General features: G+C 45.0%; 6 protein-coding genes across 11 annotated transcripts; 5 read left to right on the top strand and 1 right to left on the bottom strand.

The window, feature by feature from the left end:
* Nucleotides 1-675: 675 nt before the first annotated feature.
* Nucleotides 676-5,512, bottom strand: LOC133922965 (uncharacterized). The gene is made up of 3 exons (XM_062368465.1): nt 4,943-5,512; nt 3,491-4,747; nt 676-927 (listed from the first exon to the last, which is right to left on the bottom strand). The coding sequence occupies exons 1-3, from the start codon at nt 5,510-5,512 to the stop codon at nt 676-678; spliced, it is 2,079 nt and encodes a 692-aa protein (XP_062224449.1).
* A 9,045-nt stretch (nt 5,513-14,557) lies between these two features.
* On the top strand, nt 14,558-17,799 carry LOC133921729 (putative cyclic nucleotide-gated ion channel 15). Of its 3 annotated transcripts, XM_062366728.1 has the most exons (8): nt 14,573-14,663; nt 14,919-15,009; nt 15,141-15,708; nt 15,803-16,015; nt 16,098-16,387; nt 16,480-16,591; nt 16,706-16,942; nt 17,028-17,799. In XM_062366728.1, exons 3-8 carry the CDS (start codon nt 15,340-15,342, stop codon nt 17,637-17,639), a joined length of 1,833 nt encoding a protein of 610 aa, XP_062222712.1. In that variant the 5' UTR covers nt 14,573-14,663; nt 14,919-15,009; nt 15,141-15,339; the 3' UTR covers nt 17,640-17,799. The 3 variants fall into 3 exon arrangements, with proteins under 3 accessions (XP_062222711.1, XP_062222712.1, XP_062222710.1); XM_062366727.1 differs by lacking the exon at nt 14,919-15,009 and having other exon boundaries at nt 14,558-14,663; XM_062366726.1 differs by lacking the exon at nt 14,919-15,009 and having other exon boundaries at nt 14,625-14,706.
* A 2,310-nt stretch (nt 17,800-20,109) lies between these two features.
* On the top strand, nt 20,110-21,822 carry LOC133922964 (RAN GTPase-activating protein 2-like). The gene is made up of 3 exons (XM_062368464.1): nt 20,110-20,142; nt 20,960-21,572; nt 21,698-21,822. The coding sequence occupies exons 1-3, from the start codon at nt 20,110-20,112 to the stop codon at nt 21,820-21,822; spliced, it is 771 nt and encodes a 256-aa protein (XP_062224448.1).
* Nucleotides 21,823-25,366: 3,544 nt separating this feature from the next.
* Nucleotides 25,367-30,400, top strand: LOC133920467 (probable cytokinin riboside 5'-monophosphate phosphoribohydrolase LOGL2). The gene is made up of 7 exons (XM_062365085.1): nt 25,367-25,625; nt 26,100-26,197; nt 26,383-26,413; nt 28,690-28,789; nt 29,151-29,221; nt 29,295-29,438; nt 29,971-30,400. The coding sequence occupies exons 1-7, from the start codon at nt 25,488-25,490 to the stop codon at nt 30,115-30,117; spliced, it is 729 nt and encodes a 242-aa protein (XP_062221069.1). The 5' UTR covers nt 25,367-25,487; the 3' UTR covers nt 30,118-30,400.
* A 13,807-nt stretch (nt 30,401-44,207) lies between these two features.
* On the top strand, nt 44,208-49,568 carry LOC133921728 (UDP-xylose transporter 1-like). 4 transcript variants are annotated; one of them, XM_062366724.1, is made up of 10 exons: nt 44,208-44,519; nt 45,385-46,002; nt 46,119-46,211; nt 46,321-46,466; nt 46,600-46,784; nt 46,859-46,926; nt 47,933-48,065; nt 48,432-48,593; nt 48,740-49,012; nt 49,109-49,568. In XM_062366724.1, exons 4-10 carry the CDS (start codon nt 46,352-46,354, stop codon nt 49,193-49,195), a joined length of 1,023 nt encoding a protein of 340 aa, XP_062222708.1. In that variant the 5' UTR covers nt 44,208-44,519; nt 45,385-46,002; nt 46,119-46,211; nt 46,321-46,351; the 3' UTR covers nt 49,196-49,568. The 4 variants fall into 4 exon arrangements, with proteins under 4 accessions (XP_062222708.1, XP_062222709.1, XP_062222706.1 ...); XM_062366725.1 differs by having other exon boundaries at nt 46,116-46,211; XM_062366722.1 differs by having other exon boundaries at nt 45,385-46,211.
* Nucleotides 49,569-57,117: 7,549 nt separating this feature from the next.
* LOC133921727 (auxin response factor 8-like) lies at nt 57,118-59,838 on the top strand. Its single transcript, XM_062366720.1, has 3 exons — nt 57,118-58,352; nt 58,436-59,391; nt 59,493-59,838. Exons 1-3 carry the CDS (start codon nt 57,285-57,287, stop codon nt 59,560-59,562), a joined length of 2,094 nt encoding a protein of 697 aa, XP_062222704.1. The 5' UTR covers nt 57,118-57,284; the 3' UTR covers nt 59,563-59,838.
* The last annotated feature ends 4,482 nt before the right edge of the window (nt 59,839-64,320 follow it).

The following is a 64,320-nucleotide window of genomic DNA, read 5'->3' as shown; positions in this document are numbered from 1 at the left end:
GGATGGATTTGAACGTTACGGCCTTAATGCGCATCGTCAGTGACTGTGCCCGGCAGTACAATGTTGGTCCAAGTAGCTCCTCGGCCTTTCCTTTGGTCGGAAGAATTGTGAAAAGCATAGTTTCTGGCCGACCAGCTTGCTCACAGAATGGTCAGAATACGTGAGGAGTTGAGTTTTCATAGCAAAATATCGGTTCTAAGGGTCTGATCTCCAGGAGCAAGCAGGCTTCTAACCAGATAATGTTGGGATAAGGATTTCGATAAGATATCCCGTCGAGTTCGACTTAATTGCACAAGTAATTCAGCAACAAGTCTTCTCAATGTGGCAACACGAGCAAGCAGACCCAATTCGGTTGCAATCAGGTTGCGGTTTCAGGTTGTGCACTTGTTACGCTCCAATGTGATGCATTTCTTTTCTGGCGTCATTAGTCAGCAACATGCATGAAACTCCTCCAATTCTATCTACCAGAAAGCATAAGTATTTTAACCAAGTTCCAGGAATTATCAAATTATAGGTCTCAGTTCACGACCTCCGATACCATAAAGGTGACACAGCACAGCTTCTGTCAAAGTTTTACCCATACAGATAGATGATACAGACATACAGAAATCTTAAATCACCAGAGTGCCAGGAGAGTCCACTCGGTATTATTATCGATCTTATCGAAAGAAAATCCTACTCCTGCCCTGCCATAGATGCCGCCTTGGAGAGCCAGCGTTTATAGCGCTTCAGAACAGATTTCAGGTTCTTCTTCCCTCTAGCGCGCTTACCATACATGGAAGCCTCAACTTCCATCAGTTTCTTCAACATAGCTTCTGCACTGATACGTTGGCTTCCATTGGGAAACCTCAAATCTGGAACAGTGTCGGTGCATGGACATATGGAAAGAGGTTGAACAGGGTTCAAGAATGCTGGATCCAGAATACCCTGTACAATGTACAACAAGAGTGGTAGAAATCAGTAAAGCTGGCCTATCAAAGCAATGAGAATACTATTTTGTTGAAATGGGTCCAAAGGGAACCAAAACATTCAATTGGAAGGGGGAAAAGTACACGTGAAATTATGAATCCTATATGTGCGAGTCTCAACAAAATAAAAGAACAGTATTTATGATGTCTGCCCACATTTCAGTCTCATGCTCAATGCTATTACCCAATGTGTGCATGTCTGTAGTGTTACTGAACCAATTTTCCCCATTTACAATGCTGTTATCAGGGAAGGTTAACTAGAATACTCAGCACTATATATCTGACAGTTACAGATGTAATTTTCCCCTTATTGAAGCTCTTAAGAATAACTACTATCAAGCAGATATTACATCTCTTGTACCACAAAGCACAATGTGATAGCAGGTATATTTCATTTTCGAAGCGACTCCAGTGTGGTATACTGTCCTTCCAATGGAACAGCAGCATGCAAGTTTCAGTTTTCAAATATAGGGTTCAGTAAGTTTCAAGTTCCAAATTCCAGGTTTCAGTAAGTTTCAAGTTCCAAATTCCAGGTTTCAGCAAGTTTCAGCTTGGTTTCACAAAGGTTTTACAAGTTTCAAGTAATAATAAGGCAAATTTCACAAATCAGAAGCAGGTTTGGGAAAGGTTCAACCAAGTTTGGGAAAGGTTCAACCAAGTTTCACTAGTTTGAAGCAGAAACTTAAGCAAGCTTCACATTAGAAATGCATGTTTCAGAGGATTCAACAAAGTTTCACAAGCAAAAGGTCTGGCAAGTTTCATAAGAACTCCGAAAAATTTCATGGAGCCACTGCCTGCCCTGTTCACTGGCATCGCCATCAAGCCCGCCAATCTTGAACATGCCTGTTTATGCGCGCCGCTAAGCCACCATTGCCCCATGTGATGTTCTACCGAGCCAACTCAAGTCACTGCTTCGCATGTGATCCTACAGCAGATGTCAGGGGAGGAAGGGATCGACAAAGGTAGATCTCTTGGGAGACAACTTGGCATGCGAAGAGACAGGGGCATGGAGGGGATAAAAAAGGAACAGGCAAGATGCCAAGACAGTTTTTCATTGGTCACTGGATGCACGGGATCGAAGGGCTGGTTGTTTTCCTGGCAGTTTGGTTGAAAACGGTATATGCGTTCTACTTTCTTTTTGCTTTTAAATTGTCAACATTTTCAGTTTCTACTTGGTGCTTACTGTTTGGTGAGCAAGGCTCCTTCCCAGACTGGTGGCGTCGAGCGGCACGCAAAGTCCATAAGGAGAAGTGGCACAGTTTCAATTCGTTTGTCATTCTATGTGCATGGTGGATTTGAAAACATCACAACTGCTGCGTCTTCAAGGTACTACGCCTAGCGCGTAGTCCATCCTTCGCGAGATTGCAGATGAGGGCGCGGTGTTATGTGCGGCCGGGGCAAAAAGGCTGCAGGACCTGATGGCCTAGCATTCGATGCTCTTTGGTCTTCCCTGTTGCCTGTGGCGCAGTTGTATTAGTTCTAGGGGTTTGAGTTTGTGAGTGCGTTCGTGTTCTCCTTGCCCTTTCGGGAGTGGGGAGGGGTGGGGTTTGTATTGTCCTTTTTTTTCTCAATACAACAACATGCAGTTCTCCTGCGTGTTCGAGAAAAAAAATTTCTTGTGAAGAAGTTCTCATGTGTTCAGCTCAAAAGTCTATCATGTCAAAACTTGGATACGATCATTCTAACATCTAGGTGGCCACTTGAAACATTTTGGTGCTTTAATATGATTAGCTGGGCTTGATGGTCACATAAAGATTTTAATATCCCATGTAGTGCTTCAATGGTTAGTTTCAAATTTCCTATGTTGTGCTTCAATGGTTAGTTGTGATCTCCTATGTTGTGCTTCAATGATTAGTTCAACACCCTGGTAAGTGGTAATGGCAAGGATAAAGCCTCCTGCTACGACATAAATTTACCTTACTGATTCCTAAACTTTGCTATTATGATATAAAAAGGGAATATGCCTATACTTATTTAGCCGGTGATACGGTCAGTAACTGGAAAGCTTGTTTCAGAATGGGAAAGTGAAACCACTGGAAATTATTTTAATATCGAATACATTTTAACTGAAAAATAATGCTTAGATCACAATTCTTAGTATATTTGGTGTAAAACCAGCTTTACAATGTCATGAATGCAAGTTATGCTGTGCTCTTAGCTCTGGAAGCTAAAAACAATAGCAATTCGCCTTACTGTATGCAATGTTCAACTCACCATAATTTCAAAAATCTTGATCCTGCTGAGGAAATTTGGTAACCACTAACCAGCTGGTTTAAAGGTGGATTTTTATCAAATGCCTTTCCTTTCATTTTCATTTGTTTTTCTCTGTTCTGTTGTTTCTAAACTCCATTGATTTATCTTCAAAATAAGAGAGGTTCGATGCATGACAAGAGATTTAGAGGACAAAAAATAAGGTATTTATATCTAATTTTGTAATGCATAAATAAGCATGTTTGAGACTTTTTGAAAGGTGGATTTTTTTAATAAAAACAACATGTGTAAACAGAAGATGAGAGTTTTACCTGAAGGCGATTGAGAACCCTACTATACTTCCCCAAAAACACAGGTTGCTTCACTGAAAGCAGCACTTCAAAAATTCGAGAAATGCACCAAACTCCAAAGCTAATAATGAGGCTAGGTTGCCACATGCATGTGTCTCCACAACCCAGAACCGAGGTGCAAAGATTGAACATTTTACCATCAGAATCAACAGTTGCACTAGGACTGAATTTCCCGCTTGGACGTATATCTCCAAATATCACCATTTCAGCAGCCAATCCCACTAGCTTCTCGTCATATCCACCTCTGTGCTGAATCAGCCAATCAGATTTCTCAAGATCTGAGATACTCTGAATGCAACCCCGAAAAGAGTTCAAGAGTAGCCCTTTCAATTCATTGTACGAGAAATAAATATTTGTATGAGAAGCTTGTTGAGCTACTTGCGGTGATGGACATTTTTGAAGCAAAACTGCCATTGTGTTCAGCTCGTCCAATGGATAAGGAGCCCAGTAAGATGTAGAGTTACTTACCAAGCCAATGGATTGATCAACACTATGAAAATTTTCATATATGGGAACTTTACGTTGTACTTGATCATTTGCCATAATAAAATATGGTACTTTATCATCCTTCAATAGACTAGGATTCTTCTTAAGGAATGAGTCCATGATGCACCTTCTGAGCTCCACAACAGCAGGCAATGTGCAATTTCCCTGTTGAGGGGATATGCTATTATTGATTCTAAACAAAGGTGGTATCCTCATGGTACTTAAATTTACTAGCTTGAAAGGATCACATAGTCCTCCATGTATTCCATCAAAACAGCACGGGCAGCTTTGGATCTTGTCCTCAATATCCAGCCCTATAAGAAGGTCCAATCTTATGATCTTTCCTTTTTCTGTCAATTTACCATGCAAATCAAATAAATTCCCCCAGAACTCATCAAGAATGTCAGCAAACTGGAGGTATGCAGGAAAAAACTCTCGAACTTGTCCAAAATTTATGCTACTAGCATATTCATTATTGAATTTCAAAGTGTCATTTATCTCATTGCATCTTATGGATACCAATTTGGCAACTTGTTGGCTCAAGGCTGCAGAAACAGCATCCCTAACAACTTCTCCATTAGCAAAACCTTCAACAGCGAGATAATCTATCATGTCAAGCATATTCTTGGTAGAATGGAACTTAGAAGTTGAAGCTTGGCCATAAGGAAGAATCAGATTCCTCGCATTACCTTCATATTTAGAGAGGAAAAATGAATCATGGCATACAAATGACTTGGTAGGCTCAAGATGTAAGGCCTTAGAAATAGAAGCTTCTTTACCAACGGTTTGACCCAAATGATCTTGAGATATCATGTCAAGCATATTCTTGGTAGAATGGAACTTAGAAGTTGAAGCTTGGCCACAAGGAAAATTCAGATTCCTCGCATTACCTTCATGTTCAGAGAGGAAAAATGAATCATGGCATACAAATGACTTGGTAGGCTCAAGATGTAAGGCCTTAGAAATGGAAACTTCTTTACCAACGGTTTGACCCAAATGATCTTGGGATATCTTGGACAAGGGCTTCTCTCCAATGTCAAATGTTTCATCCTTCTTGTTGACAACCATGACTGGCTCTTGTAAAGTAGTTTCACATTCAGAGCCCAAAACAGGATCAATCCCAGTCCCCAGAGCCTTGATGGTGTCTTCTAATTCTCCAAGTACATGATTATCTGTATATGTTGCATCAATTAAGGGGTTCTTTTTGTTGCCAACTCCGTAATCATGACCTTTTTCCAACAAGACCTGTGAGCATATTTTCTTATCTACTGCACTTCTTATAGGCCATAATAGTTCAAATGCCAAATACATTATCAAGTTAAAGGACAGCAGAACAAACAACACAAGAATGGTGTTGGAGTGTCCCATGAGTTTAGCCAACCTGCAGTCCGTCCTAATTACCAGTGCCACAATGAGTGCAGCATTCATGGCAACTATTATGGTAATGGTAGTCAAGATAAGGGCCCTCATCAAAAGCAAACATTTTGAGGTACCCATGATAGATGACAAGGACAGTACACAAAAAGTGGGATGCATGATGGTGGTAACAGTGCAATAACAAGAATATGGCAGAAGACAAGCAATATGTAAATCTCCTTAGAGCCTATGCAGTCCAGAAATCACTATGCTGGAATAGCTTAGACAGAACTATGAATTGGTGGATGCTACTTGGGTGATCAGCCAAGATGAAGTTGGACCTCTCAATATCTGCAAAGTAGTTAAATCAGAAAAATATGGTCAAGAGAGTAGCTATGAAATTGAAATCTGGAGATGCTAGAAATTGTGTAAACATGTACTTAAATCAAACATGTCGTATCTCAATCAATCATCTTGTTTCCAAATAGTTAATCAATTATTTTCATACTGACCATAAATGGTAGAAAATCACAGCATGACTGTAGCAGTACTTACATACACTTGGCTAGAAAACTAGAGCAAAATATAACCATAAAATGAATGGACTGATCTTCTGTGAACCTATTTGATTGGCAAATGTACATCCATTATGACATATATGCCACCTATGTACATGACTTCTATAATTGTTTGGACTATAACAGTCAGTAGAACATCAATTGGTAACATGAAAATGCTGAATGATAGATAAGCCTGAATATACTAGAGCTTTGCCAAGAAGGCAAAAACCAACCAGTTTTCTCTGAAAAAAAATGGTCCAGAATATTATATTATGTTTTAAATTCTTATCATTTTAGTATTATCTTAACAAGTAGATGATAGTAAACTTGCCTGGCGAATTGCTGCTTATTTCCAAGCTACCATTGATTTCTCGAAACTTACTTTATGTATTTCTAAGACAAACCATGCACTAAGGGTAAACTTAGTTGAGTAAAGATGCTCTGAAGCGAGGTTTCCCAGCAAATTGGGAGCACAAGTAAAGTAACAGACATACGAATTTGAGAAACTTTTACGTTTGGCCCTTTTTGAAAACATAATTTACAAATAGATCCCCCCCCAAAAAACTTTTTTCCGAAAATGGACCCTTTTTACAGAGCCTTGACCTTTGGCATCGTAGGTCCATGGCACGGCACTACCAATTAGCGCCATGCTGCTGCCACGTAGGTTGTGCTATGGATGTTGAAGCTGACATGTGGCCGCCATCGTTAGCGCCATTGGTCCAAGGCACGGCGTCATGAGCTTTGGCATCATGCCCCTAGGCACTTATAGCTGCCCATGGGGGCTTCCCTCTCTTCTCCCTATGTTTTCCTACACCCATACTCACTCGAGAGGAGGTTGAGCCCCTTCCCTATTTCCTCGTGACAGTATGGTGCAACCCCACAAATTGCAACACCTCTCGCATGTCAATAAATTGCACACTATCATTATCGGTCCTCATGAAAGTATGCAACAAGTATGCAACCCCACAAATCTAGCCATCTACATCCATACAACATTACAAACAATGCAAACATTATGTTTTACCGTAAATAATTCAACTATTTTACCAAAAAAAATTTATAACCACTATAATTACCCTCCTAAAATAACTCAATTTCATCTGCGATTTTACAACAACAAAAAAAAAGGGACCCACGACCACCCTTGCCTACAACCATGCCATACTTTGGTTACATCAAAATTGGTAACTCTAGGGGCTACAAATAACCTACATCAATGAGTAATTCGGTCCATTAAACAAGAAAAACAACATAAATCCAAGCAACAACTCTATATTTCAATCAATACATCTCGAATAGAAGGGTCAAACATAAATCTAAGCAACTTATGTGTTGGACGCTTGTACTCTTGTTTCGATCAATGAATCAACAGAGTTGGGGTTCCACCACCCCCACCCCACCCCCCCGAATTGTTCGAAAAAACAATCTATATTTCACCAAAACCTAACAATTAGGGTTCACTCCAAATTACACAAATTGAACAAATCTATTGGGAAAAAATTGTGGGAGGTGAACGAGATTACCTTGGCGAACCGATTCGTCCAAAAGAATGGCCTCAAACCATGTGGATTTGGGGGATTTCGAGTAGGGGAGGAGAGAGGAGCCCTAGCACCCTTGTTCTATTTTTCATGCGGGTGATGTGGGGAAAGGGGGAGAGGGAGGAGAGGAAGAGGGCCTGCCTATTTAGTTCCCAGACCACAGTTCCCAGACCACGGCACCGTTACCTTCCACGTTTGTGCCAGCAAACAACAGCACTAAAGGGTCTGACGCGTCGTGCTTTGTCACGTCAGCTACAAACCATGACACAACATACATGGCACACCACGACATCAATTGCTGCAGCACTGTGCTATGGAGGCATCGTGCTATGGACCTACGACGCTAAAGGTCAGGACGCCATAAAAAGGGTCTATTTTCAGAAAAAAGTTTCTGTGGGGGGGGGGGGGGTCTATTTGTAAAATAAGTTTCCAAAAAGAGCCAAAAAGTAAAATTCTACTGTGTATTATGCATAATCATCTGGAATTCAAAACGAGTAGGTTGCAATACACATTATGTCAGTATGCAAGAATGCTATACAAATGGGGAAGGGCATTGTATTACTTCAGTACAGTAGTTTGGGACACGTGACACAGTCCCAAAATTCTTGGGTCGATGAAACAAATACAAAATTGTCTTATTGAACCAGCAGAAATTCCTATTGCAAACCTTAAATTCTTGAGGTAGATTCATGCGGTGTACAAATGCCATGAAACAGATCTGTGAGCTAGGGCGGATTGTAGATGCCATGAAAAACAATCCTTTCTTCGATTGGAATCGATAGGGGTTCAACCTATTTTGAACGAATCAAATATGGTGAGAAGGTTACCTGCCAAATTCAAAACCTTCCTGAAAATCAGGCTCAAAGTAATGCTGCTAGCCCCCCTTCCTCCCATCTTTAGTTCGATGGTATAAAAGGTAGTATTTCATGACAGTGGAGTCTAAATGGAGAACTTTCCTTCAGGGAAAATCTTCTCCTGGTATACAAATCCATGGGCGACCGCATAACATTTTGCGAAAAAACCCAAAAATGTATTGAAATGTTATGTAAACAATAGTTGCATGGAAAAATAATATTTGACCCCAGAATGGAGCGCTACATTTAACCTTGACTTACCTCAGACTCTTGGTTGACAACTGCACGACAGCTAGTAAAACCTAACAATAAAAGAGAAGCTAGAAACATATTTTTCACCAACCATACAACTCTTAACAATCAACAGCAACAACAGCAACCAAGCCTTTGCCCCAACAACAATAGCTCTTAACAATAGGAATGCAAAAAAAAGCGGATGCATACTGCTCTTTCAATATCCTATCCACATTTTTCTATAAACAAAGAGCCATATATGAATACCATTTGATCAAATAAAAAATTCAGATGGTATTGAATGTGAATCCAAATAATTTAGATAGTAGGGGTTGGTCAAATCTGACATGGGAGGAAGTAATAAAGAGAGACTTCAAGGAACGGAATGTACCGAAAGAATTATATTAGGATAAGAGCACGTGAAAATTACCAATCCACGTGCCAGAACCACTATGGAATCAATATCCTCTTTTTTAGCTCCTATTGGGTTTCATCTCTAGCCTACCCCAACTTTATTGGGACAAAAGGCTTTGTTGTTGTTGTTGTTGCTGCTGCTGCTGCTGCTGCTGTATTGAATATGAATATGAGAAGAAAGCTAGTCAAATGCATGAAATAAGATGCATACATAATCAGATTTTACAAAAAAAAATTGTATAATAATTGCACATCGAGGACATTGGTAATTCAAATTGCTATGTGGCAAAAAAAATTTGACATGGATATACAACAAACACTTTCTAAATCCCAGTTACAGTTACAACCTACAAGTTTGATATCAGGATTTATTATACCAAAATAACATGTGCCAGAATACCCACATGCATCAAAACAATAAAAAAATGACACAATGAAAGCACAAAACATCTAAAAAGTAAAAAATAAAACCGCATTATGAATCTATTGGTTGCTCCATAGCACCTGTAATACTAATCTATTTGCCAGAACCAAATGGATCGTAAAGAAAATCTTAAAAGATACATCTTTGCAAAAATGAAGTGATCTTTTGTTCACTCACTCTCTAGTATTTCATCTGATAGCTAACAAAGCAGGATGCAACTATATGGATGAGGTGCTAAGCAGACAGAGATGTTCGATACACTCCATATTTACAAATCCTCGTATAGTCATTATGTTGCAACTGCATTACAACAATATACTGCCTTCCACAAGATAGTATCCACCATGCAATATTATATTCTTCAGGTGACTGCAGGAAAGAAAGAGCAACAGAACATGAGTCAATTTGAGGAGATTTTAGGGGAACTGTATAAAACTGGCATTTTTTAAAATATCTATACATGTGCTGTAAGAACTACAATATTTGATTTGTTAGAATACCTGTTTTCATCTATTCAAAAATAAACAACAGACCTTCTCTTTGTCTTGTCCTTTGGGTTTATGTATTGTAAAAATGTACATTTAAAGGAGCATATATATACAGCTAATGAATGCCGTATCATATAAAGAGGAAGGGGAAAAATTGAAACCAGGTAGTATTTCAAACCAGTTAGTAACAATGTTCAAGAGAAAAAGAGTAACCTCTGAAAAAAAAACCCAAGAGGATAACTGACATTTCTGCAGAGAAGAACAAACATCACCGAGACTATTTGTGGTTAAGAGTTTCCCATTTTCAAAAAATTAGGAAAGAGAAATCCTGCATGATTCTCAACTTCTGAATAACTATGCAAAGACTACTCGCTTTGAGAAAAGATTACATAAAAACACTGATAGAGAACCTAAACTTACACCATAAGACCATGGAGCTACCAAAAGTTTCCACTCATATTCTCTCCTAATCTGAGACCTACGCTTGCTTACCTGATCACCACAATTAAGCTTACCAAGCTCGACGATCTCATTCCAACGGAGACAGAGCCACAGGAGACGGCGAGCCTTTTTTCATTTTTATTTTTTTAAATAGACACGGCGAGCTTGATGCGGCAGTCACGACACTGTTCACACTAGATGAAGGGGAAAATTTCATTAGTCGTCGAGCATGACTGTAAAACTATTTATTTACGTTGAGATTTATGTTAGAATTTATGTTAAGATTTTATTAAAGATGGATTATAAAAATATAAGAAATATTAGAGAATCAATTAATAGAGAGATATTTTTTCTCGAATGCACAGAAAAATTACGTATCATTATATTAAAAAGAGGAAAAACACCAAAGCGAGTCAAACACAAACGAACACAAAGCACACACGCACAACATATAAACACATGACACAAACAAACACAAAGAGAGGGGAATGCAACACGACACCCCTACAAAGAGCTAGAGCTGCCTGAAAACATCACTAGCTGGAGAAACACGTCCCTAACGACTCCGACAAGACATCAAGACCAAATACTGCTCAGCCCTTTCGCCTCGGCCATACACCACAATTTGACCTCGTCTTAGCTATCTTGTAGGATTGAACGGGTACTAGGAAAAATCCCCTCAAATATGCACCCATTCCTATATTTCCACAAACACCAAGCAACCAAAATGACTAGGGAATTAAATCCCTTTCGATGTTGCTTGGGTACTACATGCTGATTTCGGAGCCACCACTCTTAGAAATTGAAAATATCTTGGCTAGGAGCGAGGTGTTGCAGGCCAACAAGAGAGAGTATCAAGAACCAAACTTCCCTAGCAAACACACATGATGTCAACAGGTGATGTATCGTCTCATCATCTTGATCGCAAAAGCGGACAACGCTCGGGGTGGTCGAGCCCTCGTCGTGCCAATCTATCGGCCGTCCAACAGCGATTCAAGACCACCAACCACATGAAGAATTTGCATCTTGAAGGCGCCCAAGATTTCCAGATCTCTTTCCATGGTTCGAACAACACAGCACCAGTAAAGAACAGCCCATATGCCAATTTGGAAGAAAAATATCCGAAGGCTGAAGGTGTCCAGAGGTGCTGATCGTCACCCATGGGGTAAGTTGAACGTCGCATAGGATATCCCAAACTTGGAGGTACTATACTAGCGCCTCAATAGATAGAGCGCTTGTAATGTCTCGGACCCAACCATGGTCTGTTAAAGCCTCCTGGACTATCTGTCGGTTGAAGAACCGCTTGGGGACCAATGTAATTAGTGAGGGTGCAAGGTCACTTAGAGATTTTACATATAACCATCGGTTTGACCGAAAGAGAGTTCTTTCCCCACTACCAACAATGGAGATCACAGAGGTGGAGAACATTGCCAAAGAGTTGGGATTCACCTGCAACTCGAGGCCCGTCCATGGCCGATCCAGTAGAGTTTTTTTCATCCAAAGACACTTCATGCGCAGGGCCCAGTCAAGTGCCTCCAGATCATGTATACCGAGCCCACCTAGCTCAATTGACCCACACACACAGCGTCATGCCACTAGATAGTGCCTTCCGTTTATCTTCTTGCGACCCTTCCATAAGAAAGCTCGCCTAATGTTATCAATTGCCTTGATCACCCATTTAGGGAACTCTGAAACGATGAGCTGGTATATGGGCATGGCTGTAAGCACCGCTTTGACTAGCGTCGCTCTCCCGGCTGGGTGCATCATGGCTGCCTTCCAACCCGGCAAGTGATCGGCAATCTTGTCAATCAAGGGGTAAAAATCTGTTTTGGTGAGCTTTCGCACAGATAAAGGCAAACCAAGATATTTGCACAGAAAGTCCACCACACTGCAAAGTAGAGAAGACTGAACTACCTCAATGTGCTGCTCTTGGAACTAGATCGGCAATACTGAACATTTGCTTATGTTGGTGACGAGGCTCAATGCCTCACCAAAGATCGGTATAATTTCCTTGATGAGCTCCAAATCTTCCACACATGGTCGCATGAAAAGGACCACGTCATCGATATAAAGAGAAATCCGCTGAGCAGTACCTCTCGCAAGAAGGGGCTATATCAAATTGAGCTCACTTGCCTTTGTGATCAAAGCATCTAAAACATCCATTATAATGATGAAAAGCATAGTTGAAAGTGGGTCGCCCTGCCTTAATCCGCGCTGATGGATGATCAGATCACTTGGGATACCATTCACAAGCACTCTCGTGGAGGAAGTTCTTAACAGTTTTGAAAGTTTGTTGCACCAGACCGTGCCAAATCCAAGATGCCTCAACACCTCCAAAAGAAAAGGCCACGACACTGAATCGAAGGCCTTGGATATATCTAGCTTGAGAAGGATCCTTGACTCTTTTTGTGTATGAAGTACTCTCGCGGTTTGCTGCACAAGCACATAATTATCATGAATACATCTTCCTTTTACAAAAGCACACTGGCTTGAGGATACCAAAATTGATAGTTTGTAGCCAGTCGATTAGCCATAATCTTTGTGACAAGGTTTCCGAAACTGTGTATTAGACTAATAGGGCGATAGTCCTTAACCTCAAGTGCATCGACTGTTTTGGGCAGCAATGTAATGTAGGTGGAATTCAGTAAATGGAGCTTGCTCACATCCCCTTGTAACACCCTACTGAGCACAGCCATAAGATATGCTTTGATAATGTGCCAACAAACTTTGTAAAAGCGTTCAGTGAAACCATCCAGGCCAGGTGCTTTATCTGAAGGAAGTAATTTAATTGTTTCTGATACTTCCTACTCAGTGAAGACATGCTCAAGGGCCGACATATCCTGCTGCTCTTGGTAAAAGTACTGCAGATCAAGGGTGCACTCACGTTGTCTAGCCATACAGAGTAGATTTGAATAAAACTCCCACATGGTCTTTTGTTTATCTTCCTGCCCAGTAACGATCATGTCCACCACCTTCACCTTTGCCATGAAATTCTTGCGTTTCCTGTACCTAGCATGGTGGTGGAAAAAAGAGGTGTTCGCATCTCCTTCTTTTAGCCAACTCAACCTGAACCGCAAACGTGCCACATTACGCTCTAGAGACGCAAGACCAAGGGCATGACGCTTCAATTGTCGCTGAAACCAATCTTCACAATTTGAAAGCGTACGAGAAGCTTGTGCAATCTCCAACTGGTGCAAGGTTTCCTTGACATATCTAAGTTGAAGCTTAAGGTTCCCTATCTTGCGTTGGTTCCAGGACCGTAAGTCGTGAGTGAGTCGCTTAAGCTTGTTAGAGAATCGCTGTAAGGGGGCAGGACACGTCCACCGGCATGCACCAAGAGCACTCAACCTCCTCAAGGAAACCATCAATGCTTGGCTAAAAGCTTTCAAAATAAAACCGCAGTTTGCCTTGGATATTATTGTGGAGCCCAAGAATTACTGGGCAATGGTCAGAAAGCATTGATGCCGAGCTCTGTAAAATACAATCTGGAAAAAACTACTTCCAATCAGCCGTGGCAAACACCCGATAAGATTAATCAAGGACATGTAAGATTGTATTTTCTGGACTAGCAGGGCCCAGGTAAGGGTGCGTGTCCATGCGAACCCAGTTTTTTTTTTTCTAGGCCCAGATGACCTCAAATCTTTCGATCCAGCTGGGAAAGCATGAACACAGAGGACCAGAACCCAACTTGTCAGTACGAAGAAACAACTAGAACCTGCAAGTCACATGACTCAGGTCGTCGTGGAAAGCAAAACATGGGGAACGTGCATTCGCTTGTTTTTGGTTTAAAGTCAACTTCTCATCGTAAATCGCCCTGACAAAATGACTATATACTCTATCCTGCCCTAGTAAAGATGATTTTTCAATTTTGCTCCAACTAGAACTTTTGGACTAATTATAAAAAAAAACTAGAACTTTTGGACTTCATTTAGGAATCAGCACCTAAACATGAGTGGACCTTGAGGATTTCTACATTTTGCGCATAAACACAGAGGGCCAGAACTGACAACATATTTGAAGAGCATTGTGTAGCTAACCTGGCCACATGTGGCTGGTGATTGCCTGTCCAAATGAAATTTTTCATTGCAATTTGCCTTGGTGTAGTTAAGTGTAATCACAAGATCCCTGTCTGAATTAGTTGCGGATGGCCTTTTATTTCTGATGGCTGAGGACAATGTTGCAGTCACTTTCTTCCCCAGAGCTGACGACATATTGGTGCTCCAGTTTCAACATCCTGGTACCGTTCTTTGCTTATAAATTGTATCCATGGATACCTTAATGGTTTTGGCCAGAAGTCGTCGAAGACCACCATGGCGTACGGTGGTTCGCGAGATGTCAGGTGAGCGCCTTCCCGCGCGATCAAATCTCACCTCACTGCCCAGGTTAACTGCTGAGGATCCGAAGACCAAGTTCTCATTCACTTGTCTGCAGCTCTGTCCTTCAGATTGTATAAGATATTTGTGTGCACTTAGAGGGATCTAATGCGCAAAATATATAGCTAGTTTGTCTTTTTTACATGTTACAAGTAAAGCATATAATCTCTTCCCCTGATGCCTGCAAACTTCAGTACTACTGTTTGAGTGGCCACCTTCAGAATTCAGATTGCTGAAGCACCAGATTACTAAACATGTGTTTCAGAATGTTCAATGTGTACAATGGAATTCGTAGTTGGCGGATAAATTGTGGTGTCATTTTTTCTCTTATTTTTTTCACGTAAATTACATACCATATGAACCAGACTAATCCAGTGGTTCAAAGAAAATGAACTTTGTTTCCACGATCTCCGAAGTCATATTTCGTCTTTGAACTATTTCAGGTTTCAGAGTGATACCGAGGTTCAGCATTCCAAAACAAGCCCTTTGGAGAACCTATCCAGTAGAAAGCACAACAAAGCTCACGATCCAAGGAGATGCCGGCTGGGATTCCGGGGCGGCTGCCTGGAGAAGGCCTGCCGGAACCCGACCCTGAGGGACCGGGTGCTGTCGCGCGCGTTCTCGGAGGAGCTCGAGTCCCTGATGCACGCCGGCAGCCAGCTCTTCTTCGACCCTCGCGGCCACCTGATCCCCCTCTGGAACAAGATCTTCCTCGCGGCCTGCCTGCTGTCCCTGTTCGTGGATCCGCTGTTCCTGTACCTGATGGGCACGCAGCGGAACATGTGCATCGAGTTCAAGTACTCGCTGGCGCTCACGCTCTCCATGATCCGCTCGCTGCTGGACCTGTTCTACGCCGCGCACATCCTTTTCCGCTTCCGCACCGCGTTCATCGCGCCGTCGTCGCGCGTGTTCGGGAGAGGGGAGCTCGTCATCCAGCCGTACAAGATCGCCAGGAGGTACCTTGCGCGGACGTTCTGGTTTGATCTCCTCACCGCTCTGCCGCTGCCGCAGGTAACGTGTGAGGGTTTCATGCCTTCGCTGCAGCTTGCAAGAACCGAAAACTCCGCAAAATGCTCGATGAACAATGGTGTTTCTTGGCGTGCAGTTTGTGATATGGATCGTTCTACCGAAGCTGAAGGATTCGGCGACGGCGAACCGGAAGAACATCCTCCGCTTGAGCCTCATCTTCCAGTACCTCCCACGGCTCTTCCAAATCTTCCCGCTCTCGAGGCAGATCGTCATGTCGACCGGGGTCATGACGGAGACGGCGTGGGCCGGCGCCGCGTACAACCTCATACTCTACATGCTGGCAAGCCATGTACTTTGACTTCGGATTTTCCCTTTCGTTATCTCATATTTCATTTCCTTTGGTGGATGCTGAACTTTTCGGGCAAGTGCAGGTGCTGGGGGCACTGTGGTATCTGTTCTCGGTGCAGAGGCAGGAGGCGTGCTGGAGGGAGGCGTGCCTCCTCGAGAGCCCCTCGTGCCAGACCATGTTCTTCGACTGCAAGACGGTGAGCAGCAACAGGACGATCTGGTACGAGCTGAGCAACATCACGAGCCTGTGCACGCCGGGCAACGGGTTCTACCCGTTCGGGATCTACGGGGAGGCGCTGGACGCCAAGCTCACGTCGTCGTCCTTCACCCAGAAGTACTTCTACTGCTTCTGGTGGGGACTCAAGAACCTAAGGCAAGCGAATCACACTGACAGTTGGTCGACGTCTGGTGCAAATTTTGACTTTGAAGTAATTTTTCGACTCATATCCTTTGAAAAATGGACAGCTGTTTAGGCCAGAATCTGTCGACGAGCTTGTTCATCGGTGAAATAACCTTCGCAATCGTCATTGGCGTTCTTGGGTTGGTGCTGTTTGGCCTGCTCATTGGCAACATGCAAGTAAGCTAACCCCGTTCTGCAGACTTGCAGAGACTGCAGAGGCTGAAAAACCGTGACGACTACTGGTGCAGGAACTCTTTAGTCTGACACGTCTTCTTCTGTCTCGATCAACAGTCCTATCTCCAGGCAACGATGGTGCGGCTGGAGGAGTGGCGGACGAAGCGGACAGACATGGAGCGGTGGATGCAGCACCGGCAGATACCGCAGCCGCTGAAGCAGTGCGTGAGGAGGTACCAACAGTACAAATGGGTGGCCACATGCGGCATCGACGAGGAGGCCCTGCTCAGTGACCTCCCCATGGACATCCGCCGCGACATCAAGCGCCACCTCTGCCTCGACCTCGTCCGAAGGGTGCGTATTTTGTTGCATGCATTCACGGGCCGGCACCGGCACACGGATGCATCGAACTCAATCAACTGACGGATCAAGAATGTAGGTGCCTCTGTTCGACGAGATGGACGAGCGGACGCTGGAGGCTATCTGCGAGCGCCTGCGGCCGGCGCTGTACACGCGGGGCACGCGGCTGGTGCGGGAGATGGACCCCGTGAACTCGATGCTGTTCATCATCCGCGGGTACCTCGACTCGTACACGACGCAAGGCGGGCGGTCGGGCTTCTTCAACTCGTGCCGCATCGGGGCCGGGGAGTTCTGCGGGGAGGAGCTCCTGACGTGGGCGCTCGACCCGCGGCCCGCGGCGTCGCTGCCGCAGTCCACGCGCACCGTGCGCGCCGTGTCCGAGGTGGAGGCGTTCGCGCTAGTCGCGGATGACCTCCGCTTCGTGGCGTCGCAGTTCCGGCGCCTGCACAGCGCGCGCATCCGCCACAGGTTCCGGTTCTACTCCCACCAGTGGCGCACGTGGGCGGCGTGCTTCATCCAGGCCGCCTGGCGACGGCACAAGCGGCGCCGCGCGACCATGGAGCTCAGGATGCGCGAGGGCCTCGAGGCGCGGCCCGGAGGGAGCGTGAGGTGCCGCCGGCACAGCATCGACGGCAAGGCGCTGATCAAGAAGCCCGTGGAGCCGGACTTCATGGAGGAAGAAGATGACTGATCATCGATTTTTTTTCCTGTTCAGCCTGCTACTATTTACCGAAGTCTGAACTCCCGAGTATAGTGATGCTGTGTACATATATACCCACCCTACTTTTGCATACAAGCTGAGATGTTTGTATTTTGTTATGTGCAGTTAATAATGTAGAAGTGTTTCACAAGTAGTTGTATTGGGGGCGGTATATACAAAATACTGTTGCATTTTTTTAATGAAATATTACCATGGTTGCAAATAAATATTATTATTTGAGTGTTAAAATAAGTCACCATATTCGCTCTCAACATCATAAAATTACCATGTTAACTGAAAAAAATCTAGATCACATTATTATGAACATCTAATGGTATAGATTAAATCAAAGTGTTAATATCAAATACGATTAATAAAGAGTTAAATTCGAAATTAAAAATTATAAAAAATTAGTAGTTCTATTTTTATAAAGTTTGGGAAGGAAAATATCTAAATAAAGAGTTCAAATAAAACAAAATTAATAATAATTAAAATTAGGATTATAATTGAAAAAAAAGATCCATATCAAATATTGTCTTAGAAAAAAATCAAATTATTATAAAAATCAAATACCTAAATAAAGAGTCTATGTAAAATATAATCAAATGTTATCGTGATAAAATATTACAGCGAGGCTAGCCAAACGATTAATATGTGCTATCTTGCAAGTTTTTTTTTAATTGAAATATACATTTTTCAAGAGGATGCGATCTAACATCGGAAACAACACCCCATTCTAACACGAAAAAATTAAGCTCAGCAAAACAACCTATAAACTCCTGGTTCCACCAAAAGAAAACAGACTAGCTATCATTAGGATTGGGATCCCCTGACTTCGTGTCACCGTCACTGACGTGTGGTCGAATCCACGCGTCAGTGACGACTTCACCGACATCGTAACGTCAAAAAATCCCGATCCCTATCATCAGGCATCTACACATCGGCTATTCGGCTCCATGGGTTAAAAAAAAAACTCAACCTGATGGGGCCAAAAGAATATTGCGCCAAACTTAATTTTTTTTCCATATCCCCGCTTTTTGTCTAGCCTTTTCATCCCGAGCCCCCTAAGTAGCTGGATCTTACTTCGAACCTTCGGGACAACCTTCTCCACAACTTCTGAATCATGGACTCACAGAAGAACACGCCATTGCTGCAATGAACAAATGATTTTGAAAAGAATGTGAGCAGGTTTTTTCACCAGCTTCTCAATTGCCAGTTTATTTCTAACCCTCCATAAAGCCCAGCAACACTATTCATAACCCTAATATGTTTTTTGCCTGCAAATTGCCACCGACCAATTCACAGCAAAATCCTCTACATAGATAGGGTATTTCTCCCAGTTAAGAGCTACATTTAAACTACACACAAAAACAACAGTAGCCCATACGCACACAAAAACAATGAGACATAGTATGTAACTCACCTCAGCTCTCATCATGTATGATACATATCTTGCCTGTGGTTATTTTGTCAGTTATACCGCACTTCTAGGCAAAACTATGCTAAAAATTTGAATTTTTAGCTATTTTATGTTTAGGTGTAAAGTATGACGCTACAATAACACTTGGAGGATTTTTTTCCCCACCATTCTTGAACTGTAAAAAGCTTCATTGACTTAACATGCTGCATTATTTGCTAAAGTCATATATGTGGTGCTCTACCATTAGGTGGTCGTGTGACTCCGAGATTTTCACATGGATTCAACGGAGCAAGAGTTCCAATCCTGGTCATTCCCTGTCGAGCTTTGGTCACCTATAGTGAAAATAATCTTATTAGGTTATAATTATGATTTTAGTAATTAATAACAATATAGTCATTGGGACTAACATGTTTATCAAGAATATATATTAGTAGGTCTCATAGATGCAATATATGAGAAAGTCACCATAGCCGGGACAAAGTTTGATTGAATTAGAGAAGTTACAGAGAAATTGTTCTCATCGGATAGTCCGGTGTATAGAAGTTTGTACTCATTGGAGCAATTTTATGTTATGTGCAAAAGTAAATTGACCTCACCGGATGGTCCGGCAATAGGAGCAAAAGCACACCGGAGTATTTAACAGAAGAGTTGATTTTCGAAGGAAACTGAAGTTAAGTACACCGAATGATTCGATATTAAAGAGAGTGTGAACACCGGAGCATTTAACAAAACATTGGATTTTTCAGAGGAGAGGAAATTCAAATCACCGGATGGTCTGATGTTGAGGAGTTCAACATACCGGAGTATTTTTCACTTGGTGTCTCGATGAAGGAGATATGAACTCACCAGATGATCTAGTGTAGTGATTTGAAGATCATTGGACTAATTGCACAGAGAAAAAGTGGCACGACCAGACTCAGGTCAACACATTGGATAGTCTCATGATAAAGTGAAGTTTACACCAGATAATCCAATGTTCAGAATGTATTTGAGTGGAGTTCCAACAGCTAGTTTGTGATGTTGTACTCCCTGGATGGTCCGATGCTTATACCACTATCTACATCGGACCATCAGGTATTCACAGTAAAGTTGAGTCATTGGGGCAACAACTAGTCCGCGGAGTTGAGGCTGTAAATATCCTTCTGCTCGTTCATTTAAAGCTGTTGGAGTCCAGAGGAAGCTCATACACACTTAAGAAGACATCCAAGCCACCCAAGTGCTTAAAGTGTTCATCCAAAGCGATTAATCATACCATTAGAGTGATTAATGCTTATAGGCTTAGAGAAAAGTGTTGCTAGGTGCTGCAATCTAAAGAGTGAATCAATGAGTGATCTAATCGTGTACCGAACGACGCCTTGGAGTCTTGATGACTTACCGGTAACTTATTGACCCTTTGACTTGGTGTGGAGCGATGGCAAGAAAATTGTAAGGGGACACGGAGACCCTTGTCTTTGTGACTAAAACTCTGAAGTGAAGACGCGTATACGTGATCGGAAGAGAGGTTAGTGGTGAGATCTCGCCTTGGTGGCTTGGTGGCTCATCGTGTTTGAGATCTTATCTTGACTTGGTAGCTCAAAAGTCATGATCGGAAGAGACTTGATGATCGGAAGTATATCCTTTGTGAAGCTCTAACATGGATTACAGGTGACTTGTGTACCACTGATACCACATGATAAAAATCTCTGGTGCCGAATTTATCTTTCTACCTTATTTATGTTTTCTTATTTATATACTTTTAATTTACCTTACTAGAGTAAGTTACAATCTCCTTGAGTGGTAGAGTAGACAAATTAGATAAATCTAAAACACATTTAGATAAAAATTGAGATATTATCTTATAAAAATTTTGAAGCCATTAATTTTTAAGTATCTTAATTCATCCCCTCTTAAGAGGTTATCGATCCTTACACCACCAAGTGAAAGCACACGTCACAAGCTTGTAGAGTTGGTGACCAATAATCCGTCCAAGGAATCCATCTTTTTTGACAAATTTGGCATTTTGAGCAAGGAAGAGGCTCATGAGAATGCTAAAAGGATTGAAGAGACGTGCTTTGCCTCTGCAGATGAGCATTTCAAGGAGCCTGGTGGTGATAGGAGTTCTGTTGTCGAGCTGTATTCGAAGGAAGTTGGCCACATGATATTTGAAGTTCTGAAAAAGGTCCCGAGAACAACCGCAAAGCATGAATCACCTGATTTTTTGCCTCCTGACACCGTGTTTGATATACCTCGTCGCAAGCGTGCTTTTATTGATGAGGCGGTCAAAGCTAAGGAACTTCTTAGTCCACTTACCAAACGGGGAAACTCGTATAAAAGGGTTTGCTTCAGCAGCAACAGCTTTGGTATTGGTGATGCCAATGCTGCTGGACCAATTCGTCCGAAGAAACTTGACCTCAGGGACAACTTGTTTGGTGCTGATGCAGGGATAGCTCTTAGGGACGAAACCATTGGAAAACTCCCTGATGCCATTATGTATTATGACAGCGACCTTAATCTTGAGAATAAGGGTACAGTAGCGACAGTGGCCTCAAACAGTCAGCGCCTGCTAAAGCAACACGGTCACTCAAGAAGCTGACCTTGGCTGAGAATTAACGTAAGGAAGGCCCTGTGATTATTGTAAAAACATTGGAAGACGATCACAAAGATTTGAAGGCTGAGGATGAGGATGCAGACGACCACGACGGTTGGCTGGAGTTGAAGCGTCAGAACCTGAAGGTTGAGCAGACGACCACGACGGTTGCTCAAATTCGCTTCTGAATGTTCCCCAGCTAGCTAAGGTTAATTTTTCGCATAACTAATGCACTGTGGTGCCATTCATTTGAACCGAGTCGAGCAGCAAGGTGATCTAGCCTCGCGGTTTATCTGAACTTTTGTAAGTTCATTTGGAACTTATTTCATGTTTTAGCAGCATCTGGTTTGTCAACGTCAGTGAAGCTGGACCCTTGATCTGCGGCGTGTATTTGCTGTGACATATTGGGATGCTTTGCTTTGGCAAGGCGCTGATCAAGAAGCGTATGGAGCCGGACTTCACATTCACGGTGGAAGAAGAGGACTGGACTGATCGTCGAACTGTTTTTGTTCAGCTAGCTACTTCTCTGAACTCTAGAGTAAATCAAAAACCTTTTCAGCAGAAAGTTACTGCTCTTAATTGTTGTTACTGCAGGAGTAAATCAGTACCCAATTATATAGCCGTGGGCCCAAAAGAAAGGATTTGGGAAGCACTGGACATCACGTACGGTTCACGAGTACTATAAAATTAGCCATGTCCTCGTATATACCTCAAGTCTCAGTGTCTCACCACCTTGGTTTCCAATCTCCATGCACGGTGAAAGAAAAACCAAATGGGCATGCACAGAAGTGCTGAGCCTGCCTGTTCTTGGGACACGGGAGAATGATGAGCATTCAGCATGCTTTGTCTGATTTGTACGGGAGAGTGGAGTTAAAGTTTGAACGGGACATGCACTGTATTCTGCCCTTGCGGCAGGACAACCATCGTGTAGGGGGCAAGTTCATTAGCTAACATAGATCACTATAATAATGTGCATTCCTATTCTATATAAGATCATCATGGTGTAGTTTCCAAGCGGGCAAACTCCTGCAGGTAAAAAAGGTGTCGTTTTGAACATAATGTGGTCTTTAAAACACTATTGTGGCTACTAATTTCTATCGTAATATATTATAGAACATAGCAAACTTATTATATTATGAAATCACTAATTTCTATTCTAATATATTATAAAGGATGCCAAACTTATAGTATTATGAAAACATATACTATAATGCTAGAATTCAAGACAATTAACTACATGTTAGATGGATTTATGTGTTGATTTCGGGATTTAATATCACGGGTTGTCTATTAAAAGTGGCCTACCGCTAGATATATAGCTTTGTGTCTGAAGCTTTTTTTTTCTTTTTCTTTTTAAAAAACCGGCAGAGAACTGCCCGTGGTATTAAATAGAAGAAAAGCTTAACAGACTACAAACGGAGTTTTCTAAGAGCAAAAAAGCAAGCAAAACATAGGGTTAGAGAATCCGGCCAATCCCCAAACCCAAAAGAGGTGGCCTATTCTTGCGTTATGAGGGTGTCGGAAGCTTTCTGATTTAGCGGTAGTGGTTGATGGTGGTGTCACATGAAATAGGTAGCAGTAGAATGTTTAAGGTTTAGCAATAGTAGTAGAGAAGAGGAGAGAGGGAATCGACTCCTCTGATTTTACCAAGTCATGTCACGGGTGAATAGTGTTATAAACAGTTTTTTTTGGAAGAGGGTGAACAGTACTCACGGTTAAACATTGGATCCCTGGATCTTACTGTCTATTTCCAATCCACCGACACACAACGGGATGCAGCATAGGTACTGTAGCACACCTGTGTTATTACTTTATTGAATAAAGTCGAGCCGGTTCGGGAGAGAGGTAGGAAGCTATGCATGGCTTCCAACTCCAGTCACGTCGGAACTCCAATCGTAAATGGATCAAATCAGTGACCCAAAAGCCATTGTTCCCCTCTGATTGATATGAGTGGGAGAGGTGTCCACGCGAATCGAAAGTGGCCTCTTTTGCAAAATAGTTTCTCCAATGATCCCATATATTTTGTCAATTTGTATAACGGCTCACCAACCAACTTCACCTTAAAAAACTTGAGATGACACAGAGGACTTTTTTTTACATGTTCTCCATGATGATGTTTGAGCTAACTTAGTCATTGGATTTGCACAATTTATCAACTATTTGAAGTTTCCATGGTAATATCTTTCTCATACGCGTTCTAACTACTTTTTCTTATAATCTAAGACTCTAAATCATCTGATGTCCATTTGGGTTTGCAAAGCTGTCCATGAATTGCTTAAAAGCACATTGGATGGTTATAGGTTATCGTTTGAGATCACGTTACTTCAGTGAACCACTACACATACATTTTTTGAGACAATAATTGTTATCCAGATTTTGGATGGAACGGGACTGGTCGCCTAGTTGCGGTCTCGAGAGGATCCAACTATTCATGCCTCTCTTTTCAGATGATAGCTTTTCACAAAACTAAAACACCTTTTCTCCTCGCATGATGGAGACTAGGAGATCATGAAAACCTAATCTTTGTGCTCCAGACTAAACACAAATCTGCTGTCGTCGTATATATTGCAACAATTACATATCCTATATGATCTCAAAAAAGCTATTGATGAATCCTGAAACACAGTCAGGATACATCACGCACGCTGAAAAAGACTCCGGGAAAACAGAGGAAAGTTCATATTGAGATGTTAACGCCGACGAATTCCCCTTAGGGTCACTCCACTCGGAACAAAACATGTGCCTGAGCGGATCATGCATGCATGCAGAACTGCATCTGCAGCAGCACAGATCCTACGGCCCTGCACAATTAATAAAACCAAGTTCAGTGCTATACTGAACAAGGGGATAGTTGATGTTCTGTCTCAAAGTTCAGCTGTCCATGTAACTCGATCTCTGAGGGGTGAAACATGGATGAATGCATCGTCCTATGCGTATAAATGAACAACAGAACAAGCTACAAATTAGCTTTGCAGCACTCGATCAGGCACTCAAGACATGTCTTAAAATGTCTAGTCCTTTGTGAGCAGCACAGCCAGTACTCCATAAACGTTCAGGTTTGACATGGCGCCCACCTGTGCTGTGTGTCGACTGAGTGCAGCAGCAGAGGCTCGGCATGTTTCATTGGTGTGAGATCCGCCGGCATTCTATTGTGCCTGCTGGGTGCAACTACGGACATGCAAAACTGCATGGACTTTCAAATACGGTTTATCTCAGCCGTCTATCTCTCATACCTGATATACAAATATCTATTGATTCTCTTCATCTACTTTATATTTTTTTTCACTTACTTCTTCGACGAATCTCAACGCAAATAAAAAGTCCTAAAAAGTCATGTGTATGCATGTACTTGTGAAAATACAACTAATGCCCTTATGGACTCGCTCTCGCTCTAAGGCATACTTGATGTTTCGTTATGTATGGCGCAGATGCATACCTGCAGCGTGTAATGTTATATTGCAAATGCACCACCTGAAAGCAAATTTGAATACGAAATGAGGTAGACAAATAAATCTAATCTAGAAAGGGGCAATTGTCACAGATGCCATTCAGGATCGGGACATTCTCAACTGTTCGAATGGATTGCATAGTTTAGTTGGTTCAAAGCACGCCGATTGCTCTTAAAATAATACTATATGCCTAGACAACTATTAATTTGAAGGGCGGTAAATCAAATCAAATAGTTATATATATAACAGCTCCACACAAGTAGTGGTGTGCACTCAAGTGCAGCTATCCGGGCCAAGCCTTGCTGTAGTGGGAGATCCCTCCCATATCTCCATGCTGTGTCACCACTACAGCAAGCAACATCTGCAAACATCCACAAGGAGCCAAAGAGGCGAAGGGAGGAGCAATGGAGATCAAGGACGAAGAGGCGGCAGAGGTGGTGGCGGCGCCATCACGGTTCAGGAGGATATGCGTCTTCTGTGGGAGCAGCCGTGGCAAGAAGAAGAGTTACCAGGATGCTGCCATTGAGCTAGGAAAGGACCTGGTAATTCAACTCTGCCTTGCTGCTTCTTTCTTTTATTTAGGACTTTTAGTGCTTGTAGCTTTTATTCTGTTTGGTCAACTAACTAGACATTAGTGCCATCTTAATTATATCTCTGCCTTTTATTCTAGTTGAAGTATACTATCTTGTTTTGACCATCAAGCATCAACCACACCACGGTGAAGCTTCTCCATAGAATTATATTCAGTGATGGGGTTTACGAGGCTTCACAACCTTAAGTCTTTGCATGGATGCATGTTACTGTTCTCAGAAAATCTTCAGCACCTCCTCAGTTCTTAGTGAAGCATAGTAACACTGCATGCATTTGATGAAATATGGCCTATTTCTGTACTCGTTTTCGTTTCCCTATCTAAAATAATGCTACTTAAGATGTATAACATGGCAATCTCCATACCTCCAAGGTTTTCAAGCAACCATAATAATGTGTATTTGAGTTTTTTTTCCTGGTCTATTTAGGTGGCAAGAAACATTGATCTGGTGTATGGAGGAGGGAGTGTAGGGTTGATGGGCCTGGTCTCTCAAGCAGTGTACAGTGGAGGAAGGCATGTCATCGGGTACGTAACATAACAGTAATTCTTTAGCACATTTACACTATCCTTCCTAATACTGCTAGATGATAGAGCATGGACAGAATAGCTTAGAAATTGATGCGATGGTCTCCTGCCAAAAAGTGCTTGATCGATCATGTCTGCCTCAGGTGATAAAATTTACTTTGTCATCTTGTTGTCCCTCTATGCAGGGTGATTCCCAAGACCCTCATGCCTAGAGAGGTACCCATGTTCTTCCTACTCTCCATCTAGGCTCTGATTGTTTATTGTCATGCTATGATTTCCTTGAATATAACATTATTTAGTTCGAAATTTAGTAGTCAGTTCTAAATTACAATGCTGCATAGCGACAATGCTAGAGCGAAATGAAGGAGTGCAAGATCTTACCAACACACGGCTCTACGTTTGATGTCAGCCTGTGCAACCTGCTGTGGGTGCAAAAGTTAGGTCGTAGGGGGTGTGTTAGGGGTAAAATTCTAGAGGTTAGCACTGCTTTTCAATTTTTATGTGGGTGCATCCACACCCCCTACGTTCCATATACCTTCGCCCCAGATGGTGCACACATGGACTTCTTTGTGATTAGGAGGATGCTGGTGCAATTCCTCATGTCCATTTGCTTTACAAAATATGTCTATCATAATCATCCTAATGCTTATCTTTAGGACTCGTTTGGCAGGATTCTAGATTCAGATTCACCTTAAAAGTGATTCGGATTCATTTTGAAACGATTCTCTGATGAATTAGATTGAACCTGAAATAGTTTAGCTAACGGACTACTAAAAGAGAGGATAGTGATTGAATGGACCATTGTACCCCTCTCTATATCGTGTATATGAGGCATATTCATGGTCATGTTCATGGTATACATCAATTTCACAATACGAAATCAACTAGCAACCCATGACCAACTGGCTCCTAGACATGCCATCCAGATCTGACCAAATCATTGAGCGGCAGTGAAGAACTTTCACCCACAGATATCGTCTACATCTAGCAAAATCACATTAAAAAACTAACTGAACTACCAAACGAGTAAAGCATGAAATCCTGAACTATGGGATGAACATTGCCAACAATATCACCTCGCTCATGTTCTATATGCAGCAGACAGCACAACTACTAGAGTAAAAATTGTACTGCACAGGAACTGCATATTTGAGGAGTTGAACTAGCCTAGAGTACTAGAGCGATCATCTAAAAATGCTAATCACGTATATACGATGTCAGGACTGCGCGTGGGCAAAATCATCATCTTAGCATTTGAGCACGCATGGGCAGATCTGGACGGATGGCTGCCTGACCGGTGGATTTGCACACGATGGCTTTGGGATTCCAGAAAACGAGCGGTGCTGGCCTTCACGTCCACGGGCAGCGCCGGCCTTCCTTTTTCGGCGTCAAGTATCGGAGTTGAGGGCGTTGGCCTTCACGTATAGCGAGCGGTCAGGGGAGGTGGGCGCGGAGACTGGCATCCAGGGGTGACGCTGAGGGAGGATACCGGCGGTCTGGTGCGGATCTGGGGGTGGAGAGCGGCGGCCAGAGGTGGCAGGTAACCCTAGCTCGCCATTTTGGGGAGGAGAAGAGAGCGAGCGAGAGATGGACCGGAGGAGGTACGGTCGGGGGAGTAAATTAAGACCAGATATATCTATGTTATACATCTTGTAATCTAATAGTTAGACCGAAAAATAGAGAAAGGAAGTGAATACGTGTCATCACAGGAGAGAATGTCTTTTGTAGTATAAGAATCTATAAAATTTGCTTTGGGTTGCAGGGTGAAAGGGGAACCATCAGCGGTGACATTTTGAGAGGTGCAGGTACGCAAGGAGTTGGTTGGATTCATGGGAGAAGCATGTTTTGAGCTGATTCGCCCGCCTTCACAAAAAAGTGAATCACTTCTCTCTGATACGCGCGTGGAGCCTGTCGGAAATGAGCTGTTTGGTATCGATTCGCTGGATTCTTTTGTGAATTGGTCGCTAGGAGCGGTACTAAACGGGCCCTTAGACGCAAAAACAATTCATCGTGTATTCATGTTTATCTTAAGAAATGGTGTATCATTATGTGCATTCAAGATGAGTATAGAAGGGGAAATGACACCGTCTTTAGATCCTTCTCGCGTGTCTTTCTTGCTAGTGGGAAAGAAGAAAGCAAAAACTTATGATGAAAGATCAGGAGAAATGCACACTGGAATCTTGTTCCATGCATGATAGATGAAAATCTTGCTGATCTTAGCCGCAATCCCTCAAGCAGATGCTGGCTAGGTTAAACAAAGAAAAAGCCCATCACATTTCCTCTTGTCCCCCGCACCAGCACCATGATTGCCTATCCTCAACTTGTGTCCTCTGAATATTAAAAAAAAAAAAAAACAGTGATGTGAAACAGTCAAGTCATCCTCCATTTCTTTCTCCATCTCTAGAAAGTCGGTCCTCTTTTGGTCAAGCAAAAGGCCGGTGCCTTCTGCTAATATATAATGATTGTTGCTTACGCGTGTGATGGTGGTGCAGATATCAGGTGAGACAGTGGGGGAGGTGAAAGCAGTGGCCGATATGCACCAGAGGAAGGCTGAGATGGCCAGGCAGTCCGATGCCTTTATAGCATTGCCCGGTGAGTGTGTCACCTGAGAAAAATAGTTGTGGCTGGTAAATCTGGAGGTCACTTTCTTCAACTTTTGCAATGATCGAGTGGTAGTGGAAATGTGAGTGAAAGTTTAAAGTTCAGAGTTGTATGATTTGACTCTAACGAGGCTATGTGCTGTGAACCTGCACAAGCACAGTGACTACATAAGATACTGAATCAAAGAAAAAATTACAAATCTTGGAATACGGAATAAGAACCTATGTCATCTTCAAATCGTAAAATGAAATAAAGATTTAGGATTTGAGATTGCAATTCAAATTTGCTGATGTCACCAGGATTCACCCAATGTACTGAAGAAGGCCTTTGGATTGCTGGTCTTACCTTGCAGGGGGATATGGAACACTTGAAGAGCTGCTTGAAGTGATTGCATGGGCTCAACTTGGTATTCATGAAAAACCGGTACCACACTGTTCAACAACTCTCGTGTTAGCAGACAATTGCTGTGAGCTATAATATGCCTGCTCTGCTTCAGGTCGGACTGCTAAATGTGGACGGCTACTACGACCCGTTGCTGTCTTTCATCGACAAAGCTGTTGAAGAAGGGTTCATCAAGCCAACTGGTCGCCGTATCATCGTCTTGGCTCCAACACCTAAGGAACTGATCGAGAAGTTAGAGGTACCATGTGCTACGCTCACTGTTTCTTCGCCACACCTATGTCAGAACTGCCAAAATCCATGTGCTGCAAAACTTGAAATGTGATCAAAACATCCAGGAGCATATATCCAAACACAATTTGTTATGTACAGAACATAATCTTTGCTTCTAAGCAAAGGTTACTAGCAGAGTTGTCTGCTTGCCTTCGATAAATAATTGTCTGCTTGCCTGATCAATCAATCAGTGTCCAGATTGGTGTTAAAACATGAAAAACTGCACAAACAGCACATAACTTAGCTATCAGGCAAAAGGTTCTTTTAAAGAAACCACGGAGAAGTATTATATCACAATCCTATATATGTTCTTGGTCCAGTGTCAAGGTCTTCATTACTGCAAGAACAGCTTAAGTACAAATTCAGGTGCAACTGCTGCATTTAAGCAATGGAGATGGTACAATGCTGAGGACTTGAGGCCTAACAGCTGAAACGATCATGAGCTGCTATGTCGGCAAGAAAGACTGAAACTTAGAACATGTTTCCTTGTTAATTTGCAGGAGTACTCGCCTCAACACGAGGAAATCGTGCCGAAGATAAAATGGGAGATGGAACAGCTGAGCTACTCTCAGAACTACGAGATCCCCATGCCGAAGGAGGGGAAGATAATCATGGAAGCGCAACGGGGAAGCAGGCTGTGGATGTAGTGCTAGTACTAGTGGTCAACAGTCAATTCAACTAGTCGACGAGCTAGTAGTACTGTAAGATAGGTTTGCTTGCATATTGCCATTATCTGAACTTCTAGTGTAGACAAACTAGGAGCATATGCAAATGTCCCCTTGTTCGACCGTATCATGTCGAATGTGCTTAATCTTGAAACCTGTTGGCTGATCATTCATGTAAGAGCAGCCTATGCTACCTGTGCTAAAAAATTAGTAGTGCTAAAGTAGTAGCATATGCTATCGGTGTACATGAATACTCTTATTACTGGAATCCTGAGGAAAAAGAACTCCAAAGTAGGGGAAGAGTCGCCCACTGGAGTCAGCTGAATTGGTTTTGTCTGAATAATCAGTGAACAGCTGCGGTTTCAGAAAGGATGTCATTTTGGGCTTCTCCATCCAAAAGCTCCAAACAGTCGGCGCCGGCGAGGAGAGGTCACTGGTGATCGATGACCCCCGTTTGCGGCAGTGGAAGGACATCCTCATCAGCAACGGGTTGCCCACCTGGAAACGTGGTCGATCGCGGAGCATCAGGGACCCGCCGCCGCCGCCCACAACAAAGGCTTCAAGAATCTGTTGCGGAAATCCCTAAGGCCTTGCTCGGAGCCCATGGGCCGGGTTGTCCGCCAGTTTATGGGCTCCCCGACAGGCCCAAAAGCTAATCTAGGCCGTGGAAAACTTGATCGGACGGTCCGGTGTGGATCCCCGGTCCACTGGAGCTGGAACTCTGGAAGCGCCCGAAACGGTAGAACGGAGTTCGTTCCTGAAGCTGCCGCGGCAACCGTCGAGTACTCCGCGGCCGCCGGCCGTGCTCGCGAGGAATGCCTCCTCCGCATGCAACACGAAAGAACTTCCGCGGCTAAGCACCGAGCGGGCGAGCGGGACGGGGCCAACCGGCCACCGCCGTGGGCACGTCGATAGCTCGACGCCGCCCTTTGAAGCCGGTGGCATCCGACGCCTGAAGAATGCAATGAAGGACTGAAGGCCTAACAGCCGCCGACGTCCTTCAAAAAGTGTTTCTACGTTGGTCTGAAGTATGATATCGACAGTGCAAACGGGACCAGAATTTGGCGTTGTTTCTCGATTTACAGTTCTAGATGGGGATACCTGTGATACGTGGCACTTCGACGTTCAACGTGTGGTAAACTGTGTGAAGCGAAACACAGGTGAGATGAGAGCTTGAAGTCTGAATCTCGGTCCTCTTCTTTTCTGAAACGGAGAGCTTAAACTCTGAAACTACCCTGGCCGATCAGTCGCGTCTGCTTCAGTTTGGCGATCGACTATTCGACGTCATCGAGTACCTGCGAACGAGTTGGATATGCACAAGTCTCCTGCGTACGTATTCAGCTATGCACAAGTCACCGACAAACAGTTCTAACCAAACAGATACAGTACTCCTGGAGCACCTAACCTGATGCACCCTTAACAAACCATCATCTTGAAACACCACAACTAGTTTATGGATCCTTTTCCTTACATAACTCCCTATGCAATTATATAGAATTATTCCATGTTAGTCAAGCAGAAGATCATGGGAGCGATCATGAAACTCGTGATTTGAAAGCTTGATTTGATTCAGTACCCGGCTATGGCTGGTGTGAGGTCTCACCGAACGTCCAGAATGATGGAGCTGGTGGCTCGCTCCACGGCTGTGCTGTTGGGGGCCATTGCCTTTGCTTGCATTCACGGAAAGGTAGCCGATGCTTTTGCTACTGCAACCACCTGCCTCCTTCCAACCTTGCGCTCCAAGTGACAAAAGGATTAAAGGAAGATGCTTTCCATACCAATTATTGGATTGGTGAAAGCTTGGATGTTCCTTGTTTGTATTCATTTAATTTGATTATTGGATTTATCATGTATGTACCTTTATTAGTAGCTTAGTTGGTGGGATGCATGCTTTTAAGCAAATAGAACTGGGTGCCTAGTTCTTCTTAATCTAAAAACTACCTAGTTCCTCCTAGGTTGATCGAGCGTTTTTCTTTTAAGCAAATAGTTTCTTTTAAGCAAATAGAAATGCTTGGTGCCCCTCCAGCTGAAATTTGCATTGATCATCAGTTTAGTCAAAATAAGTCTCAGTTAACATAATGCAGAGGTCCAATTTCTTCAGGTTTCTGCTTCGCATGTTGCAACTGCTTCATCCTTTAGATTGTTGGATTAACTATAATGCATGATTGCGTGTCCCCTGATCAAAGAGAAACAATAAAAGGAAGATGACATATGATTTGCATCTTACCTGCGGTCCTGCACCTACTACCAGAAGGGAGCACAAGAGAATATCCGAATTCAGAGAACCCAGACTTTCTTGGCTTATGGTGCCATCTATTGTGTCAACCTATCATGAAGTTAAATGTTCATCTAAATAAGGTAGTGTTCCTTTGTCCTTAACATCATATGATTAAACATATGAAAACCCTTGATTGGTGTACAAAACTATGTGACGCGTTAATGAAGATCAAGCATCTTCTTCACATGGCCTTTATTAAAGCAAGAATATTATAGAGTGATTGGTAGAGATGACCAAAGCATTTAGTTTTAATGATAAACAGGTTCTTTGGCTGGTTTTTGTTGTTAGCTGATGTAGTTAGAGAGTACTTGTTTTGCCTGGGTTGCGGAGATCTTATGCTAATTGTCGTTTTTGTATGGTGCCGATTTGTTGTTAGTTTTCTTCTTAATATAATGATATGCACATATGTTAAATGTCTAATTATGAGGTATATACGCATAAGGAGTACGTTGTATATAGATAGGATATATTGTGTACATGTATATCAACTCCGGATACTACAGATTCAAATCTGCGGTACATGATATATTCGGAAATCTAGAAGATGCACATTAGAAAGGTCTAGATTGGTTATCCAACTCGAGAACGAATGGTATCCAAGTCGGATTCATCTGTTTTGTTGTGATAGACAAGATGAAGGACTCCCTGTCGACTACAACTAGATAGGAGGCGGCATATCAACCCTATATAAAGCGGGGACCTAGACCTCCGGGGGAGAGAAAACTTATGCAGCTGCAACTCGACACAAGCACAAAGACCATAGGAGATACTTGATGATATCATCCTTAGTTTAGCTTAGATTCGATCTATTCCCTATAATAGGTCTAGACATAATGCTTGTACTCGAGAGAATACATACACATCACCATCTATACAGAACGTAGGGTATGGCTCTAACCGACAGCCCGAATCTATCTATATCACGTGTCTCAATTCATGTTCAATCCCTGATCTCAAAGGTACTCCAGTTAATTACGGACATATTGTCATAAACTAAACGTCAAAAGTGGGTGCGCCAGATAGGGACCTTCTTCTGCTTTTCAGGATTGATCATGTCTCGAGTTCACATTCACGCTGGTTCCTCTGATGATGGTTTATACGACCACTTCAAGTCGGTAGAGGCCACCTACTCATCGTCTCCTGCTGGAACTGAGATCCTCTTCAGAGCTATGGTTTTTCGCTAGGACAATCAAGGTGGACTGATTCATACTGGTATTCTCGAGTCCAACGCATTAGATTCATACATGAGGTGAGACATCTCGACTGGGACCCCAAAGAGCCTAACATTCTCAAGTGAATAGACACCGACAGCGAGGGTGAGGATCAAGAGAGTGACAATGACAACTCAATCGATAGCCAAAGCAGCCGAACAGAACGATTCATGCTCATGGCTCAAGGAGTCGGAACCCCACCCGACGACCTGATGCCGGTAGATCAAAACACCGTAGAGAACAATGGCACTAGGATTCCAACGAACCTAGTAGCGGCAGTCACCGGAGATATACCACCAGGAATGTATGTGGCTGGTTCCTAATTAGCGCCTAATACTACTGATCATTAACAGACCGTAGGTGATCAAGTGCCCTCTGGTCTTCAACGATGACTTTCGGTGTGTACCCCTCCATTAGCACCGGTCCCAAGATTGAGGAACGGATACTCTAAGGACAACTGTCATAAGGCTTCATCGACTTAGCCGCAGCCAAGCCTCGGCAATGGTGTCTTCAGTAGTTCAAAGGCTAATGTCTAGGGTGCTCATTTGATTCTAAGATCCTTCCCCGAGTTGGATCCGATGAATCCTTTAACACTGATGTTCAATTAAGTGAAGACTTTACTTAATGCGGCTCAGATCCAGGCTACTCGAGTAAACAACCATGGTTGCTCTAGGCACCTGAGTCGGCAAGGCGCTAGTTCGAGGATCCATAGATGCGGACATCCCCAGTTAAGGAATAGCAGATGGGAAGCTCGGATGGTCGGGGTCGAGCGTAGTCCTTTGGGCCAAGCTGTAACTATCCTATTCATAGGCGTAGGAACCATGAAGATCTGAGAAACCGCATCCCTCATGATCGGCACGATCTATGGAGAGTGATAGACAACTGTTGTGAGGAACACGGTGAGGACGACCGGCGTTATAATGAGTGCAGATCTCTAGGACGGGATGATCGACGTGACTCCCCTATTCGAAGGAACAGGTATAACAATCCTCCTCCTCCACCTCTTGAATAGTTTGATGGGGGTTGCGAAGCCTTCACACCTGAGCTCCAGTCGATATGGTGGACCAAGAAGTTCAAAGCGGGTCCAATACAAAAATACAACAGAAAGCTCAATCCCAATGAGTGGTTGCAGATTTATACCATTGTTATTCGAGTGGCGGATGGTGACAACAAGGTGATGGCCAACTATCTGCTGACCGTGCTAGATGGACCAGCACGGTCTTAGTTGTTGAACTTGCTTCCCAACTCGACCTGATTGTGGGCCGAGCTGAAGACTCAATTCATCGCCAACTTCTAGGACACGTTAGAGCGCCTAGAAACGGAGAATGATCTTCATCAGCTAAACCAAGGCAAAGATGAATCTCTTCGAGACTTCATCCGGAGGTTCAACAATAGGTGTAACATGATACTGGACATCTTCGATGAGTCAATCATCATCACCTTTAAGTGAATCAAGGACACAAATCTGGTCGGCAAGTTAGCTACAAGAAAGATCCAAACGGTCAAAGAGATCTTCGAGTTGGCCGACAAGTCTGCAAAGCATGCTGAAGCCTAAGCACATGCCAAAAACCCTTAGCATGGCAAGGACAATCCTAAGTCCTCGAAGAACAGGGAGAAGAAGAATAAACCTGGTGACAAGCACAAAGGTCTAGACACGATTGTAGCTGTGGTCGATAGAAGCAAATTGCCCAACACCAGGGATAACAAAGGCTTCAATTGAGGTGACAGAAAGTGGTGTCCCGTCTATCGGACTAACAAACATGTCTTTGACAAATGTCATGTCATTAAAAAGAAGATTGATGATAAGCTCAATGCCACTATTGTTGAGTATCACAACAAACAAGCCAAGTCGGAGGCTAAAGATGACGAACCCGAATTTCGTGGGGCCGATCAGAGCTTGGCACACGTCTTCGGAGGGTATGCCGCGTATGAGTCTAAGAGGTAGTACAAAGTGGTCGAGAGAGAGGTCAACCTGGCTCTAACATGACCTACTTGATACCTCAAGTGGTCAGAGGTCCCAATCACCTTCAACGAAGCTGACTACCCAGCTACGGTTCCACACCCTGGTTGATACCCGGTCATGGTCCAGCCTACTATCCTTAAGATCAAGAGACATCAAACATTGGTTCGATGGGGATAGTCGCTTAATCTCATATTTGCCAAGACGTTAAACAAGATGAGAATTTCAAGGTCAGAGCTCAAGGCAGGAGCTGAGACTTTTCATGTTATAACTCTAAATTCATCCAATATACCCCTTGGTCAGATCGAGCTGTCAGTCACGTTCGGATAGCCTAACAACTTTCATATAGAGAAGTTAATCTTTGATGTTGCGGACTTTGAGATGGCAAGTTCATGATCGTGGTGCACTACACATATCAAACACTCAAGATCTCAGGTCCCAAAAGCGGTCATAACTTTCAAAGGGGATTGGTGTGCCGTGATCAAATGCGATAAGCAAAGCTTGGATATGGTTAAGCACTTCTGCAGGATGACAACTGCTTCAAAAGGTGCAGAGTCTAAGCACCAGAAGCATCAAGTCGTTGTTGAGGTTGAGGATTCCAAGTTCATAAGTCTTGCTGGCACTTCCTGGCACTTCCAAGTCCAACAAGGCCACCAAAGGAGATTACAATGATAGTGCCAAGGACAAGAAGATTGATGTGGTGTCAAGGCAACACCCCTCGACCCATCTGAATTAAGTCGTTGTTGAGGTTGAGGATTCCAAGTTCGTAAGTCTTGCTGGCACTTCCTGGCATTTTCAAGTCCAACGAGGCCGCCAAAGGAGATTACAACGATAGTGCCAAGGACAAGAAGATTGATGTGGTGTACAACACCCCTCGACCCATCTGAATTAGCCAAGATGGTCAAGATAGAGGTTGACCTTAATTCCAAATAGGAACTCGAGCTCATCACTTTCCTCTGGGCGAACTAAGATATGTTTACATGGTAACCATCTGATATGCCCGGGGTCCCTAGGGAGGTGATTAAGCATCGACTAGCTATGGAATCCGATGCCAAACCCATGGTGCAGAAACAATGAAGGTTTGCAGAGGATAGGAAGCAAGCTATTCAGGAGGAGGTCGACAAACTCCTAATGGCAGGCATCATTTGAGAGGTTCATCATCCTACGTGACTTGCAAATTCCATTCTCATGAAGAAACCCAATGGTAGGTGGAGAATGTGTGTTGACTTTACTGCCTCAACAAAGTCTATCCCAAGAATCCTTTTACTTTTCCTCGCATCGAATAGATCGTCGAATCTATGGCAGGTTGTACCTTACTGTGTTTTCTATATGCATATTCGGGGTATCACCAAATTAGTATGGGGATGGAGGATGAGGAGAAAACTGCTTTTGTTACTCCCTTCAGTGTATTTTTTATGTAAAGATGCTTTTCAGTTTAAAAAATATTGGTGCTACTTACCAACAATATATTCAAAACTGCTTATAGCCCTAGATCGGGCACAATGTTGAAGCTTATGTCGATGATATTGTAGTCAAGTCTAGAACCGAAGATGCATTAATTAAGAAACTCAAAGAGACATTCGATAACCTCAGGAAATATCATATGATGCTTACCTGAGAAGTGTTTATTCGGCGTTACGTTCGGCAATCTTTTTGGCTTCCTGGTATCAAGTCGAGGCATCAAAGCCAATCCACGTAAAATTGAGGCGCTCAACCAAATGCAGTCATCTCGAACACTGAAGAAAGTTCAAAAATTAACAAGATGCATAGCAGCCCTAGTCGATTCATCTCCAGGATGGGCGAGCAAGGGATGTCTTTCTTCAAGCTGCTAAAGAAACACGACTGGTTCAAGTGGACAGAAGAAGCGAAGAACACCTTCTAGGATTTAAAAAGACATTTATCATCTCCATTAATTATAACACTGCCTAACATAACGGAGGAGCTATTTTTGTACAGTGTGGTAACCCCACAAGTTGTGAGGACCGTCTTGGTGATTGAGCGGGAATGCCCTGAAAAAAGGCCAAGGTCCTGAAACCTTTTTACTACAAGGATGAAATCCTACACAACGCTAAGCTATGGCACCCGCAATTGCAGAAGATGCTTTATGCAGCGTTGATGTCTTCCCGAAAGCTATGACACTATTTTCAAACGCACAAGGTAACTGTTGTAGCAACATATGCGCTGAAGGATGTCATACACAACAGGGAGGCTACTGGACAAATCGCGAAATGAGTGGTCAAGCTCAATGAGTTCGATGTACAATATACACCGCAAACAAGTGTTAAGTCGGGAGTACTAGCGAAATTCATCACCGAATGAACAAGCATCGAAGAAACAAGGCCAAGTGTGGTGAATGACTAATGGATGCTCTTCTTTGATGCATCGCTCACGCTTTAGAGCTTGGGGGCTAGCATTGTACTTAAATCTCCAACAAGCGACGAACTCGGGTACATTTTTCAATTAAATTTTAAAGCTTCAAACAATGTTACAGAACACAAAGGACTGGTAAACAGGCTCTGCATAGCTTCATCACTTGGAATCAGGTGACTTCTCATGAAAGGGTACTCACAGCTAGTTGTAAACCAGGTGCAAAAGGAGTACCAGTGCTCGAATGATAACATGATGGCTTATCTGAATGAGGTGCGAAAGCTCGAGGAAAATTTCGAAGGGCTAGAAGTAACACACATCAAAAGTGATGACTCTAGTGCTTGTCACCAGAACACTCACTATTGGGGACCTTGTTTTACAAAAGGTGCAAAAATAGGCTCAGCACTATAAGTTATCATCTAAGTGGGAATGACCTTATATAGTAGTTAAAGTAACTCCACTTAGATCAGTACGGCTATCTAATCCAAATGGTGAGATACTCGAAAACTCGTGGCACATTGACCAACTTCGACAATTTCATTCATAGATAACGTAAGTCAAAGGTAAGTCAATTATATTATGATCAGAATGACTATCCTATTACATATTGTTAACATAAAGGATTCACCTAGCTCTTACAAACAGTGAAGATTCACCACCTCCAAGAGTTCAGAAGTATGTGGACCCCTAATTGCCCTCAAACGAGTTGAGGAATCTCTTATGTTCCTTCGCGGAGTGGTAGCAGATCATCTCGGGGATCAGCCGTCAACTAACATAAGGGCCAGGGAAGGTGGCCGAGGCAAAGACCCTGCTAGAGCTGTTGGTTGGTGCTGACGATGCTGAGTGGCCCTCTGTAGGATGCAAAGGCGATCTGGTGGTTATCGACGAAAAAGATGATCGCACTTTCTTCTCCACCAGAGGCTCGTGGGGTCCATCATTGAAGACGTCATTGGCAATCTGGTCAATGATCTCATTAGAGGGTCTAAAAGAAAATAGAGCAGAAAAAGAGAGCTTTAGCACCAGAGGGTCTTCCATCTTCCACAGGCGTCAAACAGGGGCATACCAGCTTAGAACAGAAGCTCTGGGTCAAAGTCGTCCTGATTGAAGGATGCGGCTTCATTGACGGCTTCTAAACAGCAAAGAGATGCAAGGAAGGGGACAACAAGTGTGAGTACAATAATATACTCCTCAAGTATAGGAAAGCATGATATAGGGCTTAAGTCAAGGAAATGTTAGACAATGGTTAACGGCATTAAGCAACCTTAACCTATGACTTTAACAACATGCATTCTATTTACTAAGTGTGAAGACACAATTATAACAAAAGGAATGACTCATCAGATTCCACCCGACTACCAAGACTCATCAGGTAGTTCCATTACCTGGCTACCCGACCATCCATACCCAAACCTTGATCTCAGCTAATCAAGAAGAAGTCCAAGCCGCTCTTGATCATGGGCATGACTGATTGATCAGTTTGACACTATGCAGAGTTTTCACAGCTTTCCCCACGAGTTGTGATTCTCGTGTTGCTTCACACTTCCAGCGTGTGGAGTCGGGGTCTCACTACAAGGTCTTTACAAAGCTCCCACCAACTTGCAGGTACTCACTGAGGTTTCACAGCTAACAGTGATTCCATCACTACAGAAGCCCCCTCTTGCGCCACACAACCGTCCACTGGTACCTACAAAATCGGAGGGGTGGCTAATTAATTAGACAGACTGTACCCATATAAGCTTTGTGGTTATGCGGTTTAACCGGGTTACATGCTCCAAGAATCGGTCCTTGGGATCCCGCACCAGAACAACCATAAACCAACTGTGCATTACCCACACACGTGCATTCCCGCACCATCATCACAGAAACATCCTGTTAGGATCCCTATACTATGTTGCTATAAAATTACCATACTCGGTTCTTGTTGCATAGACATTAGTCAAGATTAATATTTATCCAACTATGATAGCACTAGCATAACTACTCATCATTACCCATGATTCATCAACAGCAACAAAGATAATCATACAGAATCTAGTAAACCCTAACATGGGGTTCCAATTTAGACAAGCATGCAATGAAGGATAAACAACTACATAAATATCCTGAAATAGGAGCAAGATGTTCACGGACACTTGCCTTTAGCTGAGGGTTGCTCGAAGTCTTAAAATACTTGATCTTGCAGATTCCCAAACTGATCACCTCCTAATGCCACACCAGAAAAGCATACGAGGAAACTACTAAGAACAGTACACCAAACAGTATTGAAACTAGGTAAAAACCCTATAAAAAGATTCTACACATCGCTACGAATACTTGAGCTCGAAAATCACCCAAATTGGCGCTACGAGCAAAAAAGTTATAAGCTTTTGAAGTTCCAGGGGCTATTATGCAAATTTTACTTGATTTTCGAGAATAAACCGATTTGTTTTTATACTAAAAATCTTATTTATGATGTCATAGATCAAAACGGGATATTTTTCAATTGAAAAACACATGGAATAGGTCCATGGACCCATGGACCACTATTTGGAGGTTGGTCCATAGTCCACGATGGACCGATTATACAAAACAAAGGGGTACGTGATCTTAGCTGTTAGATCAAGATTGGGTGGCTCAGAGGCAAAGGGGGCAGACCAAACGATGTTGGACATGGTCGACGGCCGACCGACGGCAGCGCATGGCCGAAACCTCGCTGGAGAAGCATGAAAACGCGCATATGGCCACAGAATTCGATGGGGAAAAGCACAAAACAAAGAGGAGTGCTCATGGAGTCTCACCATGGGATTCTCGACGGTGGAAAGGGACTGTGGGAAGCCAACGATGGAGAGGGGTGGTCTGGTGGAGCTCGAGCTCGGTGTGGCGGCGCTCCGAGGTTTGGGCGACATCGAGATGCAGTAGGGAAGCTCTCCAGTGACCCTGCAAAGCCAAAGAGAGGAGGGACGGGGTCAATGGTGGCTTGGGCATGGAGAATAGACACGGCGATGAAGTTCACCGGAGTTGAAGAAGATGACGGCGCCAACAGCGAATCCAAGCGAGAAACTGGGTGGGAGCGGGTGGAAAACGTGTAGAACATCGCCAAGAAGGAGGAGAGCAGCTTATATGTGCAAGAGGGGAAGCGAATCGACTAAGAATTGGAGAAAATAGTCGACGGCCTTCATGGCTTTAAATGCGGCGGTTTCCTCATTTGAGAGGGGTAAAGGAGGGGCAAACAGCTGGGAATACTTGATTGAGGGGTGAGGATCACGGAGGCAGTGTTTAATCGATGGGAAACAGCTCGAGGAGGCGGCGGACTTTGAATGGGCAGCGGGATTTGGGCGCAGAAATAGCAGGGAAGAGGAGGAGGAAGCGGAGCCGAGAGAGCGGTTCAGCTCGGGTGGCTTGGCTTGGGCCCACTTGGTAGAGAGAGAGAGGGCAGGAAGGGGCGGCTCGGGCACTGCGAGCAGTGGCCGACTTGGACACAGGGCAGGCTAGCCCAAGGCCCAATGTGGGAGAGGGAGGCGGCCTACGCGCGCGCGGGGGGGGGGGGGGGGGATTGAGAAGAGAGAGGGGGAAGAGATTGTGCCGAGCTTAGAGGAGGAATCGGCTCGAGAAGCATTTGACATTTTAAAATTGCTTTTCTTTTACGATTTTGAACTATTTTCAAAAGAAGTTTTAAACGAGTGACTTCTAGCGATCTTTTTTAAATATTTTTTTCAAGTATAAAACCCTATTGTAACTAATGCAACATCTTATATTTACTAATTGGAGGCTCCTTTTGGTGCCTCCATGTTAATCCTAGAAAAATCCTAGAAATTTCAAAAAAAAAAAGCAACCGTTGAATTGATTGATTGACTAACTGTAATCATGGATCAACAGCCAGACAAAACAACATAGAAGATTAAAAAACAAATCATAGAGTCCAGCTCCAACACTACTTCTTACCTTGTCTTTCCTTCCCTTTTTTTTGTTGTAGATACCCTTTATCCAACAAAGTTACGTTAGCAAACTCCAACTTAGTTACGTTAGCAATCAACACACTTCTCCAAATTAAATAAAATATGCTAATTAAATATACGTATAATCAAACATTACAAAATTAAAACAACAGAACACAAACATATTATGGATTATCACATAAAAATAATATCAAAGAATTTATAATGTATTTCCAAAAAAATGAGATACGGTGATGACATTAATAATAATAATAATTTCAAAAAATCAAGAAACAAATAAAAATCAATTTGCATAACACATAAAATGAAAATTATAAATTAGATATATTCACAAATAATAAACATGATTCCAATATTATGAACAAAAATTACATTTATATTTTATATTCCAATATTTAAATATAAATAGCTGATGTATCTTAGCATACAACCATTATTAACACAAATATCTACAATTTAGCCATAAGTTAAATTTCTAGCATGTGCAGTCGCACGGGTTGATGCGCTAGTGAATGCAACAAACTTAACTATAACCTATGAAAAATTTAAATTTAGAAAATAATTTATTTCTATTTGATCAAAAATTACAACTCCTATTTAATTCTAGCAAAATTTTAGACTATTGCAAAAAATAAAAATTTAGGGTGTTACACAAACCTCAACAAAACAGAAATCTACAAGATTCGATGCGAGGAACTTCCTATGGCTCAAATTATAGAAGGTTTCCCTATAAAGGTATACTCTTTACCATGCAAATACTTAGGAGGTCTCCCCCTCCACACCAGACGGGTGAGAAGAGTTGACGTCCAACCGCTCATTGACAAAATTGGCGACATGCTCCCAGGGTGGCAAGGGAACTTCTTCTCTCTGGCCGACAAAGATACACTCATCAAATTTGTGTTGGCTTCCTAGCTAACTTATCATTTAACCATCCTCCTCTTGCAAAAATGGCTTCTAAAGAAGATAGATAGTACTCAAAGAAGCTTCCTCTGGAGAGGAAAAAATCTAGACAAAGTCTTAGGGGGGGGGGGGGGCATTGCCTCGTCAATTGGCCAACCGTAACAAAGCCTAAAGAATTGGGCGGCTTTGGTATCCTGGAGCTACAACATTTTGCAAGAGCACTTAGACTTCAATGGTTGTGGTTCCAGCGGCAAGACGATAGACCGTGGAATGGATTTTCGGTGCCTTATGATCAAGCAAACATTAACCTTTTTAACATCTCGACAATGGTCACAATTGGCAATGTTGAGAAGACCTCATTCTGGCATTCGAGTTAGCACAATGGCCAGGCACCCAAGAACATTGAGTCTCTGATATATGCTATATCCTCGAGGAAAAACTTCACAGTCAAATAAGGGCTATCAGAACACATATGGCTTGGCTACATCAGCCTAATCGAAACCGAGCATGAGCTAAATATCACATCTATGGAGCTTACTGAGCGGCCAACAACTCCAACCAGACACACAAGATCATATAACATGGCGTTGGACCAATAACATCCTCTACACGGCAAAAAGTGCATACGAGATCCAATTTGTCAGCCAAATAAACAAGTATAAGATATGATATGTTTGGAAGGCAAGAGTTGAACCAAAGTGCAAGACATTCTCTTGGATGCTCCTACAAAATAAGATTCTAACCGCGGACAACCTCGTAAAAAGAGGATGGTCTAGACATCAAACATGTCGCCTATGTGATCAAGAGGAGGAAACACCGACACACTTGTGCAAAGACTGCTAGTTTATATGACAGTTTGGGCTTAGTTGACTCCATGGTTTCATCTACCCACCTTGCCACAACTATCTTCCTACCACGTTGAATCGACAAAGAACTTCGAAGACCATTTGATGTTTTTGTGATCGCTTTTTGGTGGAACATATGGAAAGAAAGGAACAGAAGAACTTTCCAAAATGTCGAATGTGATGCTATGCAGGTCGTAGAGCAGATCAAGGAGCAAATTAAAGAATTCCAAAGCGCACTACTTGGTTGAAATGTTTGTCATTTCTAGTGGTAGCAAGGTCTGTTGTTTCCTTGCTTTTGGATTGTGCCCCCGTAGTTGTTACGAGCGCGCTATGTTGTTCCCCTACTATAAACTCTAGTCCTTTCGTTTTGTCCCCGCTTTTATTCCTACTCTAATAAAATCGGCAAATCTCGTGCCGTCTTTTCGAAGAAAAAAAAGAAAAAAAAACGATTTTTGGCATGCCACTGACCACCGCTATCACCGTTTTCATGTCGGTGATCTAGACTCAGTCGAACATTTGGTGACTGGTCAGGGAGGAAGTTGTATTGCATGCCTCGAGTGCACATTGTTTTCCCCTTTTCTTGTGGCACCAGCACGAAGCGAAAATGACATGAAGAACCGGTGTCAAAGCATGGACCAAACTGCCCACATCACCACATGCATACGCACACGACGCCACCAACACCTTCCCTCCCCGGCCCACAGATGCCGGGACATAAGAACGCCTCTCCTTCGCTTCTTCCTCCAAGGCGCCACCGAGCACAACCAGCGCCATTAGAAGGCACAGCTCCCTTCCTTCTCGCGCACATTCGCATATAGGAGCAGCCAGGACGAGGCTAGCAGCAGAGGAGGAGGAGGTGCCCCTGCTCTCTGGAAAGATCAATTTGAAGTGAGTATTACTCAAACTGTTCTTTTTCCTAGATTGCCTTTCTGTCGGGTTGTTCTTGAATTTCGAGTATGTTTCTCATGGGTTTTTTTTACGCTTTCAACGAAATGTCAAAGATAGGTTGGCGAAGTCTTCCGAGATAGTAGATTTCAGGGGTTGTTGGCAGCCATAAAAACATAGGATTGGGGGTTTCATTTGGTGTTTTGTATAATCGAGTTGAGCTGCTCTCTTCTACCTTTCTTGGTGATTGCTTTGTCTGAGCCAGGGATTAAAATTTTGTTGAAATTTGCGAAATTTGGGAATTTCGGAGTGAATAAAACATCTAATTTTGTGAATTTTTCACTGAAATTTGATCTTTTCATCGGTGAACGAAAAAAATTATAAAACGAAATTGAAATCCCTTGTCTGAGTACACCTGGGCTCTGGCTGCAAGCTGGATCACGTAAGCAATGCACTAGTGTTCGGGGCACTGAAATTCTATATGCGATGGGAGTTTACTACTCCGTTTCACAATATTTTCGTTGCTACGTGTATTGATAAGGTTTGTCTGCTGGGGAAATTAAAAGTGTCGTCAATGCGATATTTTCGCTCTCCAGTCCCAACTTCTGCTCTAATTTTAGAAACAGGGTTTAGCAGTTTGAGTATATCATTCCGTGTTTGGTAACCATTTCTCATTACCTTTTGTTTTTATAAATGCGCTTCCTTTAAAGAAAAACCAATAATGATCCATATGTTTTTATGTTTTACCCTGTGGTCCAAAAAATTTCTGTTTCGAATTTTTCTTAAACCCTGTACTTTTACCAATTTGTTTATTCTATAACTTTGCAAAGTGATCAATCATTTGATGGAACCTGGAATCTCCTTTCAGTTATTGCACTGCCCCGGGCCAGCAAGAGTGAACCATCGATAACCATTCTGTTTTTCCAGTCTGCACCATGTGATCGTTCTTCAAGAATCACATGCGCTGCTGTGCTTGATGCCAGAATTTCCAAGTCGAAGACGTACTTGCCCGAGATCGTACAAACTCGCTGGACCTAATCTGGCAAAGCCATTCGTCTAAACAGATCCGTGTCCTAGTTTTACCTGGACGGCACTTTTGCAGTTTCGCTACGAACATACATACGCGTTTACGCCTCCATCGCGTGCGCAACGCGTAAACAGCAAACGCCCGGTTTTTGCCGGCGCGTCAGGCGAAACTAGCCGTCCATTTGGACTCGCCATACTGGTTGCAGGCTTTCATTCTGCTCATGTTTCTGCTCTGCCCAACATGTGAGATGCTGGAGTGAGCTGAAAGCCTGCAACCGCCGCTCCAAGAATATATGCCCAAGAACTTCGTCAGCTTGATCATGGTGCAACAGAACGATCTGGTGGAGTTGGGGAAGCATCCTCCGCCAGCGTTTGTGTACGTTGGCAGATCGGCGATGATGGTTGCGCAAGCCGTTTGGCACTTGCCAGGAGCTGAGTCCAAAAATTTCAGAAGTACTAGGTAGCTTATTTGACAAGTGGCAATACCCGTCTTACCAGTTCAACGTCAGCCTATTTTATTCCTAGAACACGGTTGCTCATGCTGATAACACCGAATCATGCATTCCTATGTAGCAGAGGAGATCATATTTTGTCTCACGCCCAGTTTCAGTGCATTGTGCATGCACCGAAAATCACCTGAAAGAAGATTGAACCAGCAAACTACGTTCAGTTACGAGTGGTCAAATAGTACAGATTTCACATAATTTATGTTCTTCAGTCAATAGCATGCATACCTTACAGCCTTACACTGATTTTTCTTTCGATGGGTTATATGCAGCTTCAGGTAGCAGATACAGCAGGTGGCCAAGATGACCGCCGGTTTCCAGCTCGGTGTGATTGGATCTCTCACGCTCTCCGTGGCATCATCGGTCGCCATTGTCATCTGCAACAAAGCCCTCATCAGCACTCTTGGCTTTCCATTTGGTCAGTGCCTCATCTCGTAGATTACAAGTATGAAGGAAACTAGCACATTAGCCGCCATGCAGAATCGCGTATATTCAGTTCAGTACTTAGCAGCCAATCATTTTCACTTGTGATGTCCTTATGATCAATGCAGCTACAACGTTAACAAGTTGGCATCTCATGGTGACCTTCTGCACCCTTTATGTCGCGCAGCACATGCGCTTTTTCGAGCCCAAGGCAATTGATGGACAGACGGTAGTCTTGTTCGGGTTGCTGAATGGAACCTCAATTGGCCTTCTCAACCTTAGTTTAGGATTCAATTCTATCGGATTCTACCAGGTCACTGCTCTTCTTACTCATTATCTTCTATGAGAATGAATGAAACAGATTCTCAAACTCAGTATGCTCTGCAGATGACAAAACTGGCCATCATACCTTTCACAGTATTGTTGGAGACTATATTCCTGAAGAAAAGATTCAGGTTAGAAAAGTTGTACGGACTATTGCATCTTAAATAGAAGTACTGATTGCATTTCATTCAGGCCGAAACAGTGATAGAAGCAGGTATCAGGAAGTATAACATTCTACCTAGGAAGATTTCTATTCATGCTTTTTTTTTGTACTTCATTTTTTGAAACAAAGAGAGCTGCAATTATATTAATAAGAAAGGAGTACCCCATGGGTGAAAACAAGAAGCGAAGCAAGAGCAAAAGATAAGGAGGCTGAGACCAGAACCACAAGTCTATTCTCTCTTAAAAAGGCGGCATAGATGTCGTGCTCTTGCGAAGTTCCAAGAGGAAGCCTCCTCTATGATTCTATCATCAACACCACACACCAGGCGTGTGAAATAGTTGAAGGTTATGTTGTTGCGCTCTTTCCAAACCTCTCAGCACACAAGGATGATGAGGGACTTAACGCCCCTTTCCGGGACGCTTGGCGTGACGGCCAAAGTAGACCACCAGTGGTGTATGTGGATCGTGTTAGGCCAGCAGGTGGGACGTAGCGAAGATTGCGACACCCAGTCTGCGATACACGATCATACCTGCTTTGAGAAACTACATGTGGAGAATAAATGGTGGCAAGTTTCCGGCTCCTTCATGCACAACAAGCATTGCGGGTTATTGGGCCAAGCTCTGGCCGCAAGCCTATGAGACATCCACAACCTTTTTTGAACAGTCAATGAGGCAAAGAATTTGCACTTTGGCAGTGCCCATGGCTTCCAAATAAGATTTTGAAAATTCATGTCCACCGCGCCTTGGAATTGCGCATGATAAATTGGGTACTTTATGATGACTAGAATACTTTTCTATAGCTATTTTAACGAGAACAATTACCCATCAGAGCAAATGAGATAGGAAAAGTCTAGGAAAGTATGCTTAGTTTTGTTCATATTTCTGGTCCCGGACAGTATGATTTCCTTTCAGCAAACTAGGCCGTTTCCTTTCAGTTATCACTTATGCTAATACGATATAACTAACAATATGCAGTGAGACTATCAAGTTTTCTCTACTGGTCTTGCTACTTGGAGTTGGCATTGCTTCCGTTACCGACCTCAAGCTAAATCTTCTTGGGTCAACCCTTTCTGCCCTCGCCATTGCCACGACTTGTGTTGGCCAAATTGTATCCTACACTTGAGATATTTATTTTCATCAATCAGGGTGCACATACTGCATTTATCAGCATAATAGGAATTAGCAGTAGGCTTAGGCAACCACTAGCTAACTCTGTTAATAGCCCAATTAGTGTACTTTTAAAAAATGAAACTTCAAGAAACTATTGTCTCAGTATTTTACAAAAAAGGGTTTTCCAATATAAAACAATGAAGAATTCTCCAAGCTGTTATGAAGTTTCAGATTTTTCTTTTTTGATCCTTGTTCCTTTTGATACATCAGCAACCAGATGCACTGCCCAAAAAATGTATAATGTATCCCAAACATCTTGTACTATTGACATGATGTATCCTTAACCTGTCAACTTTGAATGAAGCTCACAAACACAATACAAAGAAAGTTGAAGGTCTCTTCAACGCAGCTTCTGTACCAATCTGCACCTTACCAAGCAGCCATTCTGTTTGCGACTGGCCCCATCGTGGATCAATTCCTTACCGGCCGCAGCGTCTTCGCCCACAAATACACTCTTCCAGTTCTGGTAAGCACGGTCATACATTCGATGCAACGGTTACAATATAGGCATATGCCTGCCGTTTTCTGAAAACATCGTTCCAAGTACAGCTCAAAATTTGGACGGATGGATGACAGCTTGAAGAATCACCAGGTTCATGAACTCTCTTACAGGGCTTCATCATCCTGTCCTGTCTGATCGCGGTGTCCGTAAACTTCAGCACGTTCCTTGTGATCGGAACGACGTCGCCGGTGACGTACCAGGTCCTGGGCCACCTCAAGACGTGCCTGGTCCTGTCGTTCGGCTACACCCTGCTGCACGACCCCTTCACCATGAGGAACGTCATGGGCATCCTCGTCGCCATCTTCGGGATGGCGCTCTACTCCTACTTCTCGGTGCGGGAGGGCAAGAAGAAATCGGCAGGCGACGCCCTCCCGGTGTCGCAGGTATGAATGATATCATTTCCGTCACCCGTCACGTAGACTCGAAGTTTGAGGTCAGTTGTTCACTCACCGGACGCATCATCTTTGGTGATACTGCAGGTGCCGGACAAGGACACGGAGCCGCTCGTGGCAACCAAGGACACGAGCGACGCCAAGAAGGCGAACGGTGTATCGCACGACTGCTAAAAAACGTTTCTCTTCTTTTTTATCAAAGGGGTAGCCCAGCCCTAGTACCACTATCTGCGCATGTAGCCTACTGTTTGAGTTATTCCTTTGATTTCTTTGGTCCCTTTTTGTAGATCCGGGGATGTTTAGTAGAGGGTGTACAATTTGATGCAATTGTTAATCTGCTAGCTACAGTGTTGCAACTAGCAATCTAGCATCCATGCTCCCGTATCCCACCACACCGGAACACCAATTGGATCACACGGTTAAAACCAAAAATACTAATAGTCTATAGTATTGCACTCGTACAATGAGTTGCCTTTGATACCATCATGTAACATCTCTCTTCAAAATTTGTTTGTAACCTAGTCCACATGTGAAATGGACCTATATACATATAATATATCTCTTACATTTTTATCATCGTTTCTGTATACACGTAGCCGAAATATTTGGATTATACGGACCAAACCAAAAGTAATAATGGATCGAGGTATTACATCCACATGCACTTTTATCGTTAGTTTGTAGTAAGCTGGTCAGACGGAAGCCAATTCTATTGGATTATATCTAGAAAAATTCTAGTGAGATTTTATTTATATCATAATTTTTATAGAATAAGATCCTATAAAAAGCTAAGCAGCCCACTGCAGCCTGATTGTTCGGCTTTCCGTTGTGCAAGAGCGACCGCGCGCAGGCGCAACCAACTGGCACCTCCAAGTTTGAGGGCCTAGCCAGTGCCGCTTGACTGAAAATGGCGGCCCGAGTAGTGGTGCCCCTCCAGGCCCAGCCAGCAGGGTGCTGCTAGTCCGTCGTGGATATCTCGGCCCGGGCTGCACGCTACGGCCCTAATTAGGCCGAGCGACAAGGCCTTTTCTATTTTCCGTTTCACGACAAAGCCTTGTGCCCTGGGACCCCTCAGCCCCTCTTCATTTATTTACATCTCTAAACGACGCTCTTCTTTATTTATACGTCTCACAAATATTTCTTTTTTGCGAAGAAAAAGTATTTCTTATTTGTGATACTATGACAACAATAACAACAACAAATTCTGGTTCCAAATAATGCAGTCTTTTACTCTGGGAAAAAAAAACTGCAGACACAAATTCAAGAGGAACGCATGACGCTAAACGTAGCACGATGGCACTGATATGCAGACTTGCAGAGGCAGACCGATCCCGAACATAGACTGGAGTATAGCAGCACGCTTCGCACACGTACCGGGACAGCTTAGCGTAGATGCAGCTTACACGCACAAGATCCCGATGGAAGAGCACATGGCATTTGTCAACCGATGTCATCACCATCATGGCTATTCGTTTTGCTTAACTTGCAGGTTTGACTTGTGCCCAAGCACACCCAGCATGAGCATGTGCATCAATCCCTGCACCGCCTGCATGCATTAGCACGCCCCTCAGCTCGCCATCTTGATAAAACAGCGGGTCAGCCGCCCGCCGATCGCTCGCTCGCATGCATCGCATGGTTCCCATATGGATCGCCGCCCGCCGGGTACGTGCTCGCTCCGTCGCTCGGATCCCGCAGCTAGCGGGCGGGGCGGAGAGGTGGAGGCACGGGCATGTGGGCGCAACCGGCGAGCCGGCGCCGGGGCCTCCTCGTGCCGGTCACGTGGGACAGGCGGAATACACGTTTCCATGCTCTGGCCCCCGGAATCTTTGTTCCGAGGCCGACATGATCCACCGCAACCCGCGCCCGTCGTTCGTACTCCCAGAAGAGTTGTTAATGCCGTGCGCGCGTCCATGCATGCTCTGTTTCCAGCAGCTGCATTGCCTTGCCCCTTGCCCAGTTGCCCGTCTCAGATGTAAAAAACCGGGTTTCGTTTCGTCATGCATGTGTGGTTCCCCGTCGGATCACTCTGTGAGTGTGTGTTCTCGTTCTCGCTCACGCTCTGCTTCTTGCCTTCTTGGTACCTGCAAGTCAAACTTGGTGTTCGAGCTGAGAGGCGAGGAGGGCCGGGGCGCAGTGAGGGGGTTTCTGGCGTTGTTTGCGCTGTTCCTGAGGCGCGGCTGATCCCGATGCGGCGGTCTTTGCTCCGCGGTTCATGCGACGAAGAGTGGCTCCGGCCCTCCCGTTTAACTCGTAGTGTAGTAACTTGGAGTAGAAAAATGAGATGAACCTTCTCTAGCTTGTACAGCAGCCTCCACTAGGCATTACTCAGCTCATATTGATCGCATTACTCCTTTGGTAGGAGGACAGAGCCAGCTTATCCGCATCCCCTTCGTATGGTTGACTATACATCCGCACCTCATTTTATTCCCCTTGCCCATCAGGAACGGACTGACGCAGTACAGCATTCGCATGCGCATGCGTTTGCAACAACTGTTTGTTTGGGTTTCGCGCGGGGTAGAGGCGAGGTGACGCACTGCTGCATGGCACATTGTGTGTAGGCGCAAGAATACAACTCTGAGGCGCAGGCGCAGGCAGGAAAAAGCATTGGAGACAGAATTGGGCAGTACGTATATCAGTAGAGACTAGAGTAGGTTGTATACCCTAGCTGGAAGACAAAAACCCTGCAAACTAGCCCTGTCTGAATCTACAAGATCAATCTGGCAGATGCCCTCTGTCTCAAAAAAGACACCCTTTTTAGGGTCTGTCGCAGCATTCTCAATCTTCAGTAGGTAGTGCTATATACAACTGCTTGGTAAAAGGCTCACAGAAAAGAAGACGACAACGATCGGGAGAGCGATGTGCCAACTAACGAAGAGGGATAAAATTGGGCCGATGAATTCTTTTCCTTTTCTTTTCTCTTTTCTTGTTTCGCTCACATGACGCAGTTGGAGTATTCTAGTGCCTGGATTAATATAGACACGAGCGACCAGTGTTCCTGCGGTGTTTGAGTTGCGTCACGTTCGCGTCTGGGGAGAACTGTTCAACACCGATCGTTGCGTGCCTTTGCTACAGCCACGGTTGAGCAAGAGATATGCAGACGTGCAATATCTTTCGTGGCGATAAATTAAACAGAAAGTTCACCTTGTCACGGGGTTTGGTAGTTGATTACCGGCAAAGTAGAAACGTTTAGCCCACCAAGATCGCCGGCGTATCACTTTCCCTCTTCTTTTTTCCTACTTGCCACTGCAAGGCAGTAGGGCTTATGAAATCTTAGATACCGCAAATTCTTCTGCGTTGTTTCTTCGATCTGAACTGTGAGCGCCACTATCCCCACGGTCCCACCAGGCTCACGTACCCCACCGACCACCATATCGAGTTTGGGTCCAGCCCATGGGAGGGAAGCTAGGCGGGTCTCGGCGGCAGCAGCAGAAGGTGACGCCGAATGCCCGCGGCACGCGTCGCCGGCGACAAAAGACACCCCGACCCCCACCCCCACCAGCGCGCGTGACGAGGCACGGGCACCCGCCTGGCTTACCCCCTCTGATCGATCCCGCCCCCGCCCCGCGCCACGCCCTGCTGTGTGCCTGGCTGCCTGGTTGCTGTCCACAGACCCCGGGCCCTTCCGCAGGTTGGGCGGCCCTCGCGCGCGGAGGCGTCCACGGCTCCACCAAACCACGGTCCACGGCTCCGCGCTCGTGAGGTGGGGCACTGGCCACTGGGCGGGTGCGCACGCGAGCGCAAGCGTCCCTCCTCCGCTGCCGTCGGCGGCGTTACGGGATCCGCGCGCAGCGGGGGTTGGAACCGGTGGCTGCGCCAAACGGGAAACGAGTTGACTTTGCCACATGCTTGTCACTGGGGATTTCAAGTGAAACGAATACAGAATCTCGAAAGCGCCCTCATACTTGTTAAAGAAATCTCGGAACTCGGAAGTAGGTGTCGTCTGAAACCATATGCTAGTTACTCTACTAGTTACAGCAAGCTGCTGTGGTGCATGAATTGTCCTGACAGCTTAGCTTTGCCGTTCTCGGATCCTAGTGCGCATTTCCAAGTAAAGATGTTTTGGTAGGTACGTGTACTAACTGGCAACATGAATTTGGGATGAGATCGTCAATTCGACATCGAAAGAATTCTTGTAGACGAGAGATATTTATCCATCCAACTTGGCACTTTGTGTAAACTGTTAGTGCATAATTACTGGCCTCGCAGCACCCGGTGCTTGTGTTTGCCACAAGGAGGTGACGCAAGAGCACACGACTAAACTAATGTACTTGACCTTAAACAACTGTTCCAGCTAGGTGGAGAGATGTACTCGGTTGGCCTTAAACAAGTATTGTAGGTCGAAATGGAGTGTCGCTTGTTAAAAAATTTCGGCTGCAAAGTAAAGTAAACGTCTCAAAGCAGCGTAAAAGCAACAAGTTTCTGAAATGAAATTCAAGTACCGTTGCCGGTCAACAACTTGGAGGCCAACGAAGCTAAGCTACCACAGGACAACCTTGGAGCAAAGTACACAAAGTTACTGTAAAATCCTGACGCATCAACAATAGACAAAAATATTTGGGAGGCGCTAGCGAACAAGAGACTGAAAACAACGTGTTTACTGTCGACTTGAACGTCAGCTGTTCATTTCCAATCCAACCACTAGAATGCCATCTATATGTAAGATCACATGTTACTCTTCCTTTGTCCTCTCCTCGATAAGAGCTTTCAAACCTCCCTTACCCCACTCTCCTCCTACCATCTCTAGTGGTGGGAGCGTCATCAGATTTATCATTGTCACATTGTCGCACTAACCTAGCTTCGCTGAGCCATCGCTAAACCTCCCCCACCGCCAGCACCGCCCACCTTTTACCGCCTGTGTTGTCGCCATCGTCTCGTTGCACCGCTACGCCGCTACCTCCCCTAGCCTCCCTCCAACCCCAGCGGACCTTAGAACCCTAAGCCTGAAGCTAGCGCCCCTCTTTTATCGATTGTAAGTTTTGATGAATTTAGTCAACTGACTTTAGGAAATCTGAAGAATATATATCATTTCCCAATGTTCAATCACACACTATGTTAGAAGAACATATGTGTCGGATAGGTCTAGACTTCTTAGTAATACGACTTTTATTTAGCTGACTCATCGTAGAATCGCTTTCAACGTATGATATGACATCTTTATTAATCAAACCCCCAAAATGTCTCTCTCCATGCACACGCCCGGAGATAATTTGAAATGACGTTTGAGCCATATTTTAGGAATGGCTAGGTCAAGAATGATTGCAAAGGAAATTTGCAAATCGGGTGATAAACATTATGTAGATATATCCTTTTGGACTTTTATGCAGACCATTTAGATGTTGGGTTGCTTTTTTATTGAGAAAATACGCTTTCACTTGGTTCTCTACTCTTGCAAATTAAACTAGTGAGTCATTAAGCTTGTAATATTGTCCAATTGAGGTCCAATTTTAGCGATTTAGAAGAAAAAATAGTATTAAAATAATTTTACACAGGATGAGATTGTCTCCCCCTTTTATCACATCTCCACCTTAAGAATTTCAACAAAACACCTATATATTGCTGGAGAGAAGTGAACCGCTTAGGCATGGCAAGCTGAACGTAGCTCGGTTGGTTACGTCTCTTGGTGAGGAGCAACCTCACCCGGGCTCGAACCTATGCCTGCACACGCTGGGCGCAAAGTGGCACCGGTAGAGCCACTCTATGGCTCTGCTACTCTGAAAAAAAGTTGATGGAGAGAAGACTATAGTGCCAGTAATGGATTTCTGTAAGTTAGCTGCCGCACAGTCGGAGCAAGGCTGTTGTTCGAAGCTTGGTCAAGGCGACCTTGATGATCCTGGGGTTGTAGAGCCAGATTATCCATGTTTTTAGCAGTAAGCACCAACCACATATGGCTTCTTTGTGATTGTTGCCACCCTCATGGCCAACTCTACACCTTGACAACCCCTTCACACTGTACTGTGGCAACCAGTTCATCACTAGTCACCTCTATTCATGGCTGTCGATTCGATGGCTACCCACTAATCATCCACCTGAGATAAACATCTAACGACTAATGCTCGCACATCTTTGGAGCATATGTACTGTCAGGAACTTTGGTGTATTAGCAAAGCATTTTATTTCTTTGCATCTTACCTTTTTTAAGATAGCAAACTTTTTTTTCTCTAAGAAGTCGAGATATCAAATATTTATTTCAGATATCCTGTTGCAAAGACCAAACCCCGCAACACCATTTAGTTCATCCTGGGAGTTCCTCCATGTACTAAGCCCCCTTCGAGCACATCTAAAGTAAGAGATTTTGACGTATTAGCAGTGCATTTTACTATTTTTCTGAGATATCAAACTTTTTGTTCTTCAAGAGGTCAAGATATGGAACATTTATTTGAGAACCCATTGCACAAACCAAATCCACAACTCCGTTCGGTTCCTCTGTGTACCAAGGTTATCGACCGGAGCTCGGTTACCGAACTCCGGCGGTAACCGAAAATTCGCGATAACCGCGGTTACCGGTCAAAAATTCAAAAAAATTTGGAGAAAATTCATTTGGCAAAATTTGAAATTTGGAAAAAAAAATTACGATTTTAGTAGTTCGGTAACCGGTCGGTTTGGACCGGTTACCGAGCGGTTTTTACGATTTATCGAGTGATTTTCTCGAATTTTTCGTATCGTTGGTAACCGCTCGGTTTTCTCGATTTTAAGTCAAGTTCAACAAAAAAAACCCAAAAATTATCTCAATTTTGTAAAATCAATAACTAATTCATCTGAGCTTCAAATCAAGTGAAACAAATTTTGTTGGTTTCCTTGTAACATGATATACATGATAAAAGTATTTATACTCATAAAAAAGTTCAAAATTTTCTGTGAGAAATTGTATTTGTTAAACCAAGTTAAATGCATAGTTTACTCTTTGCTAATCCAAAAATCATGAAACTAATTTTGTTAGTCTTCTTACATGATCCTATGTCTTTTAAAAATACATGAACTCATTAATTAGTTATTGTGACATGCATGATTGTGTAAATGTGTTACGACTAGATTAATTCATAACTGACCCATCACACCTAAAAAATTAGTGAAACCACTTTCATTAGCTTATTTATAGTATTATTTACGTAGAAAAAATAATAGTAGACATGAAAAAGTTAATTAAAGTGTTGTTTCTTAACATATTCACTTTATGCTTGTGAACTTTGTAAAAATCATAGAAAAATTAATAAAACTCTAAACAAAGTGAAATCAATTTTAAAGATTATCTTAAAATACATTTAAAAAAAAATATGTTTGCATGTTAAACTTTTCCTTAACATGAGTTAATAACTGAGCCGCACGCTTCAATTTTTTTCATTTTTTTCAAACTTACTCCCTATAGAATATGATGCAAACGACATTATTTTTGAAAAAAATTCACATAAGGTCTTAGAATTATGTCTAGTTTTTTTTAAAGATTTTTTTGATTTTTTTTCGAATTTTTTGAATTCAAATTCGGTTATCGTTCAGTTTCTGAAACCGGACCGGATCGAGAAGGTCGGTTATCACGGTTTTTGAACGGTTACTGTCGGTTTTTTAAACCGTGGTACCAAGCCTCTTTGGAGCACAACTAACGTCAGGAATCTTTGGGTATTAGCAGAGCATTTCATTTCTTCGTATCCTACAATTTTTCTGAGATATAAAACTTTTTTTCTTCAAGAGATTGAGATATCAATCATTTATATGAGGTCTTTGTTGCACCGACCAAATCCACAACACACTATTTACCAAGCCCCATTGAAATACATCTGACGTCAGAAACTTTAGAGTATTAGCGGAGCATCTCATTTCTTCGTATGCTACCATTTTTTCTGAGATATCAAACCTTTTTCTTCGTGAGGTTGAGATATCAAGCATTTTATTTGAGACCCCGTTGCACGGACCAAACCCCTCAGCAGTGTTCACACTTCCATACCGTCACACACCTCCACGCGTGGCACCCAACCACTGGCCCTCACCCCTGTACCCTACGCGTACCGCCGCACACCATCCTGGCGCCCAGTCTCCCTGTCCCACTCGCCGAACGGGCACTTATAAGTCGGAACGGGCTGGGTTTACTACTTACTGCTCGTTACCGTGAGAACGGCACCTCGCTAGAGCGCGCAGACGGCAGACGGCACCACACCCCCTCACCTTCGCCCTCCTCCGCCTCACACTCACACCGCACCACAGCAAGGAAGTGAGGGAACTACCTGGCTGCAGTTCGCTGGAGTCTTCCTGCCTTGGCGCTGGTGCTTTCACGATGATCACGTTCGCGGACCTGACGGAGACGGCCGCGGCCGGCGCCGAGCGGTGCGTCGACCGGCAGCTGTGGCTGGCATGCGCGGGCGGCATGTGCACCGTGCCGCCCGTCGGCGCCAGCGTCTACTACTTCCCGCAGGGCCACGCCGAGCACGCGCTCGGCCTCGCCGGGGCGGCCGACCTCTCCGCAGCGCGCGTCCCGGCGCTCGTGCCCTGCCGCGTCGCCGTCGTGCGGTACATGGCCGACCCGGACACCGACGAGGTCTACGCGAGGATCCGCCTCGTCCCGCTCCGCAGCGGGGAGACGGACGCCGGTCTCGAGGACGATGCCGCGGCCGCCGACGAGCAGGAGAAGCCGGCGTCGTTCGCCAAGACTCTGACGCAGTCCGACGCCAACAACGGCGGCGGGTTCTCGGTGCCGAGGTACTGCGCGGAGACCATCTTCCCGCGGCTCGACTACGCTGCCGACCCGCCCGTGCAGACCGTCGTCGCCAAGGACGTGCACGGGGCCGCCTGGAAGTTCCGGCACATCTACCGGGGCACGCCGCGCCGTCACCTGCTCACCACGGGTTGGAGCACGTTCGTGAACCAGAAGAAGCTCGTCGCGGGCGACTCCATCGTGTTCCTCCGCGGAGACCTTGGGGACCTCCACGTCGGCATCCGGCGCGCCAAGCGTGGCTTCTGCGGCGCCGGCGGTGGGGGCGAGGAGGCCCCGATGCCCGGTTGGGATCAGTACGCGGGTCTGATGCGACGCAATGTGAGTCCCTGCGGGACCGCCAAGGCGCGGGGCAAGGTGCGCGCAGAGGACGTGGCCGAGGCGGCGCGGCTGGCCGACGCCGGGCAGCCGTTCGAGGTGGTGTTCTACCCTCGAGGGAGCACGCCGGAGTTCTGCGTGCGCGCCGCGGCGGTGCGCGCGGCGATGAGGGTGCAGTGGGCCCCCGGGATGCGGTTCAAGATGGCGTTCGAGACCGAGGACTCCTCCAGGATCAGCTGGTTCATGGGCACCGTCGCCGGCGTCCAGATCGCCGATCCCATCAGCTGGCCGCAGTCGCCGTGGCGCCTTCTTCAGGTATCCAACAGCTGCAATTTCTAAGTTACTCCACAAAGCTTTGCGCTTGGTGCTCACTTGTTGAATTGGCGACTGCGCCGCAGGTGACTTGGGACGAACCGGACCTCCTGCAGAACGTGAAGCGGGTGAACCCGTGGTTGGTCGAGCTCGTGTCGAGCATGCCGGCCATGCACCTCGCCTCCTTCTCGCCGCCGCGCAAGAAGCCTCGGATCCCGGCGTACCCGGAGTTCCCCTTCGAGGGGCAGCTCTTCAACCCAGCGTTCCCGCCTAACCCGCTGGCACTCGGTCACCGCCACCACCACCACCATTACCTTCACACACACCCGTCGTTCTTCCCGTTCCCGGACGGCAGTACTCCTGCTGCCATACAGGGAGCCAGGCATGCGCAATTTGTTCCATCTTTATCAGATCTCCACCTTACCCATCTGCAGTCGAGCCTGCTGTACCCCGGACTCCGCCGTCCCGATCATGTCGGTCCGACGACTCCTATCCCGGCAAGAATCAACACTGACCTGACCATCGGCGGCGCGCCGGCGCGCGGCGACGTGTCGTGCGCTCTTTCCATTAGCGCCAGTAAGAAGCCGGACGCCGTCAAGCCTGCGGGGCTAGTGCTGTTCGGACAGACCATACTGACCGAGAAGCATATGAGCCCCAGCAACTCCGGCGGAGCCACCTCCCCGGCGGCGACCGGGAACAGCTCTCTCAACTGGAACGCCGAGAAAGGTGCCAATGTCTCGGAGGGCTCGGGCTCCGGCGTCACACAGAACAGCCCGAGCAAGAACGCGTCGTCGGAGAGGATGCAGTGGTTCAGGGAGAGCAGCCACGTCTCCGAGCTCGGGTTGGAGCCCGGGCAATGCAAGGTGTTCATTGAGTCCGACACGGTTGGCCGGAACCTCGATCTCTCGGCGCTGAGCTCGTTCGACGAGCTCTACGTCCGCCTGTCCGAGATGTTCTGCATTGAGAGCGCAGAGCTGAGGAGCCGTGTGCTCTACCGCGGCGCCACCGGTGAAGTGAAGCACGCCGGCGACGAGTCCTTCAGGTAACAATCACGTCGACAACTTGTGCATCCCACTGCTAGTACTCCAATCTAAAGAATCACATGAACTATGAACTTATGCACATTTTACTCTCCCGTTTCAGCGATTTCGTGAAGTCGGCACGCAGGCTTACCATACTAACCGATTCTGGGAGCGACAACCTTGGGAGCTAAGTGAGGAGCAGTAAGCCAATCGATCAAGTAGCCAACCGCGAGCATTGAGTTCTTAGTACTAGCATGTACAGCTGAATCCGTGAACTATGGTTTTGTTCGACTCCGTTCCAACTCTGGAAGAGATCTTCGCATCGTGGCAGCTCGTAAGCAATGCCACAATCATTAGGCAGTTGTCCCCATGCATGTATCCCAATCAATGTAAAACAAGGGGGTGATCCTAGTATCTTGTTCTTCTGTAACCTCCGTCATTCAGATGCACTTTTTGATTCGCGCGTACGTACGTTTGCAAATCCTGTGACCACTCATCAGTGTTTTGAATGCCCCCGTGGCCAAGGGGCAAGCGCAGCAGCAATACAGAACTCAGTGCAGACGCAGACGCAGGTGCAGGCTTCAATGTGCTGTGCTGCTGGCTGCTGCTGCTGGGGTATCATCGCAGCAGCTCTGTGCCATCACTGACCTGTGGCCTCAAGCTCCAGGCGACTTCGTTGTTCTCTTGCCTGCCTGCCTGCCTGCCTGAGGATGAGGCCACTCAAAAGATCGGCGAGCATCGCGTTGCGTATCCCGCTGCCTTTGGGGCATAAATGCTCCAGGGGCCTGTCCTCTTGCCCAGGCAGAGAAATAATTGTCATGTCTGGTTTGCCTAGCTGAAAAAAGGCCGCGGTTGCGAGCTGAGGCAGACACTTCATCTGCTCTAAACAAGACCGGCACAGTACCTAGATTAGCTAGCGACCTCTCTGGCTTTATCTCACATGCACATCTCCATTGGTCCACACACCCGATGCTAGCTTCGTCGTTGCCTTGTGTTGATTTTTTTAAAAAAAAATCTATTTTTATGAGTTTTGGACGCTTGTTCGGCTGTTCCTTTCTCTTACCTTGCAGTTGAAAACGAAACTAGCAAGGATGTCGTCAATGGCAGTCCAGAGTCGCATCGCAGCCTCAAGCTCTGACGACCAGTTTAGTCGTGTTTCACCGGAGATGAAGGTGATCGCAACGCTGGTCCCTGATCGCTTTTTTTGTTGCGGTTTTTGCCTGTACGGCTGGCGTTGTTTGGCCACACGCGCGCACACACTGTGCAGCTCTTGTCGCTGGAGGGAAGCTGCAGGGGCAACGTACAACTGATAGTACTATTATTTAGCCGCCACGGGACACGAAAATGCCATCGCATTCACGGGACGTTGTCCCGTCCGCGCGCCCGGTTGCTCTGAAAGAATGTTGCGCCGCGGATGACAGGGGCGCGTGCGATCGCACGCTTTTGCCGGAGGCGTCGCCGTCCTTGCGTTTTGCTCGCGTACGACGACACCAATCGATGGGCGTCGACGGGTGTTAGTTTGATGGGTGTGTTTACCTAAACAGCTGAACCATGGTTATTCTTAACCAGGTAAGGGATGGGTTCTCTCTCTCTCTCTCTCTGGCAAGGGCTAACTGATTGTAGCGTAGAGAACAGTGTCAAGTCAAATGGCAGGCTGCTTACCTTCGCTGGTTTTTGCGACTCTGCCGTGCTCGGTGCCGCAGGACCTGGGAATTAATTCCTCAACACCGTCATAAATCTTTTGCATGTTGGGGTTGTCTGAACCTGCCTGACGAAGCGTACGGGGGCGATCAGTTTAACTTGTTCTTTGATAGAGTAGGAGGTTGTACTAGATCTGATGGGTGACCATGAGCGTAGCTTTAGTTTGGGGCCAAGTCTTTCTTAAGCTATGCTGTGCACTTGACTGGTCATCTGGAAATTATTAGCACTCTAGAATTATGCTGATCGATGAGCTGATAATCTCACTGCTACAGTGTAAAATATTGTTTTTGTTAGCTGTGAGCATGGATGTGGCAACCAGGGTATGGGCTGATCCGCGTCACTTTTTCCTAGCCTTTTCGCTAGTTTCTCAGATGTTTATGATTGTGCTTGCTTGACCATGGCACGGCCACTAACTCTGGATGGAGCCCTCTTACCCCTGTTTCGAAAAAGGAATGGAGGCGAGCATCCGGTGATTCATGTCCCATTTTGATCCTCCTTCCATTCAAAGAGAGAAAATCATGCCGACAGGCAACCAACGGCACCCTCGAGCTCATTACTTGTAGAGATAAGCAACAGGTCAAGTCGGGTGCGGGAAGTAAATTTGTAAACTGGGTAATCCAATATATACTCGTGAAGGGTGATCGGCAGAATATTGTATCTGTGCTTGTGCTCGCCAGGTACCCGATACCTACGGGTCACCTATGGGTATTTGACCCGCAAGCCCTTACAGCAATCATTCCAACATAGAACCTTGTTTAAATTTTAAACACATGAATATAGAATATTGTTGGTGTAAAGAGTAAAGGGTGCCTGTCGGTGACACAGGAACCAGGGGTCCCGAGTCCCGAGGCCAGATCAGCAGTTTGCCACGTGGTGTCCTCCCGCGGAATCACCTCCGCAAGGTACGGGAAGACTAAGTCCCGGGAGAGGGTGCTCGGGGCCATGAACAGTGGTCCCCAAGTACCCGAGTTCCCCGATGATCCGAGAAGACCAAGTGCCGAGAAGAGAGTGCTCGGGGCTGTGAAAAGTGGCCCCCGGGCACTCAAGTCCCCCGACGACAAGAAAGGCCAAGTGCCGGGAAAGGGGTGCTCGGGGCTGCAAACAGTGGCCCCCGAGCTCGAGTACCCCGAAGATCCAAGAGAAGTCAGTTCCGGGAGAGAGTGCTCGGGGCCGTGAACAGTGGCCCCCGAGCACTCGGTTCCCCGAGGACCCGAACAGAGAGTGCTCGAGGCCGTGAACGGTGGCCCCCCGAGTACTCGGTTCCACGAGGACCAAGAAAGGGCATATCCGGGAGAGAGTGCTCGGGGCTGTGAACAGTGGCCCCCGAGCACTCTGTTCCCTGACGGCCTCAGAAGTCCTTCGCCGGTGGCCCCCACAGAGGTCCAGCGGTGAGGTGTCAACCAGTGAAAGACCTGATGCTGCATTTAAGAGGGCGCGTGACCTGTCACCTCCAACTGCTTCTCCACGCTTGCTGTCAGTCCCTGCCACATTCTGGCAGGGGGACGTGGGGACATTTAATGCACGGGTCCAATCGCAGGACATCCGGCGCGCCTCGGGATAACATCGCGAAGCCCAAGGCGCCCCGCCTGCCACCCTGCTGTGTCAGGTGTACAAGACCGAGCGGGCACGCCGGGCTGCTCGGTGGCTGCCTGGTGGGCCCTCCCCGCAGCGCCCGTTGAAGAACGGCATGATGACGAACAAGACCGGACGGGGGCACGTTTTCAACCCTCCCCGTCACTTCGTGCAGCAACCCATGATGGTTGCTTTCCATTTATGGCGCCTAAGAACTCGCGCCCTCCCTTTCTGGGCACGCTACCGCCCCGGCGGGTATTTAAGGCGGGGAGGGCTCCCCGGAGAAAGGAGGCGGAGTTAGAGGACAGTAGCCAGGACAAGTCGAAGACAACAGCAAAAGACAAGCGCAGAAGCTCAGATCACCGATGAATAAGGAGCCCGAAGCTCTAGGCTAGACAAATATTCTTGTAACCAGCAACATCTCTGAGAGACATTCTCAGAGCATTTATAGCATACACACAGGAGTAGGGTGTTACACTCAATGCGGCCCGAACCTGTCTAAAAACCTCTTGTGCATTTACTACTTCTGCATTCGATCATTCCATTCCACTTGCATCGCATTTACGCCTATTTATTTCACCCGCAAAACAGATTCAGAATCATCCCCCCAACCGAATCTCAAAGGGGGTCCCTCCGGATCCCTGCTTGAGGAGTTCACCCTCCGACAATGCCCTGTCAAGGGGTGTCCACACCAGCAAATGCTAGCTAGCAGTTGATATTATCAAGACCGTAGTCCCACTGCACCACTAGGCGGGGTTTGCGTGACAAGTCCCTTGATCGCAGAAGGAAACCCCGTGACCAGCCTTTTGGAGGGAGAAAATGTCTTTCACGAACAAGTACGGCAAGAGCACACTCACACGAATGACTCATGCTTGGAGAATAAGTGGAGAGAAAGGAACACCAAATGTATTGCTGGTCAAAAGATGCCTCATTTGGCTCGATGGCGAAGGGTCTGTATTTATAGTGTCATCTAGGTGTAAATATACAAGTATACCCTTACAGAGATACCGATACAAACCATCACTATCCCGCATGGACCCAAGACCGGTCGAATCACACAACATTAGTCTTGGTAGGATGCATTTACCCCTAATCAGAAGATATTATCTGCTATGACAAATATAGAGATGCAAATGGCACGAATGGCGTGGTGCTCGGCCAGCCGTCTATTGTGGCGCTGTACTACCAAGGTGTCATGCTGGTTCCTACTTGCCCTGAGATATCAAGATGGCTCCCACTTACATTGGTATTAAATATCTGTGACTTCCTTGTAGGCGGAGGACGGTTGGCGGGCCCATTTGATTGATTTTTTTTCCAATTTTGATGACTCACTCATCGAGCTTCGTAGAGCCTACACAGGCTTTGGGAGGCTGGGGCTTCAAGAGGCTAGATCTCCGGCAGACTGGTGCTCCGCTGATGCCTGGAGATTTGAAAGGCCTTCGGGGACCCGAGGTCTATAAGCACAAGCTGGCTGGGCCAGGGGCGTCGGGGGTCCTTAATGATGACCCCCAACAGTAACCTCTCACGAGGGCGGCTAACGGAGCGGTCGTCCCCGCTGTTTTTTTCTTGAGGAGTGTCTCCGATGGTTCCTGGCTCTGTGGCTGATGGCATATGGTCCTTTGTGTTGCTTGGATTGCTTTGGAAGGTCCAGTCCAATCGAGTTGAACTGACCGTTC

Source organism: Phragmites australis, chromosome 6 (assembly GCF_958298935.1).
Source record: "Phragmites australis chromosome 6, lpPhrAust1.1, whole genome shotgun sequence".
NCBI classification, from domain to species: Eukaryota; Viridiplantae; Streptophyta; class Magnoliopsida; order Poales; family Poaceae; genus Phragmites; species Phragmites australis.
The sequence above is the reverse complement of the archived record's forward strand: the minus strand, read 5'-3'. Positions and strand labels throughout refer to the sequence as shown.

Excerpts from the sequence above, each read along its gene's own strand:
- LOC133922965 (XM_062368465.1), bottom strand. The coding sequence starts at position 5,512 with ATGGGTACCTCAAAATGTTTGCTTTTGATGAGGGCCCTTATCTTGACT. Across the intron at positions 4,748-4,942 it reads TTGAGCCTACCAAGTCATTT|TCATTTGTATGCCATGATTC; the intron begins GTATGCCATGAT and ends GAGCCTACCAAG. Across the intron at positions 928-3,490 it reads GGGTTCTCAATCGCCTTCAG|GGTATTCTGGATCCAGCATT; the intron begins GTAAAACTCTCA and ends TACATTGTACAG.
- LOC133922964 (XM_062368464.1), top strand. The coding sequence starts at position 20,110 with ATGCTTATACCACTATCTACATCGGACCATCAG. Across the intron at positions 20,143-20,959 it reads TATCTACATCGGACCATCAG|AGGTTATCGATCCTTACACC; the intron begins GTATTCACAGTA and ends TCCCCTCTTAAG. Across the intron at positions 21,573-21,697 it reads CCTTAATCTTGAGAATAAGG|ACGATCACAAAGATTTGAAG; the intron begins GTACAGTAGCGA and ends AAACATTGGAAG.
- LOC133921729 (XM_062366726.1), top strand. The coding sequence starts at position 14,657 with ATGTCAGGTGAGCGCCTTCCCGCGCGATCAAATCTCACCTCACTGCCC. Across the intron at positions 14,707-15,140 it reads AATCTCACCTCACTGCCCAG|GTTTCAGAGTGATACCGAGG; the intron begins GTTAACTGCTGA and ends GAACTATTTCAG. Across the intron at positions 16,388-16,479 it reads TGGGGACTCAAGAACCTAAG|CTGTTTAGGCCAGAATCTGT; the intron begins GCAAGCGAATCA and ends AAAAATGGACAG.
- LOC133921728 (XM_062366724.1), top strand. The coding sequence starts at position 46,352 with ATGACCGCCGGTTTCCAGCTCGGTGTGATTGGATCTCTCACGCTCTCC. Across the intron at positions 46,467-46,599 it reads CACTCTTGGCTTTCCATTTG|CTACAACGTTAACAAGTTGG; the intron begins GTCAGTGCCTCA and ends TGATCAATGCAG. Across the intron at positions 48,594-48,739 it reads AATACACTCTTCCAGTTCTG|GGCTTCATCATCCTGTCCTG; the intron begins GTAAGCACGGTC and ends ACTCTCTTACAG.
- LOC133920467 (XM_062365085.1), top strand. The coding sequence starts at position 25,488 with ATGGAGATCAAGGACGAAGAGGCGGCAGAGGTGGTGGCGGCGCCATCA. Across the intron at positions 26,198-26,382 it reads GGAGGAAGGCATGTCATCGG|GGTGATTCCCAAGACCCTCA; the intron begins GTACGTAACATA and ends CCCTCTATGCAG. Across the intron at positions 29,222-29,294 it reads TTGGTATTCATGAAAAACCG|GTCGGACTGCTAAATGTGGA; the intron begins GTACCACACTGT and ends GCTCTGCTTCAG.
- LOC133921727 (XM_062366720.1), top strand. The coding sequence starts at position 57,285 with ATGATCACGTTCGCGGACCTGACGGAGACGGCCGCGGCCGGCGCCGAG. Across the intron at positions 58,353-58,435 it reads CGCCGTGGCGCCTTCTTCAG|GTGACTTGGGACGAACCGGA; the intron begins GTATCCAACAGC and ends ACTGCGCCGCAG. Across the intron at positions 59,392-59,492 it reads GCCGGCGACGAGTCCTTCAG|CGATTTCGTGAAGTCGGCAC; the intron begins GTAACAATCACG and ends CTCCCGTTTCAG.